General features: G+C 33.2%; 2 protein-coding genes and 1 long non-coding RNA gene across 8 annotated transcripts in view; 2 read left to right on the forward strand and 1 right to left on the reverse strand.

The window, feature by feature from the left end:
* Positions 1 to 6,915: 6,915 nt before the first annotated feature.
* LOC118201977 (uncharacterized) lies at positions 6,916 to 28,668 on the reverse strand. Of its 6 annotated transcripts, XR_015041984.1 has the most exons (7): positions 28,225 to 28,668; positions 27,478 to 27,573; positions 25,210 to 25,362; positions 17,407 to 17,492; positions 13,440 to 13,730; positions 7,325 to 7,379; positions 6,916 to 7,104 (listed from the first exon to the last, which is right to left on the reverse strand). It is a non-coding gene; the product is annotated as an uncharacterized LOC118201977 (long non-coding RNA). The 6 variants fall into 6 exon arrangements; XR_004760342.2 differs by lacking the exon at positions 13,440 to 13,730 and having other exon boundaries at positions 6,916 to 7,073; XR_004760341.2 differs by lacking the exon at positions 13,440 to 13,730.
* Positions 28,669 to 44,295: 15,627 nt separating this feature from the next.
* LOC146996172 (zinc finger BED domain-containing protein 5-like) lies at positions 44,296 to 51,507 on the forward strand. The gene is made up of 2 exons (XM_085820153.1): positions 44,296 to 45,260; positions 47,579 to 51,507. Exon 2 carries the CDS (start codon positions 47,599 to 47,601, stop codon positions 48,361 to 48,363), a length of 765 nt encoding a protein of 254 aa, XP_085676279.1. The 5' UTR covers positions 44,296 to 45,260; positions 47,579 to 47,598; the 3' UTR covers positions 48,364 to 51,507.
* A 13,433-nt stretch (positions 51,508 to 64,940) lies between these two features.
* Positions 64,941 to 72,089, forward strand: part of LOC118181219 (uncharacterized) — a 12,439-nt gene continuing 5,290 nt past the window's right edge. Inside the window, exon 1 of the mRNA XM_035350302.2 lies at positions 64,941 to 65,095. Within this exon, the coding sequence (XP_035206193.1) occupies positions 65,084 to 65,095 (12 nt within the window). The 5' untranslated portion in view covers positions 64,941 to 65,083. The remainder of the gene's footprint in view (positions 65,096 to 72,089) is intronic.

The raw sequence follows: 72,089 nt of genomic DNA on the forward strand, positions 1-72,089 counted from the left end.
GTAGCTTTCTCTTAAAATTTGTCACGCGCAGCATTGCAAAGGGAAATAAAACAATTTTAATTATAATTCTATTAAAAAATCTAATTAAATGCAAAATTCCTAACAATACAGCTATCCTTTATTACTTATATACAACTAATGCAGTATATTGCTGTAATAATTCAGAAAACAATTTAATTAAGTGCATTTGCATTTACTGGTACAAAGTAGATTACGTAGCGTATTCAGAAACTAAGTACCGTTTCATTCTAGCGCCATCGCAGCGCTGTGGTAGGCATCCCGCGCATGCGCACTAGTTTTTCTTGTTAACTGACTTTCAATTGTCACCATTTTGGTTGCTCTATGTTGTGTTTTCAGTTTCATGTGCACATTCAAAATGTTTAAAACAATTAGTTCTCCCGCTGACTGTGAGATTCATGCCGTGATTAAATTTTTGAATGCGAGGAATGTTAAACCGGCCGAAATTTATCGTCAAGTGACAGAAGTTTACGGTGAATACGCGATAAGTGATGGAATGGTGAGAAAGTGGGTAAGAATGTTTAATGCAGGTCGAACAAATGTCCAGGCCGAGGCTTGGAGTGGTCGGCCTTCTGTTGTCACCGATGATTTGGTAAGGAAAGTTGATGAAGCAATTCATGAGAACAGACGCTTCACAATGACAACTCTTTCAGAGGCATTTCCACAAATTTCACATACTGTTTTGTTCGAAATTGTGTCTGACTGCTTGAATTATTGCAAACTGTGTTCCCGATGGGTTCCAAAAATGCTCACTGATGTTCACAAAACAAAGCGACTTGGTAGTGCCCTGACATTTCTCACGCAGTACAGTGATGCGGGAGAAAACTTTTTAAACCAAATTGTGACAGGTGATGAAACTTGGGTGTGTCATTTCACACCAGAATCGAAACAACAATCGATGGAGTGGAGACACACTATTTCTCCGAAAAAACAAAAGTTCAAAGTGACAATGTCATCACAAAAAATCATGTGCACCATCTTCTGGGATAGGAAAGGCGTTTTGCTTACTGAGTTTCTTCCCAGAGGTGAAACCATTACTGTGGCACGATATTGTGAGACGTTAACAAAACTAAGGCGTTCCTTTCAAAACAAACGAATACTCAGTAAAGGAATTGTGTTGCTCCATGACAAAGCTCGGCCCCATACTGCTGGTGTCAGTCAATCGTTAATTCGACAGTTTCATTGGGAGCAGTTCGATCACCCGCCGTACAGCCCGGACTTGGCGCCGTCCGACTATCACTTGTTCCTGCACATGAAGCGCGAGCTTGGTGGCAAGCGCTTTGGATCTGACGATGACACGAAAAATGCTGTGGAGTCGTGGTTATCGAAACTGGCGGGAAGTTTCTTTGACGATGGTATACAAAAACTGGTCACCCGCTATGACAAGTGTTTGATCATTGGCGGAAACTATGTTGAAAAATAGTTTAAGACATGTATTTTCATGTAAAAATAAAATTGGATTCGAAAAAATTATTTTACTATTTTTTTTTCAAAACGGTACTTAGTTTCCGAATACGCCTCGTACTTTGTTCAGGTGTTGCTAAAATGTTACTCTTAAACTGCTCACTTTATTAAGCAGAATTTCATGAAATTCACACAAAATATGCAATAATTAAAAATTTGGGCTTCAAGGTGCACATGTTTGGATGAAGTACTATGTGTGTTCAAATTTTGGTGGGTCTAGATGCTGCTGTTTTTCCACACCATGAGGAGCATACATATTGTTACGAAATGTACAGGCATGGTGCGATGGCTTTCCCGCAAAGCAGTTTTAGGGTTGTCATAAAAAGGCAAGGGAAGGCAGGGTTGCCACATTTGGTGAGAAATCACCTATTTGGCGACAAAATTGATGATATACCATGGACGGTTGGAGAACCTTCTGGAACAAATTCTTACCAGTTTAGCCCAGAATATTCTCGAACACAAGCTGAAAGCTATATAAACTCTGATGGTTCACAGTCAGTGTGTGTGTGTGCCTCGTCTAGAGTTCGAGTTTGAAATGTACAGGCGCAGTAAGATAGCTTCCCCGCAAAGCAGTTTTAGGGTTGCCATAGAATGGCACGGGAAGGCAGGGTTACCACATTTGGCGAGAAATTACCCATTTGGCAATAAAATTGGCGATATCCCATGAACGGATGGAGAACCTTCTGGAACGAATTCTTACCAGTTTAGCCCAGAATGTTCTCAACCACAAGCCAAAAGCTATATAAACCCTGCTGGTCCGCAGTCAGTCAGTAGTATCGAGAGTGTGCCTCGTCGAGAGGGCGAGTCAGGGTGCCTCGTCTGGAGTGTGAGATAGTTAGCATCGAGTTGGTGTCTCGTCTAGCGAGTCAATCGAGTTGACAACCGGGCAGCGAGTGCCGAGTGCACTGAAGGAGTCTGTTAGTGTATCGCGGTTAGTGCATCATCAAGAGAGCATGTTGAGCTCTGGGAACGACTAAACCGAAGAGTCGGGAGCTGTGCTCGTGTGTCGTCGAGTGCATTACGAGTTGTAGCATGGAGAGTCTCGAGAGTACGTGGAGTTCCGAGAACGACCAAGCAGAGTCGGGTGCTTTGTAGGAAGCTGTCTCCACTGTGATAGCCTCATAACCTGCAGACTGTGTCGTTGATCGTATCAGTGTGTTTATAGTAGTTCATCGATGACTGTAAAACGTGTTTTGGAGCTGTCCTGACAATACTGGCTAATAAAGTATGTTTTGATACTTCATGAAGTAGTGTCGTCATTATTCACTCCAAGTCCACACGAACCCCGTACGAACATGAAGGAAGAAAATAACGTAACAGCTAGTATCAGAAGAAAAAAACGCAACAATATATACAGATTTTTTATTATTTAATAATAGAGATGAACAAGGAATGAATTAAGATATAAATCAATATTTTGTAATCAAGTTTGCATTGCAGATTAAATCATTACTTCAATATGACCGGAAATCTCTATATATGTGTGTGTGTGTGTAAAATATAAAATATGAAACAAAATTATTAAACTTACTTGGAATCAACTGCAAACCAAACTCATAAATTTTAATTAAATACATCTCTGCTTCAAAGATTCATTTTGCACCATTTGACATCACTCTGCCACATTTTATGCAACTCTTTCCCCGCATTGTGACACTTCAGCCCAGTTGTTGTTCAGGATTACAACAATGGTTTTCCGTCTATAAACAGAACCGAAGTGAGTACACATCGCCTTTTTCTCATTTGCTGTTTGCCCGAGTAATCCTGTCTCTTGCTTTGCCTTCTTTCTTTATTATCTGAAATGTAAACTACATATATGAAAATTGCAGGACTCATTTAACGTCCCTAGTGTTGTACCAGTTTTAAGCAAAAATATATTTCTGAGGAATCATTCCTGTAAAAAATAAAAATTATCTATTAATCATCAAGCTAGATGTGATTTTTCAAGCCTAAATTTCATCCCACACAGGTTCGAATCCTGTCAACTCATTGTGATGAATGTTTCAGGATAAGTTGATGGCATAGAATGCTGAAATGTTGATCCATAGTGAATGGGAAACTTTGCAGCCAAGGCAAATTAATTATTCATCTTCATTTTAAAAACATGTTATGGCCACAAACACCTTGGTACACTACTCATGCCTATTTACCCATTTACATTTTTGATAGCTTTGCAGTAAGAATAGGGCAGGAAGCAAAATTCCAGCTAGGCCGAAGTGTAAGAAAGCAAGTGCAATTGTGTTCAGGATAAAATGAGTTAGTTTTGGCTACCAAAGCATTTGATTGTATAATCAATACTGATGTAAAATTATTATTGGCTGTTTTAATGTTAGTTCCATTTACATCATCAGTGTAAGAGTCATATGACATGGATTAGTCTTAAAATGGTAAAGTGCAAAAAAAGAAAGATTACCATTTTTAGAATAGAGAGGGAAAATAAGCATATTAACATTCAGCATTAAGGAGCTACTGCTGAGTTAAATTATTTGTCTTTTAAATATTTTGTATATATAAATTTTACATACAAGTCTAGAAAACCAGTTTTTACTCATGGTCAGTTATACCCAATAAAATATAATCCAAAATGCCATGATCTTGAATTAGAATTTGTTAACAAACTGTCAACCAGAAGTGATACTTTACTTAAAACTTGTTGCTAATTTAAACATCGAAATTGTGGAAGACCATGTGCTGGCCACATCAGATTTCTTATTTCAGCTTCATACCATAAAAATAAACACACATATGCATTATGCCATTTTTTTCATAATACAGTGAAAATTCTTGGAACAACCTTTGTTTGTTTTATGTTTACTTTTACTTCATTTTACATCATGCACTTATTAGATTTGCAAAGAAGAAAAGCAGAAGCAGCCTATTATTTTCAGGTATGTCGTTTGGCAAAAAATGACGAGTGTTTCAATTCTTGTATGATGAAATTGTACTTGACTGAAGATATTTGATTGAGTCAACAACAGCTGACAAAGCACTAGAATAAGAACTGGAAATTGGTTCAAGAATAGTTACTTGCTTTCTTGTTTAGCAGAGTTTAATACCAATGCAGAGATAAGCTACAGAAAATAATAATTTGATGCGATTTTGAATACAATTGTCAAACAATTTACATAAAAAACCAAAATACCCATTACTCATTCCACTGAAGTTGAAACCATATTTCATCATCAAAAGATGTCAATGCTGCTGAATGCACATTGGGGAGTAATGAATGATACATAAGTACAAAGAAATGCACTATCTAAATATGTAGTACATGAAGAGATTTTATCACACAAATTATATGAAACCTTTATATCTTATTTATTTTTATAGTATTTATCATGATTTAATCCTTTAAAAATATTAAACTTGAAAATTTTTCCCTTCCAATAACATGGCTTTCTTGCGATTATGAACGGCTTTAAAAACTTTTTGCAAGCATCTGACAAAAGGCATTTTCAAAATAGAAAGCAGACACATATCAGTAATTCACTTAAAGAGCAATCTTAAAGAATGCAGTGATTAGAATCTTAAAGAATGTAGTATTAAGAACACTGGCCTTTGAATGCCCTATGTATTTATATAAAGCTATTAAAATTGCTGAAAACAGTAAATAAAAACAAGAACAGATTGCAGTTAATTATTAAACTATATAATTTTATTTTTACAAATTGCAGATAACATCAACCTCTTACTCAACATTTGAAAAATAAGCAGAATATAAATAAAATCATAATTGCACACTAATTTTCTAACTGACTTCTACAACCACTTCACCAATGCCATTTTTCTGAAGAGTACACTGGCAAACGAGGAGAGAAAATTTTTTAGTTTCTGTGACCACAGAATAAATCATAATTTAATCTACTCAAGCCTAAGTTAAAAAATCAGTAAGCAACAGAAAACCTAATTTTCTCTAGCCCAGAATTAAAAAGGAATAAAAGACAAGGATTGTTTAATCCCATTGCTACAGCAACTATAATAGCATTAACTAGAAATCCACATTTAATGGCTCAAGTAATTCCTTTGTATTTTGCAGTTTTGAGAAAGTAGAAACCTCGGAAACTGATATAACCAATTCTGGTATAGCTTCTTCTAGCAAATTCCCAATCTCAACTCTGTGTATGGATTGCAACTAAATAACACTCATGCTTCTTGTACACAGCAACAGAAAAATGAATAAGATCATGCAAAATGGCCAAAATAAATAAATTAAAAAAAAAACTTAAGCTAGTCATAAATAACAAAATATGACCAATTAAGTAAGAAGGTAGAACTGCTCCAGTATTAGAACAGCACAAAAAGAATAAAACATCAATGCTTTGTCTCTGAACAGAGCACTTTGAATAACTACATATTTCACCTATAAAACTAAACCAATCAAAATGCATAAAAAAAATGAGAAAATTAGCATCTTGTGGAAAAGAGAGGGATTTGATACTGGTCTAGCAGCACAAAAACGTCCTCCATGAAAAAAAGATTCAAGAGGATCCCAAACTTCAAATTCACCTCTACTGCAAATGCAAAGAGCAGCACACAAATTGTTCATTAGAATTGGTAAACAAACCATTACAAATGCAGGTACATCAGGAAATTTAGTTTAAATTCCTGCCTTTAAATTCCCTAACAACTTGAATAGGCATAAGTGAAAACAACTGTGGATGAAATTTGCTCCTTGATTCCTTGCCACTTCTACATTCTAAATATTTTGCACCCATTAAGTTGCTTTTACCTCAGCATTGGAGTCAGAAGGATCCAGAATATTAGTCAAACAATATCATACAAACTATACAAAATAATCTAGTGTGGAATAATCATAAAAATCATTAATTTGAAGTGAAATGCAGCAGTGCTCTCAGTGTAAAAGTTATGAAGTTTCAAGACAGAATGATAGAGCTGGTACCACTGGGAACAAGAATGCCTTGATAGGGAAAGCCCCCTACTAATGAGTCACTCAATGCAATGTTGTTTCTCTGAAACTGAGGTTTTTCAGAAGTGGAATATAATTCTTACAAAGAACATTTTTTTACATTTCTTTCTTCTTGCAATTTAATTAAAGAACAAGCAACAGATAACAGAATGCATAGGTTTAGATACAATTAAAACTACACTATACTATGCTTAGATATGCTGAATATATGACTGTCAAGATTTTGCCATACTGAATAAAAACCAGCTTGCAAAAATGGAAGAAACTAATTTTTGGATTTATTTCATATTCATATTATAGCCATGTTTTGTTTATAGGTCGCACTATTACATTCATAATTTAAATACTTTTATTTTCTGTATAATTTAACTGCCTCATTTGTAGGTTTGCAATAACCTCTTTGATAACATACACACACACAGACAAGGTGATCCAAAAATCTGTTAATACTCTAAAATTCAACAATTCACAGAATAATTGTATATTGAGAGATAAAAACTAACATGCATGTTTGAAATGAAGTTTTATTGAAATCTTAGAAAAAATTATTACAAAAAATGGCCAGCAGATGCCACTTAATCTGAACATAGCATTCATCTGTAGGCAAAGATAATGTTCTTCATAACAAATGCTCAACATGTCAGCCGTCATTCATCAACGATACCTGTAGCCGAGGCACAACACTGTGAATAACACTGTTAAGCATATTCCACATATAATTATTTAAATTAAATCAATATTCAAAATAAAACAAAGAACACTTATCAATAACAAAAGACTAAAAGTCAATAGAAAAGAAGAAATTTTAAGTTATAAATTAAAGAATAATATATACAAGAGACTTGAGAAATATCATCAAATTCAAATTTGCAAACAAAGATTGTTGAAACTTTTTTTTAAGATCAATAATTTTACCCTTTGAAGCTTTATTTTGTCACTTAGTAAACAGTCATCTTGCTTTTCTATGTAACTGAAATTAATAAGAAACTACCATTACGCGATTAATCTCTAAATACAAGATTAATAACTATAAAACTGATATATTTTTACAATTGGCAACTGTTTATATATTCCAACATATATATGATTTAACAATTTTTATGTATTCTAAATTATGAACAGTTGTGAAACAAGTCCCAAATATTATAACATCATCTCTTATCACTGTTGTTATTACATATGTTTTTCTTTACCTTTTCGTGCATTTTTTGTAAACAATTTTGTTTTATGATACTAATTTTTCAACAGATTCTAAATAAACAACTTTTTTCTGTCCTAGACAGGGCTCTGTTAATCCGCAATCTGGGGATACTCGAGAGTCTCTCTCTATGCATATGATATATTCAAATTTCCCCAAGTACGTATATATTTAGATAGATTCTAAAACTGAATTTTGGTTCATATCAACATTAAAAAAAAAAATCAAAATAGCTTAACTATTTAGAAAGAACAGAAAATTAAATTAAAAAAATTAATAAATTATAAAACTCAATTCACAGTGTGGCCAGCAAGTCCCTTTACACCTGAACTAAATGTGGGTAATATTTAATTTAAGACAGAACAAGATATTTAAGACTGCAAGATGTTTGCAAGATATTTAAGATTTGAACCTCCCATTCTGATCATTAATATGGCAATAGTACTTCTCACATGAATTGCAATGTGAATGCCTCAGGAGGAGAACAAAGTCTATGTATTGATCAATCCATCATCTCGCCTTTCTGTGCTTAGTGAAGAACAATGGCAGATACCAGTGACTTCACTTTAGAGGAACGTTTAGTAACAAGTGTGCGAGTTCATAAATGGACACACAACAGTGAAAATATGGCACAGGTGATGAATAGATTTTGTTAACAGCTTGGTAAGGAACCACCAAATTGTCAAATTTTGACTAAATTGTCTTTCTCGAAGTCTGGATCTTACGACATCAGAAAATGTACTGTAGGGGAAATCAGATCATACATCAGGAAGAAATGGTACGTGGACAATGATGCTGTGCTTAATGCCCTCCAGCATTGACATCACAGCTGCTACAGCAGATGAGTAGGACATTTAGACCTTTCAAGCTGTGCAGATATAATGGTGGTGCACATACAGATGTTTGTTACAAGTAACTGTAAATGTTATTAAAGTCACAATGAAATATTTGTATGCTGGAACTTTCTGACCAACCTATACATTATCTTAAAAACAGAGTAACAAGGGGATAAAAAAAAAAAAAAAAAAGGGAGGGGGATAACCCATTTTCTAATTTTGAATGGATAAACTTAAAAGGAGAAAATTTGATGAAACTTTACATAATTCATATGGAATTTCAGATGTGATACATTCCTTTCTACCATACAAGATTTAATATCTTGCAAATGGAAAAAGGCTAAAGTAAGATTTTGCAAGTAGATTATTCTGAGCAGGGTTCACCAGATTCTATGATGGTAGAGAAGAAATGACTTTTTACTTATTTTGTATTATTATATTTGTATTTTATTTACATGTAATGCTTCTATATTACTAATCAATTTAAATATTTTAATTTTATGTACATTTAGCTTGACTGTATCTCTGCAATTACCTTCTTTGGTACGTACACTGCGAAAAAAAATGCAAAAGTTCTGTATCTTCCATTCTACTGGGCCGATTGACAAAATTCAAATTGCATTTTTAACGTCTCAAAAGGGCGAATTAAGATTTATATTAGATTTATATATAGCATTATTCCAACATCGGTATTTTGACACAATATGTGACTTTTTCTGAAATAACATACCAATTTTTTTTCCACATTAGAGTCTATGACTCAAATTATGCCAGCTGCCAAGTTTTATAAAAATCATACGAGTAGTTTTTAAAAAATTAGCTCTCAAAATGTTAGCTCCTCAGTGTTAATTGAATTTGGCATATATTCATTAATACAGTCAAAAGTCGTTAATTCGGACAGCCATAATCTGGACCTCAAAGCTACAAACTTTCTGCGCATGCGTTGCGTTGACCTTTACGGCTGCATAAGACCTTTACAGCTGCGAATATGCTTGTGCGCATGCGCAAAATACGTTTACGAGTGCGCATTTAATGTATAATGGATGGTATAAGCTAAGCTAAAATTATCTAATTATCTATTTCAGTTAATGCTGCAGATTGCGTTGTTCCTTAATCTTCGAATTGGATCCGGCTTATTATTTTTTGCAGACTGTTTGAGCAATTTTATGAAAGTAAGCTTGAACTTTCGATTATGTCAAATAGAATTTCTGATGTATATTTATTAATATGTAAAGGATCTACAAAGCGAAAGTATGTTTCAAAGTTCATTAAACAAAAAGTGAAATTGCTGAAAAAAATGGATAAAGGCATATCCTTTGTTTATCTAAACTTTAAAGTTTATCTAAACTTTGTTTATCTTTAACGCCGCGGCGTGCGCGCAATGAATTGGAAGTTGATCTGTCAGCACTATCCTTATCTTCAGGGCAGATGTTTTTATTTTATTTGGCTTATAATTCCTTACTAAATGTAGTATTTCATCTCGATGTATTCCGTCTTTGATATGATTTAAATCAAATTCCTCGTCATTATAATTCGCTTCCGATAGCGAAGAAAGTGACAGAGATTATTGAAAACGAAAAAATTTCGATTGACAAATTAATCGGTAGACACAGCAATTATAGGACTTGAACAGCGGAACTTTGTAACTGAACAAGAGATTATGTCTGTTTATAGAATTAAAGAGAATGTATTATCACATAAAAAACGAAGCAACTTAAACAACTTACATTGAAAGAAATGTTTAATAAAGTAAACAAATAAATATTAAGCTTTTTATTTTGTAAATTTTGATACCCTTTAGATCATAATTGTTCTTTATTTCATAAATTATGGTTTCATATTTTTAATTTTATAATTTCTGCATGCCATCTTACCAGATTTAAACTGATGATCTATAATCCGGAAAAATGGATCTATCTGCCTAACAGGAGGGATGCCTTTGTGAAGAACTTTTTAAGGGAAACCAGCTGGCATACACGTTACAATGAGAAAAACCACGAAAACGCCCATGCAACCAGCCCGTTTGCCGGGGTTTGAACCCTGGAGCGAACTACCAGTGTTCAGCGACTTTACCACTTGGCCGTTTGTGGGCCTTTATGAAATGGAAGCAGATGACTTTATTTAAAATGAATGTCAGAAATACTAAGATGTTTCGAAAAGTTCTATGCTTTTTAATAAACTTGCAGAATGCCTGAAGAAAAAGAGCAAGCCATTGAGAAGAAAAAATAAATGTTTGCATAAAATTTAGTATTTTTTTTTAATTTAAAACTTTTTAATCTTATAATATATGATTCTTGCGATTTCAAAAATAAAATATTTGACTAAAATATGAATAACATTTTAAGAAACTTAATGTAGGATGATAAAATTATGTAAAGTGATGAGCACAATGTTAAAGCTATTTAAAGCAATATATGCAAGTCATCCTAAGTTTTGATAAAAATAAACGATGCACCTGTTAAGCAGTTCGAATGGGTAAATAGAAATTTCTAAAACAGTTATTCGAAAGAAACTATGCAACTTAAAAAATTTAAATGAAATTCGAAAAAGAAAAAATTACTTAAAATAATAACAATTATAATTAAAAATATAATATAAAGAACATCATTTCTGTTCACAGGAAAGGAAAATAGGTTGCCATATATTAAGGCGCAAATTGAAAAAAAAAGCAGTAACATAATTTGTGAAGTTCTCTGTAAATTTTACAAAATTTCATATTTAGGCATAATTTCAGTCGTAGAATTGAAATATGGAAAAAAATTGGTATGTTATTTCAGAAGAAGTCTGAATTTGTGTCGAAATAATTATGTTAGAACAATGCTATATTAAATCTAATATATATCCTAAGTTTCACTGAGGCCCACCAGCGGCCGAGCGGTAACATCGCTGAACACTGGTAGTTCGGCCCGAGGTTCGAGTCCCGCGAACGGGCTGGCTGCATGGGCGTTTTCGTGGTTTTCCCCATGTGTAACGTGTATACGAGCCAGTTTCCCTTAAAAAGTCCTCCACGAAGGCATCCCTCCCTTAAGGCAGATAGCCCTCGAGTGCTTTGCCATAATCTAATACACACCACACCTAAGTTTCACTTTCGAGACATGAAGAACGCAATTTGGATTTCGTCAATCAGCCCAGTAGAATGGGTGATATACAACTGTTCCTTTTTGGGGGGGCGCACAGTGTACATATTTTTATGTACTTTTTACCAGGTGCTGCCCACCAGCGGCCGAGCGGTAAAGTCGCTGAACACTGGTAGTTTGGTCCGAGGTTCGAATCCCGCGAACGGGCTGGCTGCATGGGCGTTTTCGTGGTTTTCCCCATGTGTAACGTGTATACGAGCCAGTTTCCCTTAGAAAGTCCTCCACGAAGGCATCCCTCCTCTCAGGCAGATAGCCCTCGAGGCTTTGCCATACTCACACACACACACACACACACACTTTACCAGGTGCCACTTGCAGTCATTATTCACAACTTTTCAACTCAACAATTCAGACATTGCATAATAGTGCAAAATTTTATTTATGTTTTAGGATAAAAACAATATCATTCCACAAAGCCGTATTTAGCCCATAGGCTGTAGTTTGCCAACTCCTGACCTAGATGACTGATTCTTGATAGAAAAAGATAAAATAATAAATGAATAGACGGTTGATCTTTGGATTATGGTAACTTGGCGATTTTTTGGCGAAAATTTGGCGACCAACTCTTCTACAGCAACCCTCTATTTTTTTTTATCTTTTCTTTTTATCTACTGAACACTTTTTCCAACAATCTACTAGCCGAATTACACTTATGCTAGAAATTTTATCTAACAAAACTGCTTAATCATGACAAATATTCACTGCAAAATTGGGAAAAAGTGCACAATACCAAACTCCTTACACGTTTTTCAAAATAACACATACACATAAACCATGTACACGTTGACTTATTTTTACTTAAAAAAAATCCCAGAATTGCACAAAAATGGCATTGCGCACACTCTTCACTATATCCATGTACACTGCTTTTTTCTCATAAATTAGAAAAATTTCACGAAAATACATGACAATTTTCTGAATCTTTAAACCCGCTAAAAAGAACATATATGAAATTACCTGATCGCGAAAAAGTATATACCCTTTCCAAATATGAACATTTCCACATATAAAATAAATAAAATATCCAAAAACTTTTACCTTTAAATTATCTATTATAAACGTCACCAACGAATTCATACCGCAAACATTACAAATACTTAGTGTCAAATATTTAAATTATTTCCATGCACATTTACTTCAACTAAAATGTATACCAAATTCCTACAAACATAAAATTCACAAAATAACTATCATTTAATTAAAATATCACTAAACCATGTACATGTCGACTTATTTTTACTTAAAAAAAACATCGCAGAATTGCACAAAAATGGCATTGCGCACACTCTTCACTATATCCATGTACACTGCTTTTTTTCTCATAAATTAGAAAAATTTCACGAAAATACATGACAATTTTCTGAATCTTTAAACCCGGTAAAAAGAACATATATGAAATTACCTGATCGCGAAAAAGTATATACCCTTTCCAAATATGAACATTTCCATGTATAAAATAAATAAAATATCCAAAAACTTCTACCTATAAATTATCTATTATATTATAAACGTCACCAACGAATTCATACCACAAACATTACAAAAACTTAGTGTCAAATATTTAAATTATTTCCATGCACGTTTACTTCAACTAAAACGTATACCAAATTTCCTACAAACATAAAATTCACAAAATAACTATCATTTAATTAAAATATAATTAAATTCAAAAACACTACTTAAAATATAAATAAGCACATACATTAAATTAATAAAAATTAGCTTACAATCCTAATTACTTTAAACTAAATCATTGCTAATAACAATTTTCCAATAATACCAAATTACTTTACTTCCACCTTACATTTAGAACAATGCATAAAAATATCATCCTCAAATAATTAAAAATACTAACTTACCTAATCTTCTTCAGAATCTTGCTTACATGGTGGATACACTTTTATTATTGATTTAATAAAATTATTGAATGATTTTTTTCTGCGAATTTTTCCTCCGCACTTCCTCCGCTAAATAAAAAGCAAAATTCTCTCTATCACAATGCCTCGGAATGGCGCTTTTTATAACACTCCACGTGCCCTCTATTGTATTGGTATGTGCACCTGTTTCCGGATCTTTAAAATAATATTTGTGGTTCACAGCAAGATGTTTAAAACCTTCATCTTCCAAACATTCATACGATTTCCAGCAATCTGAAATAATAAAATACCCGGTAGAATATATTCTTTTATAAAACTTAATAAAACAATCTTTACTTCTATCTCGCACAACCTTAAAAAACCACTTATTACTACCCCTTTCAATCCCACCAAACACCCATTTTCCTTCCACTCTCCTACCTCTCTGATACTTCTGCTTCCCAAACTTACTCTCATCAATTTCCACAATAACATTCATACCACCAAGCATACAAATATCATTTTCGCAAAATTCCACGCACACTTCCCTACAAAAAGAATTCCAATCAGCTGCAGTACTACTGCTAATTTCTAAATCCGAAATCCAATAGTCAACTGGCAATCTATTCACCCAATAATAAGAAATCAATAAAATTTCACCCATACTCAAACGACTTTCAGCAAACCACGTACCCTTCCTTACACTCCGTTTCACAAAATGTCCATTTTCACCAGATTTCTTGCACCGCCATTCAAACTTATCAGTAATATCCTTCTTTTCACACAATCTCATTTCATTCCCACATTTTGGACATTCATACTTATCCGCAATTAAACCTACACTCATGCACCATTCAACCAATTCTTTTGAATTATCACACAAACGCATTAAAAATCTAGAATTCATTTTAGACAGCACCATACAATCCGAAAATTATTCAACACTACTTCACACAACACACAATGAAGCTTAATACAAAATAATATACAGCCACAGATATTTTTCCAAATTCCCCCCCTTTTCCGATTAAAGAACCGTAATTCGTCCATTAATATCACATGACATACCTCATGATCTCTCATTTCCCTCACACAAAATAATGCGTAATCAGAACTGAGTACTGCTCACATTATTACCAAAGTCCTAGGTAGTAACCTTTATCGCCTCCAAAATGTCGCCAAACTACCAGTTACCACATTCCAAAGATCAGCCAAATAGACATAAAACTTTAATTTTCATGTATTTTATTCATGTATGAGTCTCATGACTAAATATTTTATTTATTAGTTATTATAACTATTATGCTAAGTATTTTATAGGGTTACTATTTGTTCACACTTTCACAACAGTTGATGCAAGAAAGATAGATTATTTTCTTGCACATGAACTAAAAAGGCTATCAAAGAAAAAATTTAAACTTTGAAGACAATCAATGTTTGGAAAATTCCAGAAAATCAATTTATAATAGACAAATATTTATATAGCAGTTTTCAATGTGCAAAAGACACATGTTTCATCTGACAGTCAGTATAATGATTAGGGATTAAAGAATGAAGTGAAAAACAAGATATATATTCTAGGTCCATATACTGGAACCATACATAAACAAATGAACTAAAAGTACAACAGCTTTTGCAGACGCCCAATCTGCTTCATCAGTCAGCTGGAGCTAGGATGGTTGGTTGGTTGACTTTTAATGGAATAAAACCTTGAAGGTTATTATGCTCCAGACGAATGGTGATTAAAGTTCAAAATGCATAAACACACTGTATCAAATGAATTGTTGAAATGAACCTATAATGCTGGAGCTAGAATGGATAGCTTAATTATGTTCGTCATCTTTCATTGATTTCTGTAGACTTGCTGTATTCAGAACTGTGGAATTGTGTGGAGAAAAGCTCTTGTACTCTTATTTCATTTGTTTAAATGCAATTTCAGGATGGAAACTTAACGTTTTTATCTTATTTTTGACTTCATTTTAGCTGAGTGTATTAGTTAATTTTTAAATAGGGATAATTAATTATTAAATATGTTATAAAGGAGATATAGCAAAGAAATTAGCAAACTACTACACTTCACAAAAGTTCTATCGCTGCAATTTGCATATCAAGAGCAAATCAACTACAGAAACAGCTAGCTTTTATGTAAATATAATATAAGAAACTAAGAAGCAATCACTAACCTATGCAAAACATGAAAATTTGATATCTTTATTTCAAAATGTAAATTGAAAATTTGGTGAAACACTGAAATCAGTTAGAATATTATGAATTTGTCCAATACATAATCAATACATACAAAAATTTGCATATGTTTCTGTTCTCTGAGACATACACATTTAAAAAATCTAGTTGGAAAATGAATTCACATTCACAGCTGAACATTTGGTAATGCAATGCTGTTTCAACATTGTTCCAAAATTTCAAAATGCTACATTTTTTTTTTAGTTCACCTATTCCAATCAAAAATTTAACACTCAGTAATTTTTTTAGCTTATTTCTACAGGTATTAACTGTTAATTTTAATTCATATCACTTATTCTGAATGTACAGAATCCATTCTCAGAACAGACACAGATGTCAAAGTTGTCACAGATGTCTACCATTTTGTATATGCACTGATAGAAGCAACCAATAATGTACATAGGTAGTATTACTATGCATTCCACATAGGCTCACATACATCATTTCCTCTGAAACTGAAAAGCTCAAAATATTCCTAAGAATAATTCACTAAGAAATAATATATCAGTTAAGTAATATAACCAGGCCCAGTGGCACAGTGGCCAGCACATCACACAGCAGCACCATAGATCCAGGGTTCAGTCCCCGTGCTGGGCATGGTTGACTCAGCTTTTCATCCCTTGAGTGGGCTGATGAAATAAGTACCAAGTTCGCTTGGGGACTAAACACATGGGGTCCTGTGATAAGCTGACCAGCTATGCTAATATATGCTAATGTACCCTAGGGCCCATGGTCAAGAAAGCAGATACCAGGGCACGGCAACCCATGGCTCACTAAAAGCTGTTGCGTCATTGAGTTTTTAAGTAACAAAACCATGCAGGATATAAACTGCATCTTATAAGTGCTGAAAAATCAAATGTTCTTAAAAAAACATTCCTTGTACATTAAATAGATTTGCACCAAATAAATATATTAAAATTAATTTGTCTTAACTTTACATAACTTTAATGTTACTACTACATATATATATAATATACAAAAAATTATCTGAACCAAATGCTCTTCACAATCCACCCAAATGAGGAGATTAAATATTCTGTTACTTGTGTATGTAACACCATTTTTGTTGTTAATACTTCTTTAAAACAAATTACTTTAAAAAAATTAGCAACTGAATAGATTAAATGGCTAAATTAACTAAAAAAACTTCCTCTTACCACATATTTATAAAAACATGGAGGAAAAAATTAATTCAAACAATGGACTTTAAAAGCATAATGTATAATACTGAAAAGAATAATCCACTAACTTAACAAATTTTACTGTTATTTACTTAGAAAATGTCTTGTGGCAAAGCTATAACAAAAGTTTTAAATCAGGAATAATATTTTCAACAATGAGAAATGAACAAAAAGTTTCACTCAGAAATATAATCAAAAATTCGAGTGGCACATTGGAAAACCATTACACATATATACAAAACACATGGTGAACTGATATAATGCCATATATAAGTTATTAATGCACAGTCAGTAAAATTCAAAAGAACAATAAAACTCTAATTATCCAGATCATTAACATTTTCAAGACAAAAAAATTTAGTGCCAGCCCCTTCATAACTTATTGCAATAAGTTTGCACTTCATAAAATTTTCAAGTATAGAGATATTTAAATCCTTCCTTTTTCTATACACTTCCGTCTAACTTTTCAAGATATTTTTTATTTACTTTTTAGTAGGTTGCATGATATTTAAAATACATAAATTTATTTCGGGTAAAAAACATACCTCAGCCAACTTTAGCTTTCTCTGTGACTGCAACACGAGTGAATCACATAGACCTTGTAATCGACCTGGGACCTTGTAATGGTATGCTATAAAAAATTTTTAAATCAGTTATAAAATTTTAAACACTAACGAAAACGCAAAAGTTTCACTCGAGAACATTAATAAAAAGTTTAACAGTAATACACTGATACTCTAATACAGTGTGATCTAATTTAAGCCACACCATTCCCTTTTGGCACAAAATGCTCCTTTTGGTCTATTTTTCTATGATATTCTCCTCTGTAGTGCCTATTTCATTTCCAGGAGGAATAACAAAGAACTATTATCTGGTTTTAAGATACATTCCCCTACAAATACATTATGTGGGAAGCATGTGGCATATGTTTTCTTTTTGTAAATAAGCTTTCATCAATTTTCACATTTCTGTAACATGCATCAGTTATTTTGTGGGAAGCACACGACATATGTTTTCTTTTTGTAAATAAGCTTTTCATCAATTTTCACATTTCTGTAGAATGCATCAGTTTTAATGTCAGGAAGAGATACTAAGGAATTAAACACTCTCACTTATCTCTCATAAGTAAATATTCCATTCTGTTGCAGGTTTTGTCAATTTAGTTTTATTTATACTATTATTTGCAAGTGAGTAGCAATAATAATATTTCTGACTGAATGGCAACAATGATTAATGTTCCAGCTATTTTTCTGTTATGTAAAAAATATTTCAGCTTTGCAGTGCTATTGTGTAAAATAAAATAAATGAAGTAAAAATATGCTTTTTCATATATACAAAATTCTGAGTATGGTAGCAAAGTACATAATTCAAATGATTTAAATGAAAGTTAATTTATAGTTAAAAAGTGCTTCAGTTTTGCAGTGTTATTGTGTAAAATAAAATACAAAAAGTAAAAATATGATTTTCCATATTTACAAAATTCTCAATATGGTAGCAAAGCACATAATTCAAATGATTTAAATGAAAGTTAATTTACAGTTACTTGTGAAGAACTAATCAAGACAGAATGGTTCTAAAATAAATAAAAGAAGCAAAATGATTGTTAATGAAAATGAAGTTTTATTGAGAAGTTAAAAAATGTTACTCCATTCCAAGTACAGGAATTTCAAAATAATACCAAGTCATTTGATTTATATAATATTGCACCAGGAAATCTCATTTCAGTGATATGAAAGATGAACCTATAAAATTTGATTGCATTAAAAAAGACACCAAAGATCTGAAATACATAATCTGCATACTGAAATACATAATACTGTCCAGTGATGCATATATTAAGCAGCAATTATTATTTATATTAAGTCAAAAGGTATGTTTAAGAAAGATGCCAAAGCTTTTTTTTTTCTCTTAAAATTTAAACTATCTCTTAAAATTTATAAATGCAATCCATCAGTTTTTTCTCTTAAAATTTCAGGTACACTGCGGCAAAAAAAAGGGGGGGACAGTTTCTATATCTCTCGTTCTACTAGGCTGATTGATGAAATTCAACTTGCGTTTTTCATGTTTCAAAAGTGCGACCTAGGATATGTATTAGATTTATATATAGCATTGTTCTAATATAGGTATTTTGACATAAAATCAGACTTTTTCTGAAATAACATACCAATTTATTTCCATATTACGATTCTACGACTCAAATTATGCCAAACTACCAAGTTTTGTAAAAATCACAAGAGCAGTTTTTTAAAATCATAGCTTTCAAAGTTTTAGCTTCTCAATGTTAACCGAGTTTGGTATATATGTTTTAATCTCTCTCTCTTTTTATTTAACTTATTTGATTCTTCTTTTCATATTTTGAATTTCAGGTTCATTCCAAATAAAATTCACCCATTTTAATGATTTATTTTAAAAATTTGTATTTTTAAATAATTTTTATAAATTTTTCAAAAAAATTTTGAATTATAATCTAGAAAATTTGTATCATCATCTTAAAGACGACGCATTTTTAAGCACACCTGCAAAAAATTACAGTTTTTTATTCAAAATTTCTGAAGATATGCGTGAATTTTTATATTGGCAAGTTTTGAAATTTGGCATATTTGTTGAAAGCGATAAAACATCAAATGTGGTTTAGACACTATGCTAAAATTATTTGAAAGTAGGAACGATGTGACTTTTCTCTCGCTCCAGCATAATAGAAGTGAAACGAAAATTGGTTGCCATATATTAAGAAGTTCGCCAAGTGAATTATTCTTGGCGCAAACTGAAAAAATTGTGCAAAAATAAATTTTTATTTTTTCATAAATTTCGCATGAAATTATACAAAATTTAATATCTAGGCATAATTTGAGTCGTAGAATCGAAATATGGAAAGAAATTGGTATGTTATTTCAGAAAAGTCCAATTTTGTATCAAAATATCTATCTTAGAGCAATGCTATATATTAATCTAATATATATCTCAAGTCGCGCTTTTGAGACATGAAAAAATGCAATTTGAATTTTATCAATTGACCCAGTAGAACATTAGATATAAAATTGTCTCTCTCTCTCTCTTTTTTTTTTTTTTTTTTTTTTTTTTGTGTGTGTGTGTGTGTGTGTGTGTGTAGTGTACATAATTCAGGAAGACTGCTTCTCATTTTCTAGACACATTTTAGTTGGAAATTAAGTTTAAAGTAAAGCCCAGGAGACAAATAGTTGACATGTTTGTTTACCAAATGACTAAATAAAGAATCTTCCAAACTTTTCTAGACAGCAGAATTTTAATTTTATTCTATCCTGCTGAGTGACCCAATCTTTATATTGGATGTAAATAATTTAAATCAGATAATTTTCAGAGCAATAATTACTATATTAAAGAAAATTTTAATAAACTGTACTATGTGGAAAAACTAGCTGTGTGAAACAATAGTTGTAAAACTGTTAATGCAAAACTTTGCATTTCATATATTTTTACTAGAAGACGGGATATTACAAAATTGTCAAACTCTTAAAGCTTCTTCTAAACCAGGAGGACTACGATAGTTTCTTAAAATTCTTAATTTGAAACTATGTGCTATGAAGCAGGCACAGAATTTCCGCTTTTAAGGAAAAAAGCAAAGAATCAGTTTAAATACAGTCAAGTTTCCATAAGCCAAAACTGAAAGGACTGCCTCATCCCTGACCCAATGAAAAAATATTGACAATTCAACTCATTGAAAATTCGATTAAATGAATCAGTATTAATTCTGAGCATAATGTTTTGATATTGACTTTGGATTCCTAGTTCTGACAACTATTTCATGAAAATTTCAACTTATCCAAGTTCAAGTAATCAAAGTTTTAGTACATATTCATCCATATGGCAGTTAAACTAATCACAGAATATTAAAAAGAGTAGAACTGCATCAGCGTAGAGCTTACACTGATGCAGCTTCCTATATTAAAGCTAGTACAATATGTAATAAAATAGAGGCTTTTGTTTATCTGTGAGATGATTGAGCATACATATTAATTTTTGGTACAGAAATGGCTCTACAAAGTACCAACTAGTGAGAAGATGATTATATTCAGAATAATGAATTTATGCTGAATAACATAAAATTAAAAATCATCTACTTAACTATCAGCTACTTAAAAGTCAACTACGCAAAGAAACATTAAGAAATGCAAAATTGTTTCGACATCACAACTTGTGATATAAACCTAATGTCGCTTAACTTAAACTTCTGTTTAATCTTCCCAGAACATAGGGAAATTATCATTCCAACTTTAGCTCAGATTCCAAGAATACTAAGTGAATGCAATAATAGCAAATATAACTGAACCCACATTTGCCTTACAGCTTGATATGTACAAACTAACACATTAACACACAACTTAAACTGTTTCGCTGCCTGATAATATAATGATAACTTGGCTCCTAATTTAAGTAGCTGCACCAGTGGCTGAGCAATTAGACTACTAGTAGTCTATCCTGGAGTTACAACCAGATGAAAAGACTGGCTGCATGGCTGGTTTTTCCAGTTCGCCTCATGTGCAGCATGAATATGAACCAGTTTCTCTTATAAAGATCCTTCATAAAGGCATCCTTTTCCTTAGGCAGTAGACTTCATAAAGGCATTCTTTTCCTTAGGCAGTAGACCTCATGTGCTTTGTCATATTCAGATAACCAATCTAACTTAAGCACATATGCAAATGCAACAACTGGCAAAAGCCATAAACTCATTAAAAAACAGTGTAGTTATGCAATCAGGAGGAATAGGACAGTTACAGCATCAATAGTTGAATTGCTTATACTTTCTTTTTTAACTTAGATTGTCTTTTGTAATTAAACTTACTCAATTTGTTCTTCTGGTAGAAATGACAAAAAGAGTAAAAGCACAGGTGTTAAACTTTGATATAAAATTAGCAATATATTCACAGAAACATATTTAAATTTATTTTTTTAAATTGAATTTTATTTAAAAGTTGAATTTTATTAAAAAAATCTTCTTAGGCTTATTTAAAAAAAGATTGTGCCCTTGTTGGCAATCTAAGCCAAAAATCTGAACCTGTGGATAAATGCTCTACCTATCAAAGGTACCTGCTGAGCAATCCTATTAACAACTAAACCACCTAGAGCTTTGAGCAGCTGCAGATATTTTCTACATAACCACTAAATTTCTGCAATTTGACTTATTAATTTGATCTCCATAGGATTGAATGTTTGTATCACAATTTGACTTTGTAAAAAATGATTATTCTAAATCTTATTTTTACATAAAAGTATACTATGCTTTAGAAAAAGGTCTTTCATGCTAATATTAATAATTCTTTCAAATATAAACAAGAGCTTGTTTAAAAACATGTTTTCCAGTTAATGCTACAAAATATGTTTGAATGTAAAATGTCTTCAGAATCACTTGTTATTTATTCCATTTTCTACACATAAAAAAGAAACAAAAAACTTAATATTCTAATAAATTTTACTATTGATAAACATTTCTGTATCAGAAGAAAACATGTTTAATTTACAAAATTTTGGTACACTGCTTAAAGTATTCAGAAATAATAAATAATATATGTAATACAACATTTTCAAATCCGCAAATAAATCTTGTTGCATATATATCAAACTAAAAGGACATTATGTCGTAAAAAAATACTGTGAACTGAATGGAATTTTTAGTGAATTACATTTGACCTATAAGTGATGACTTGTATTTTATGTCAATACGTACTTTCAACATAAAATTTGCAGCATCCCCTTTCCAAAACAAAATGAAGCATAAACGTTACATAAATGTTAATTACTAATTTGTAAGCTTGTCTCACTTTTGGGGATATTTGTTCGTAACTCTTTGAAGTAGATTGCTATTAAATCAAACGTAAAACAAAAAAAATATTCTGAAATATTTGAATCATGTAAAGGGATTTTTTACAAAATCAATAGCACAACATTAAAAACTGAAAATGAAGGGACCATAAAAAAAATCTGTCAGTTGGAAATTTGGCATTAATTCTGAATTCTACATTTTGGCATTCTGTTTGACTTACCAAAAATTTGAGATTTCAAAATCTAACGTATATCATTAAATGAATCTACTGATTCAGATGAGCTACTAAGGGCATTTCTCTTTCATTCAACTTATGGAAAAACATACTAGTTACAAGGATATATGAGGTTGTTGGTTTTAAGTATAAAAGTTAGTTCATTTTATTCATCAATCTTCTCAGAAAATGAATAGGCTAATCTAATATTGCTAACCATAAAAAAAAAAAAAAAAAATCTGTCAATTGGAAATTTGGCATTAATTCTGAATTCTACATTTTGACATTCTGTTCAACTTACAAAAAAGGTAATTCCATCTCCTCTAAGAAAAGGGTTTTATTTTTCACTAGTAATTCTAGAATGAATTCTTGTATGAATTAATGTTTCATGATAATGCGTAACATTCAACATAATAACAATATTGGAATTCTCTGTCATGGACTCTGATGAGCTGAAATTATTACTCAGAGCTGGAAAATTTCAAGAATTTCTACACACATAGAAAATAAAAGACACACAAATAATAAAAAATTATGGCTCTACTCTTATATGTGCCCCAAGGTCACCAAATGTGGCAATATGTGTTCTGTCCTGGTTTTTGGTGCCACTGCATGTTGTATGGCAACTCTTTTGACCTTGAATACTCTTTTGCTGGAGTGTTTTAATAGCTCGTTAGTTCGTGTTGTGTATGTTTTGAAATGGCCTATGTTGCAATGAGAGACATGGTTGCAAGAGGGTCTGGGAGATTATTTTTAGTGGCTGTGCATGAGAGAAGTAAGGAAATGCTGATGCTGTGTATTAAAGAGTGGATTGAGCCTTGTACAACTATTTTTTCGGATGGCTGGAAATCTTACAAGGATTTAGGAAAAGAAGGTTTTGAACATTTATTTGTGAACCATAGTATGAATTTTCTGCACAGTGTGTCTGGCTGTCATATAAATACAATAGTGATTACATGGCAACATAAAATTGAAATTTCTGCTATTCGAAAAAGCATTCATTTATGGTGGTAAGTGCATTTTATCTTATTCTTGTTCTTATTTTGTAGAATGTTATGCTCATTGTTTTTTAGTATGAATTTCTGTCATTATTGTTGCTTTTTTAATTGTTTGAAATTTATTTTAGTTATTTTAGTTTATTTTGTTGATTAGAGCATAGTGCATAGACTGTGCAATCCGTAGATGTTTTTTAAAGTTGAAACAGAATGCTGCGTATATGGTATTCTTTGAAATTTATTGTTTTACGTTAATTTATAAAAGTGAGGTGTGCTTAGTTCATAGATTCTTTCGCTGCCTAGATTGTGCAGTTCGTAGATGTTTTTTTAAGTTGAAACAGAATACTGTGTACATGGTATTCTTTGAAATTTATTGTTGTTATGTTAAAGCAAGGTGCGCATAGTTCGTAGATTCTTTTGCTGCCTAGATTGTGCAATTCATAGCTTTTTTTTAGCTAAAACATATCACTGTGAACATGGTCTTGTCAAATATTTTTGGCTAGAAACGTTTTTTTGCTATCTAAATTTCTTGTTTCGGATTTTTAGCTTAAATTGTGTGTTTAAAATGTGGTTTTTGCATGTGCAAAAACCAAGGTTTTTTGAGACATTTTAGGCTTAAAGTTCAAAATGTAGACAAAAAATTTAGATAGAAATATGGCACCGTGAAGTTTCTCACCAAATATGTTTGGCGAGAAATTTGGCGACTTGAGGGTGCATATAAGAGTAGTTCCAAAATTATTATATTTAAATTATTTTGCATTATCAACAGTAATATTTACAAAAAATTAGATTAATTTGCAGGCATTTATTACAATGCAATAAAATCTAGAATGGAAATGAAAAATAATCCAATAAATTAAATTTTCTATAGGAAATGCAGTATACTGTCATTCTTTTTCTTTGTTGCATTACATTGTTGAAGCATTGAAGAAATCAGCAACTGAACTATACCTGAGTTAGACTACATGCATGCAGTCTAGCTTAGGATGCATTTACCTGTCTCAGTCTAACTCAGGTTTAAAATGAATTTACCTATGCAGCATATTTTCATTATGTGCATAAAGATGTTATAGTAGCATCCAATAGCACATCTGCATTTTGTATGTCACCACAGCTGATAATTTAGCAGAGACTGATGCCTAGGAAAACGAGATCAGTAATACATTAACAAAATAATGAGTAGTATATCAATTATCTTAAGCTCAGAATAAACGATTTAAAAATTTAACTTGTACACAAAATTCTAGATAAAACAATGGTCATGTATTACTTTAAATTAATCCAAAGTTACCTACAACATAGTTAATTTAATTTAAATCAAAGGTATAGTTGTGGCACTTACTGGTAATCTCATATGTGCAACTACTTTCTTTACAGTTACAGTTGAATAATTCTTTCTGCACTGTTGCCAGAACACTTACATCTTTAAAATATATCTACTTTTCGGGAGCTGTCATTCCCTTCTCTTCTATCTGTGCAGTTATATCTCTCATATCTAAATTCAAATATCGACATGAGTTTTTTTAAAAATTTTTAAACAATCTAACAATTGTAAATAAAGAATATTCTAAATATTCCAAGGGTTTAGTGCTATTTAGTGATAAAATAGTGATATTGATTACTCACATTTAGTTTAAATGCTATTTAGCGATATCACTCAAGTCCAGAAGAAAACTTGTAAAAACATCTTTTGGAAGACAGTAAGTTATAATACACGATGTTATAAAGCTTCAATGTATACAGAGTGAATTTTTAAAACTATACCAATCTTACAAACAAGTATTCAAAATTATAGGCATCACACTAAGAAATTCATAATTTTCATGTGATAATAAATATTGCAATTATAAAATGTTGTTCAATTTTGTTTTTCTGAAACATCAAATTATGTTATATATTTTTATTTTAAATAATTTGAAAGATTTATTTTGGTTGATAGATAAAACACTAACAGAAGATACTGTGTGCTGCTACGTCTACAGATAATATCATAAAACATGATTAAGTAAATTCTAGAAATATATAGTTAATTATCCAGAAAAACCTTTCAGCCTGAATTGACACAGTCCTGTTGTTGCCAGTTAAAAGGAATTCTGTATAATTAATTCCAAGTATGCTACCCTGGTTTATACAGCAATAGGAGAGACTGATTACAAACCTGAAGCCAAGGATGTGAGTCAAATTACTGTGTCAAGTTGGTTACACTGTAGAGACATTAGGTTATTTGGAAGCAGGCAAGATGAAAAATATGCGATGTCTTCGCCAGGAACAGAACGGCGGACCTCTGGAATACGCGCCTAGCGTTCAGACCACCACACCATAAAGGCATGCCAAGAAGGTGGGAGAAACACTTTACATACTCCCCCTTTTAAAGGGCAACTGGGTTTTTAGAAGACCCAATCGTCAAATCCTGGGTGAGGAGAATTATTATCCAACACCCTTTTAGTTCGGAAGTCACAGTAGAGACATTGGGTATTTTGGGAAGCACGCAAGATGAAAAATTAGCAACGCCTTTGCCGGGAATCAAACCCCGGACCTCAGGAATACGTGCCCAGCGTGCAGACCACCATACCACAAAGGCATGCCAAGAAGGCGGGAGAAATAGTTTATAACATATATGCAGTCTTCCCCTTCATGGATGTAATATTAATATCAGTCACTTTCCCTACTATGCTCTTAAGAAATGTTCTCAGTAATGAATTCAGCCATTTCTGAAAGACACTTGAGAAATTAAGGGGGGCAGAAGTGTTCAAATTGTGATTTTAAAAATAAAAAATATATATATATTTAAAAGGAAAAGCATACCAGTCACAACAATACCATGAACATATAAAGCAACAATATTTTTGTTATGACTATCAGCAGTTAAGATTTTTAAATCTCATAAATAAAGTAATTGTGAATTAAATTTTAGTGTGCTAATTATCTATTGAAAAAAAAAATGTAGTCAGTACAGCACACAGATAACTAGTGAACGATAGATAAATCATCTTCCGTGAAAGTATATAACTACAAAAAATATACTGAAATATAGCTTACTGCATTAAAAATAGTAAGACAGACAGGGAAAGTTAAAATATTTTTAATTATAATTTTAAAAATAATACCTTTATTCTTTTCCTTATAAAATTATGTAATATTTTTTTCCAAATAATTTAACACTTCAAAATAATAAAAATTGATCAGTAAAGCAAGCAAGATAGAAAAGTAATCAAAAAGGTTTAATTTCTAAAATCTGCCACATTTGACAGAATATATCTTTGCTTTTATTACATACTACAAATATCTTAGGACTGAATAAAATTTCTGATAACTTTTGAACTAATATCATACAATTCTTATAAAATATTTTCTAATTCATATCTCCAATTCATTCCAAATACGTTCAAACTGATTTAAATTGGGAAATTATGAAAGTGTTCTGATTACGTCTGGGAAATACTGCAACCACCACAAATGAATATTTAAAGCTGTATGCTCAGAATTGTTAGCTTAATACAATGCAAATTCGGACATACACCTTTTGCACTGAGGTTTTTCAAGATCTTTTAAAATGTTCAAATATTTTGTACAATAAATTACAGTAGCAATAAAAATAAAATTACTTAACTGTACTGCAGAAATACACTGCACTATACTAGGACATCCCCACCATATCTTTCCTTTATATGCCATCAGATTTTCTCTGTGTCAATGATACTACCATCTGAAAAAAAAAAAAATTCAAATTTATTGTTATCCATAAGATAACCTGATCCAGTATAACAGTAGTTTTATTTTTCCCTGATTTTTGTAAATGTGTTATTTTTTTTAACGAGTCTTTTATTTAAACAGCACATCATGGTGTTACAAAATTTATTAAATTGGAATTAATAATAATTTTCAAGCATAAAACTATATACAAACCAAACTATTCAACAAGCAAGTTCTGTAAATCAACTTCACTGGGAAAATGTAGTGTTGCCAAGAACAATGTTTCCCACAAACTGTTAAATCAGTTTTAGTTTTAAAATTGGATAAATTTTATACATAATAATTTTTTAAAGATACAGATTTATTTAAAAATTCATTTTAAAAAAGCTAATTTAATCTGTGTATTTTTTCATTTTAACAGCTGGGTAGAACAAGTTCCAACACATTTTGAGCTACAGTAGTAACATTACAGGTTACTGTACAGGTTATGATTGTTCTAAATTACAAGGCATAACCTTAAAAATAACAATGAAGCATAACTGCAACATGATATGGTAATAATAACTGAATAATTATTCAGCACTACTTTAATGTTAGACGTTTAAAAACAAGACTTACAATGGCAAAAAAAAAAAGTAAAGGAATGTGTTAGGTATCAACTCACTTCAGATTTGGTACTTCAGGTACAGAGAGAGGATATGGTTCGAAAACTTTTCAGAAGCAGATCTAATGCATGAACAATATCAGAATTTATGGGTTTTCTTCTGCAACGCACCCGTTGGCGCTTCGGGAAAGAACCTCTCGCATTTTTACTCGTCAACGGCTAATCGACGATGAGCCATAAATTACTCTTTCCACGTTGTAGTTCCTCCTGCCGACTTTTGTTTTGTCAATTTCCACAGTGCAGTAAATTCTACGCAGCATTCTGTCCGTGAATTGCTCGCCACAGTATGAGTACCAGTCGTCGACTGTTTTGGACTTATGCTATCAACCCACAACTGATCTAACTGCCATCTTTACTCGAACTTAGGACTCACTCATGCTCAGTCATTCCAGATAGAAAATCGCACAAGCGTCTAGCCCCTCAGATGCTAGTTTCCTCCTGATTCCTCCCTGATCGTTTGCGCAGATTCACGCGCAGCGTGTTTACTCCAAGGAGCTGGGCGTGGTCAAAGCCGATTTTTTTAAAACGCCTCGCGTTTAAAACGATACGAACTTGGTGCGCATTACTGAATGTAAATTAATTAATTTTTTTAGTTTTTCTGAAATAGTTTTCTTTTTAATTGGTGTATATATTTATTTGTTCAGATGTTTTATTATAAATCTATACATAAAGGAAGAATTCCTGATTTATTCACCTACACATCATCGCCCGAAGCTATTAGAGACACAGATATCAAATCTTAAGAGCTTATTACTTTTGTATCGAAGATGTCATTTAAGAAGCAATTTTTTAAGATTCGGCGTGCAAAACATGTTTTTATGTTTTTTCATATAAGGAAGAAACAGATGTACATAAGATTTTTTAAAATGTATGGAATATGAAAAGCCAATTTCAAACGTTTTAAAAATTCGGCCCCGAAGGGGGGAAACGTGTTCTTCACATATTCCTTCATACCTCAGATATCCATAAGACAGACTTATGGATTATTGCTGTAAAATGTAAGGAATACAAATAAATGCTGACATCAACATGTGTGGGGAGGGGGACTGATTGGCATAAAATACAAGTTTACATAATGTACAAGTAAGCCTTATTAAAGGTGCACACCAGATATGTAAAGCTAGTTAGTATTAAAAAAAACTTAAGGTTTCTATTATTTAATGTTATTAATAATTAAAACCCCAAAATAAAAATGTAGCAGCATGTTGCAATTCACAAAACTGTGATTACCATGTTCAGTTACTTTTAAACAATTCTACACATAATAAAATGGCCAGTGCACAGCATGTGAATGTACATAGGGTTGAATAATTAGAAAATAAAAAACTTGACAAATATTAAATAGCAAGTATTGAATAGTAGAAAATATTGCTTACTGTTCAAATTTGGGATTGACTCAGTTTCACCAAAATGTATTTATCTACATTAAAATGTTTGGTAATAATCTATTGACTGCACAGTATAAAAGTCAATGAATGATTGATTGTATGGATAATATTTGGTATTGTTGGACTTGGAGGGGGGAAGGAAGACAGTAATGCAAGGAGGATGAACAAAAATAGACTTGCTCATTAATCACAGAATATATCAGCCTATCACGAGGCCCTGAGATAAAGGTTCAAAACCCTGTTCTGACCTTCTACATCTGTTCCTGATCATTTTAAGGATTAGAGTTGGAATTATCTTATTATTAAAGAGAAGTTCTGAAGAATGAGAGAGAGATAGTATTATATAAATAAGAAAAAAATATCATCTGACACATATAAAACACTTACAGGTAGTTGAAAGATGTTTTAGATGATAAAAATGAACAAAAGGAATTGTGAATAGGTACTAATGACTATTGTTAAAACATATATTTTTCACTAGATGTGTTAAGTTTCTTCAGAGGAATTATGTGTAAAATTTTTGTGATGCAAAATAATTTTTAGAATTGTATTATTGTCTTCATTCTGTGAAGTTATTGTAGAAGTTTTTGTCAGTTTCCTTTTCGTTTTGTATTTGAGAATCTTTTGAGTATTATATTTTTATTAGGTGGAATATCTTTATTAGCAGTTGGGAAATGTATTTCGGAGTAGTCTTTAAGGTACCCCTTGTATTATGGTGAAGTTATTGCTTGATTTATCGCCAAGTTGTTGTTTCATTTATGGTAGCCTGAATAGTTGAATGTTATGGAAATCCTATTGTGATGTAATCGGGTGCATGCATGATTCTGGGAAATTTTTAATCATAGGATGTTTTGTAAGCGTTTTTGTGGTGTGTGTTGGTTTGATTCTTTAGACGGTAGAATGGCCAAATATAGTAAGATTAATTTGAAGTTTCTGTTCGATTTGGAGTGAAAGGGGAAAAGAGCTTTAATTGACTGGTGTGTAAATGAAGGTTTACTTAGTAGCCATTATAAGTGTCCTGTATGTACAGGGTGATAGCAAATAAGCCCTGATTTCAAAATTAAATATCTCTACAACAAAAATCGATAGAATTATGCGATAAACTGTACATTTATTAGCAAAACTGTAAAAATGGTGTACAAAAGTTTAGAAAATTTAGTTACGAAAATCGTTAACAGATGGCGCTCTGCACTGAAAATTCTTTCTGAAAGGAGTCAAAAAAATAATTAAAAAAATAAAGCAGCCCTTGCAATCAAAATACAATTTTTTCAAAATGTTCACCATTCGAAACAATGAGGTGGCGTAAATGAACAATAAAATTTGACATCACGTCTTGCAATGTCTCGACGGAAATGGAATAACATGCAACACCAATGAACGATTCAAGCTCATCTAGAGTAGCAGGATTGTTTCAATAGACAGCGTCTTTCAATGCGCCCCACAGAAAGAAGTCATGTGGACTCAGATCGGGAGAATGTGGAGGTCACACTATTCCTGTGTCAGTAAATTGAGGATAATCTAATGCAATTACTCTATTCTCAAAGTATTCATGAAGAAAGTGAAAAACTTTATTTGTTCGATTTGGTCGAGCCCCATCTTGCAGGAACCAGTCGATATCTGGTCGACCTCCAACACTAGTTGAGTGCTGACAAATTGTTCTAAAATTGTAACGTAACATTCAGTAGTTATCATTTCTCATACGAAAAAGGGTCCGATAATGCCTCTGGCGCATACCGCAGCCCATGTTATAACTTTAGGCGAATGCAGTGCTTTTCTTCACACAAATGAGGATTTTCAGTATCCCAAAAGCTCCAGTTTTGTTTATTAACAATTCCATTCAAATGAAAATGTGCTTCATCTGTGAACCAGATGTAGCTCCCATCAAATCTGTCGTTGTCGATCATTGTTAGAATCTGATTCGCAGAGTCAACACTTTGTTGCACAGCTTTCATGGGTATGGCCTGATGACTTTGGATTTTGTATGGAATCAGCCGTAGGCTATTTTTAAATATTTTTTTGTGTGCCCGTTTAAACCTGTCTCTGATGCTTTTCCTAGGATTTTGCTGAACAAATCCAGAAGCTTTGGTTGCATTTTCAGGAGTGACTATAGTTTGCTTAGGCCCAACATTCCCCTTTCGATCATCAGCCATGCTGCCAGTCCATTCGAATTTCGTGAAGAGCATGAGAATGGTTTTCGCATCGGGTCCAACTGGAACATTGAATCGGTTTTGAAATCTGTGACGTGTTGGCATAGGACTGTGTTCTAATCGGCGAAATTCCAGAACCAAAATACACATTGTTCAATGAAATACATTATTTCACTTTCTACGCTAGCCTCTTTTCACTAGCCAACAGTTGTACTGATCACTTTCGACTTCGAAGCACATTTTAAAGGCTATTGTTAGGTCATTGCGATTACAGCGCCATCTGTTAGTGATTTTCATAACTAAATTTTATAAACTTTTGTACACCATTTTTACAGTTTTTCTAATAAACGTACAGTTTACCGTATAATTCTATCGATCTTTGTTGTAGAGATATTTAATTTTGAAATCAGGGCTTATTTGCTGATCACCCTGTGTAGGAAGGATATGCGTCTAGTCGAACGTAAACACCGCTTAGATGGATGTGAATGGGTTTGTAGGAAGAAAGGTTCAGATGGTCACTATGTGAAGCATTTGATCAGAAAGAGAACTTGGTTTGAAAAAAGTCATTTGAGTATGATTGATATTTTGATTTTTACGTGGCTCTGGGTGTACGAAGCAAATTCGAAAATCATGGTAAGTGAATGCAGTCAAAAGTCGTTAATTCGGACCTCAAAGCTAAAAACTTTCTGCGCATGCGCCGCGTTTATGCGTGCGCGTAAGACCTTTTACCACTGCGCATATGCGTTTGTGCAAGCGCAGAATACGTTTTCGCGTGCGCGTTTTATGTATAATCTAAAATTATCTATTTCAGTTAATGATATGATTGCGTTGTTCCTTAATCTTCAAATTGGATCCGGTTTATTATTTTTTGCAGACTATAAGAGCAATTTTATAAAAGTAAACTTGAACTTTCGATTATGTCAAATAGAATTTCTGATTCTGGGGCTCCCAAAGGATCATACCAAACGAAAGTATGTTTCGATGTCCATCAAACAAAATGTGGAATTGCTGCAAAAAATGGATAAAGACATGAAGAATGTGACAGAGAGGTTAATGAAAACGAAAAAATTTCGATTGACAAGTTAGTCGGTATTCTCAGCACAACAATTAACGGGACTTGAACAGTGGAACTTTGTAACTGAACAAGAAATTGTGTCTGTTTATAGAATTAAAATGAAAGTATTATCACAAAAAATGAAGCAACTTAAAAAAAACTTACATTGAAAGAAATGTTTAATAAAGTAAACAAATAAATATTAAGCTTTTTTTTGTAAATTTTGATACCCTTTAGATTATAATTGTTCTTTATTTCATAAATTAAGGTTTCATATTTTTAATTTTAGAATTTCTGCATGCCATCATACGAGATTTAAACTGATGATCTATAATCCGGAATCGCCGAACTCCCGACGAGTCCGGATTAATGACTTTTGACTGTATTTGCTTTTGGTGGTGCTTAAATGTATAACATGTTTTTCCTTTTTTATGTTATTTTATTGTTTGGTTTAAAATGTATTTTATTAAGATTATGTCTTTTTTGTTTGCCTATATTGTAGAATTTGGTACTCCTTTGACTTTTTAAGTGAAAATATATCGATGTGTGCATGGACAAAGTGAAGGGAGAGCGCAATGCAAGTTTGTGCAATTCTGGGATTTTTTATTAAGTGAAAATAGGTCGATGTGTACATGAATAAAGGTAAAAGAGTGCGCAATGCCATTTTTGTGCAATTCAGGAAATTTTTTTTTAAGTGAAAATAGGTCGACGTGTATATGGATAAAGTCAAAGGAGTGGAGTGCGAAATGCCATTTTTATGCAATTCAGGGTTTTTTTTTAAGTGAAAATAAATCGATGTGTACATGGATACCGAGTTTGTGCAATTGTTTGTCTTGTTATTTTTGGCAAAAATTGCCGCTTCGCAAGCCAAAATTAACAAGTCAAAGCATTGCACAAAATCGGTATCCATGTACCAGCAAAAATCGCCGAGGGGCACCATAAAATATACTTTTACCTGTATTTCTTGTGAATTTAACATATCATATATTATCTAGTTGTAGTGGTGCTGATTTTAGAATTCTATCTAACACATCACATTGTTTGTCAGATTTTAATGAATCTACTAATTCTAAACATGTTTCATTTAGTTCATTCTTTGTGTTCCAGTGAGAGGGTCTGTGATTTTTTTTTTTTTTTTTTTTTTTTTGGCTACTTAATTCAAAATTCATTTTCATCATCTATAATAAGTGGATAATTCATTATGTATTGTAGTTGTAGTATAAGTAGCAGTATTTCTAGTGTGTTTGCACATACTCCACCTAACTTATAAGGTATTTCTCCCGCCTTCTTGGAGTGGTGATCTGCACACTGGGTGCATATTTCAGAGGTCCGCAGTTCGATTCCCGGCGAAGGCATTGCTAATTTTTCATTCGCTCTTGCTTCCAATGTAAAATTCTAATGTCTGTACAGTGGCGCTCGAACTAAAAGGGTGTTAGATGATTGTTCTCCACACCCAGGATTTGGCGATTAGGTCCCCTAAAAACCTCAGTCGCCCTTTTAAAAGGAGGAGTATATAAAGTATTTCTCCCACCTTCTCGGCATGGCTTCATGGTGTGATGTGTATCCAGAGGTCCGTGGTTTGATTCCCGTCAAAGGCATCGCATATTTTTCATCTTGCCTGCTTCCAAAAATGTACCTAATGTCTCTACAAACTGATGAATCAGTACAGCTGCATATATATATCAATGAATGCATATCAGTGCACTGTATGTGACATGTACAAGTTTTGTTACTTTCATGTATAGTGTATATTTCTGTATTATGTGTTGATGAAACAGACCACCCATTTTCAACTACATATAAACAGTGTTTCATTTGTTTTATGTTTGATTCTTAAATTCCAAATCTTACTTGTTAATTTACCTTTATTTGCTGTAATTAAGCAATTAATCATTTTATCTCTTACAAATCTCATAATACCAGGTATAGTGTTATCCAATCTCTTAACATTTTTTCCATGAAGGTAAATATATTTTAATGTTCGGTGCATTCGTTCGATGTGCATGTTTGTGTTAATACCACTGTGAAGTCTATAACAGTATGCCCAGCTAGCTCTATTTTGTAAATAATATGTTTCAAAGTAATTTGCAAATTCAATAATGTCTGAATCTTCTTTAAGTAATTTTATTTGCTGCTTCTTTCAGTGTATGAAAAGTATGAATGTCTTGTTCTTCTAAGTGAGACCTACCGTATTTGACGGCATATAAGACGCACTTTTTTTCCTAAATTTGGTCTCAAAAAAGTTACCTGCGTCTTATACGTGAAGGTAATTGCATTCAATAATTGTTTATTTGGCTTTTATGAAACGTGAGAACTAAAAGAAACCACGCTATTGAAACTTTTTTCCCTTGTGTGTGGCCGTGTAAATAAGGGTGCGTCTTATATGCCATCAAATACGGTAATAATTTTATATGTTTTTGCCTGTTTTTCAACACCATTGATTTTTTTTTTTAAAATGGTTTCTCCAGGTTCTATCAATATGCCATGCACAAAAAATATGTTTCTGTAGTAAACCCATTTAAGACTTCCAAGCATTAAAAAAAGATTCAGCCATATCAGACATAAATATTTGTGGTTTTATTTGCCCAACTTTCTCTTTAATGCATGAAAAAAAAATTGATAGCACAGGTTGGTCACATCGATTAGAAATTAAAAATGCACACAGGAATCCTTGGTGCAAATCATTTATTGTAAGTAAAGTTATGAGTTCAAATCTGTATGCATTAACCCCATGTGTACCATCAATACATATACAGGTCAGAACTAAATTTTTTCACCATCTTTGTGCTTCTGTCATCATTATCAAAACAAAATCATTTTCTTTTGGAAATTAATATTGTGTACAATATTATACAGGTCAGAACTAAATTTTTTCACTATCTCTCTTTGTGCTTCTGTCATCATTATCAAAACAAAATCATTTTCTTTTGGAAATTAATATTGTGTACAATATTCACTCATGCTATGTTGATCCCTGGGTTTTATAAAATGAAATGCATTGATGTTCAGAATTTTATTCATTTCAGGTACCCATGTATCTACACAAACCCAATCATTTTCATGTTTAACAGAATTAGAAGACAAATTGAAAGATTTTTTGATGTTATGTAAATCTTGTTTTATAAGTAAAGGAAACCTCTCAAGCACGGCATCTCATAGAGAATTTCTAATTTCATCTAAAATATTATCAAGAGAAATTTTTGCTGCTATCTTTGATGCAATATTTTTTATTTCATCTGTTGTTAAAAATAAGTGACCTAAATCATTCCGATGCTCAGTACGTATTTTCTGATATGACAGTACACATTTGCCATCTGTATGTTCTGTTACTTTTAATGCAGCTGCACAATATGTATTTATTTTATTGTTTTCGGATAACCGGCTCTTGGCGACCTCGCTACGGCGGCCGGTGGTGGCGATTTCCGCCAAACCCGGCTACCCACCCCGACAACTTTCTGCTGACGTTTAGGTTACTGTAGAATCCGGAGTATCGGGAGGGATTTAGGGAAAACTTCTGTGTGCTCATATTGAAGGTCACGTGACCATTTTTCTTCGCTTCTGCTGCGTGGTTAGAAGTTGAGAAGTTTGTCTCCTACTTGATCGGAGCGTAGGTAAATAAATAATAGTGTTAAATGCGAATTAAAACCGATAATTATAAATAAATAATAATGGTAAATGCGAATTAAAACCGATAATTATAAATAAATAATAATGGTAAATGCGAATTAAAACCGATAATTATAAATAAATAATAATGTTAAATGGGAATTAAAACCGATAATTATAAATAAATAATAATGTAATTAATTATTATTTTTATATGTTTTTTTCCCTTTTGCTTTTCATTTCTTACATATATACGGATAATTAAATATAATAAGAAGATTAATTATTATTTTTATGTTTTTCCCTTTTGCTTTTCATTTTTTACATATATTGTTCGTAATTGGAGTTTCAATAAAAAAAAATTTAATTCCCTTTTGCTTTTCATTTTTATTTTTAGAATTAAAACGGATAATTAAATAAATGATAAATTATTAATGTAAATAATAAATTAATGTATGTAAATTCGGCGTCTCCTACTTGATCGGAGCGTACGCAAATAAAAAGGCGACCCACCCTTTAAGGAAATGTTCCTCTTTTTGCAATCACAACTCGAAAATTATAAATCAGAGAAGTAACTAGGCAGGATTCTGATACTTAATTTGGAATGAACTTTGCAAGTCATTCCGTAGCGTTTAATTTTTTTCATATCTTGAATCTCTTACTATCATTAAATAAGGAAGAAATTGCAGGTTTAAATGTATAGTTCTCACAATGACAGTACTTGCAACCTGTGCAGTCGCACGAAGAGGCATGGTTAGGGACAGAAAAAGTTTGGATTTAGAAGTACGATTGACATTACCAAATGGCAAAGTTAAAGGCAGATAGATTTTTTCTCTGTTATTTACACTAATAAGCGGGAGGGCAAGAACGCCTTTCTAATTGTTATTTGAAATTAAATTTTACAATTTACTTTACTTTTGCTTTTAATTTACTTTCTACAGCACCGTCAATACAGTACGTGAAACCGTCAATAATAATATAATAATGATAATAAAAATGGTATCACACAACTAAAAGTATATACTACTTCGTAAATTTCGATAAATTAATTACTGAAAATATTAAGCATATCAATGGCAGCGTTGGACCTAATAGTTTTAAGTTGCATTTCAACATTTGAAAGAACGCGAATTACATTGCTATTTTCACCACACAAACGAATGGAATATTTCAGAAAAGAATTCTCCCCCGTTATTACAATATTTCAATAATTTTCGCAAATTAAAAAATTTATTTAATACGTTTTAATAATAAATGAAGCGATTTTCACTCATATAATCCCTTTGTACATTACTATCTTTCATTTCAGAACCACTGCATAACTTTTCTAAGACATAAATAGCTTCCGTTAATATATGTTCCCATACATTATATTTATTTTTTTATATTTTTGTCTTTAATAAATTAATGATAGATAGATTAAAAAAAATTGATACTGCTTAATTTATAAGCAGCGTAAAAACTGGAAATCTGAGGTCATTAATTTCCGAGACATTAATAGTTTTTCAAGATGCAAATAAAGCAGATAACAATAATCATAAATATTAATGCTCCTAAAATATATCCGCATAACCTAATTGATTTTTGCTTTTTGATCCACCACAAACCTATTTTCATTAAATGAAGTTTTGCGCATTTCTCTGCAAAGTACGCAAAACTTGTTTCATACAACTTTATTTTAACTAAACGTTATACTTGTTTAGGGAAGTATAAAACAAGTATTTATGTGTACTACTTTTAAAATCCATGTGACAGAGTGTGAGTTCTCATCTTGAAATATACGTTGTGTCGATGAACTTAACTACAAATTATTAAACATTTCTGGCAAAATGCCAAAAATTAAAAACAAAATTTTTAAACACGTCCTGCGCTGTATCTGCAGGATCTATCAATCAATCAATCGACTCGACAATCGAAAATCAATCGACTTGAATGGAGCTCACCAACATGTAAAAAGCGTTTCTATTAATATGCAAGATATGAGAAAGAAGTTTGAAGACATTATGAAAGAAGCAGAGTTTTGAATATACAATTCTTGTATATTCACAAAAATACAAATATACAAATTTATATACAAATTTTATATACAAATTTTTGTATATAAAATAAATGGGACATAGAAACTAAATTTGAAAAATAGAAGAAAATAAAAACAAGAAAATATTGATGAGTTATGTGAGGATAACAGGCCTTGAAAATTCCGAAATGTCTTTTAAAGTAACAGTTTTTTATGCTGCTCTCGACATTTTAAATACTCAGTTAAAATACAGAATGACTGGAATAACAAAAATCGCAATGATGTTTTCATTTTTGGAACTTAAATTTCCGTATTTGTCATTGTTAACAAATACGGAAATTATTAATAACTAGCGGGCTGAAGCCCGCTTTTAATTGTTGACGTGTATAAGAGTTCCTATGTTAAATATCACCGTTATGCCATAGTTGGACCGAACTACCAGGGTTCAGCGGTTTTGCGCGGGTTCCCCCTGCTTTATTCCCGTGCGCATCCAGAAGATACTGCATACACGTCACACATGCGTAAAATCACGAAAACACCTAAGCAGGCAGCCCGCTCGCCGGGATTCGAACTTTGGACCGAACTACCTGTGTTCAGCGGATTTGCGCGGTCTGCGCCCGCTTTATTCACTTGTGCATCCAGAAGATACTGCATTCCCAATACACATGTGGAAAATCACTGAAACACATATAGAGTCAGCCTGTTGGCCGGGATTCAAAAGTTGGACCGAACTACCAGCGTTTAACGGTTTTGACCGGGTTACGCCTGCTTTATTCACGTATTCATCCAGAAGATACTCCGCACACAATACACATGCGTAAAATCACGAAAACACCCATGCAGCCAACCCGCTAGCCGGTATTCGTAAGTTGGACCGAATAACCAGCGTTCAACGGTTTTTCGCGGGATTCATCCGCTTTATTCACCTATGCATCCAGAAGATACTGCATACACGGTACACATACGTAAAATCACCCAAACACCCATGGACCCAGCCTGTTTTCCGGGATTCGAAAGTTGGACCGAACTACCAGCGTTAAACGGTTTTGCGCGAGCTGCACCCGCTTTATTCACGTATGCATCCAGAAGATACTGCAAACATCATACACATGCGGAAAATCAAGAAAACACGCATTCAGCCAGCCCGTTAGCCGGGATTTGAACGTTGGACCGAATTACCAGTGTTCAGCGGTCTAAGCGGGCTGCGCCCGCTTTATTCACATATGCATCCACAACATACTTCATAAACGTTACACATGCGGAAAATCACGAATATTTGTCATTGTTAACAAATACGGAAATTATTAATAATGTTTCAAAAATACAGAAAAAAATATAAAGAAGACTTTGCTAATGTACTGGAAGTACAACTTTTATTATTTATAAATACTTTCAGAACAGATATCCAAAATTTGAAATCCGTTAAGGATTTAGCTAAATTAGCAATGGTAAAATACTATGACATGACAAGCAGTTAATCGGGAGTGCAATTAACTTATATTGTATTTATCATTCATTATCTGTAACCAAAGCCACGAGCGAGAGGTCATTTTCAATAATAAAAACATATTTAAGAAACACTATGATACAAGATCGGTTGTTAAACCTATCACTATTGAGCGTTGAAGTTGACTTGGCTGTGAAAATGTACGTCCAGGTATTGATAAATAATTTTGCGGAAATGAAGGTTAGGAGACGCAAATTTTAATAAAAAAGATTTTTGTCTTTATGATGAATTTCGGTCACCAGTGTTATAATTACACTTATTGAGGGGGGGGGAATTAGAGAAGAACAGCAGTACGGGCTGAGGGAAAATTAAAAAGAAACAGGAAAAATCTTTAGCATTCATGTTTTTTTATAAAAATGATGTATTCAAGTAGTTTAGTGTACCAAAAGGATTTTTAAAAGGACAGCAAAAATATTACATATTTTCTACTAAAATTGTATATTCAAATAGTTTTCTTTATGAAGTTTATGATAAATATGTTTTATATTTAACAAATGTACTTGTATATTATTGCATAAATTATGTTCGTAAGTTGAGTAAAATCACAGAGTACTATCTATTGATGTAATATTTTTTCTGTACGTTTATCAATTATCTTGTCTGTCAATATCAATTATCTATCACTCACACGCACGCACACAAAAAGTCTTAAATTACAGAATTAAAATCATCTGACGTCAAATACCCAGACTAAAGCAAATTTGCATTTCACCAGTTAGCAAAGGGGAAATATTTTCCTTTTTATTCTTTCTTCATATTACATAACTTTCAAATGGTTCCCTGAGAACGTGTTTTTATTTTTTAACAATTAATCCAGATGTGATAAAAATCATGAAAACATTGGCTCCAGGAATCCTTGATTTTTTTTTTTTTTTTTTTTACTTTTCACGTTTTTTTCTTTAGTTTAATTTTTATTTTAAGCACATTAAATTTATTGGTTTAGGGACCCAGGAAATTATTTTGCATACGGGACCAAGAATTCTAGTTACACCACTGTCTATAATGTATATATGCGTAGCTAGTATATGTGTAATGAGATGAACTACCAGTGCTTACATACTTTACCGCCAGGCCGCTGCTGAACCCTTCATTAATTAATGACATAATCACACAAAGCCACGCATTTACACACAACTCCTGAACATAACAAGCAACCAGCGCATTAGCGGGATTCGAACTTCGGACAGAACTACCAGTGCTCACACACTTTACCGCCAAGCCGCTGCTGAAATCTTCATTAATTAATTACATAATCACACAAAGCCACGCATTTACACACAACTCGTGAACATAACAAGCAACCGGCGCATTAGCGGGATTCGAACTTCGGACAGAACTACCAGTGCTCACACACTTTACCGCCAGGCCGCTGCTGAAATCTTCATTAATTAATGACATAATCACACAAAGCCACGCATTTACACACAACTCCTGAACATAACAAGCAACCAGCGCATTAGCGGGATTCGAACTTCGGACAGAACTACCAGTGCTCACACACTTTACCGCCAGGCCGCTGCTGAAATCTTCATTAATTAATTACATAATCACACAAAGCCACGCATTTACACACAACTCGTGAACATAACAACCAACCCAATTATTCTACACTTATATAATAATTCTATAATTATTCACATTATTTAAGTGATATGATTCATTAGTGTAATTGTACTGGCTCGTATACACACGAGGAAAACCACGAAATTTCCAATGCAGCCAGGGCAATATGAAAGACAAAAAAATGTAACAAATAACCAACAATTAAAAGTTACCAATAATAGTGTACAACAGAGATGTATACCTCTCGCCAACTGAAAACAATTGTTAAATTCAATGGAAATGAATTTTCAAAATCAACAGACATGCGGTCTTTAAATTTTGTACATCCGAACTGTCTTCTCTCTTAAGCAGCAATATGACAAAACATTTAAAAGAAGAGCATATCTTTAGAATTTCCGATAGACAGTCTTGCGCCGAACAGTGTTGCCATTGCTCGCTTAGAAACCGTCGAGTTTCTTAATCAAAAACACATAAATGCTTTACAAAAATTAAATAGTTAATAAAACAAATTACAAATTTGAGCTTTCAGATGCCCATATTCGGGTGGTGACGTACATATTCAAAATTTCATAGCTGTAGGTACCGTTGTTTTATCACAGTATCTGCATAAATGTTATGTACGTTAAACATACGTATATTTATGCTGATTCTTTATTATTAAATATCTTTAAATATAACACACAGCGATAATATTCGGTAGAAACAGTTCAACGCAAAATGCGAAAACGAAATTAATAGCGCTTTGGGATAAAAACGCAAAAATAGAACATAACAGCTTTCATTGTCAGTGCTTAAAAAAAAATTTGATTTAATACCTTTTTGTTTTTCACTACATGAAATTGTTATTTTTTATTTCCTTTTAGAATTCAACCAAAAAACAAAAGGATGGAAATGTTGCGAAAATGTAGCATATCTTTTACAGAAAGAGGTAAATGTGTATTTCAGTTATTCTCAACTTTTATTTTGACGTGAGAGCTATTCTTTATATATTTTGTTATTCCTTCATTAAAATAAACTTTCTTTCACAGCTGCAGATCCAAAATGTCATGAAATACTATGACAGAGGTAAGACAAAATTTTAACCATTCACAGCTTATGTTTCAAATTAGTGCTTCACTTTATTTTAATACTACTCCTTCAGTAAAAGCAACTGTAAAATTTATTTAGTTATTATTAGTATAAGTTTACCTACTTATTTTTCAGCAAAAAAAACTTTATTGCAAATTAGGTAATCCAAAAAAATAAATAAAAGAAAGAAGAAAACTAATTTTGACAGATAAATTGACAAACATAGAGGTGAGTTGATTAATTTAAAGGTTTCCAGCCTACTTCTTACGAGAAAACATTTTATTGTTAAGGATAATTTATCACCCCTTTCAGGTAAAGAATATTGCAGAAATGAGAAATGAATCATGGAAAGAAATGAATCTTCAGTCAGAAAATATACAGGTGAATTCATTACTTTTAATGTTTCCAGCCTGTTTATTTTAATTATGTATTTTCATACTACGTTTAGTATTTTAATTTTACCGTTTATTTATTATTTTAAATATAAAGATTCAATCTTACATTATTAACTTCTTAAACTTGCCACCCTTTTGTGGTAATTGTGTATTTTTGTACTATGTTCAATTATTATTTTCTAGTTAAAAAGAGTATGTAGTTAACAAAAGATTAAAACTAAACAACAGAAAGAACACTTTTAGAAAAAATATTAAAACATTTAATAAAAGTGTTTATATATACGCTAACTTATGTTTTCATTATCGTAACCTTGTTTAGTTATCTTGTATTATGAATATGCATAATATGGATATTTTGTTTAGGGACTTCAAAAATAACATTTTGCTGCCACTTAGACGAGGGAAGAAGCAGATGGAGAAATCAACTCGGATGACAAACCCAGTACCTGGGGGTATAGCCAGGTTTTTCTTTCAAGAAACACATCCGAGTTGAAACGACTGATGCGGGCCACACCTGAAAGCGAAGGAACTGAGCAACTACTGCCACCACAGGAAATCTCGACGATCGTGAAATTTAAAATCTTGTTTACTTATCTTGTATTTTGAATATGCATAATATGGATATTTTGTTTAGGGACTTCAAAAATAACATTTTGCTGCCACTTAGACGAGGGAAGAAGCAGATGGAGAAATCAACTCGGATGACAAACCCAGTACCTGGGGGTATAGCCAGGTTTTTCTTTCAAGAAACACATCCGAGTTGAAACGACTGATGCGGGCCACACCTGAAAGCGAAGGAACTGAGCAACTGCTGCCACCACAGGAAATCTCGACGATCGTGAAATTTAAAATCTTGTTTACTTATCTTGTATTTTGAATATGCATAATATGGATATTTTGTTTAGGGACTTCAAAAATAACATTTTGCTGCCACTTAGACGAGGGAAGAAGCAGATGGAGAAATCAACTCGGATGACAAACCCAGTACCTGGGGGTATAGCCAGGTTTTTCTTTCAAGAAACACATCCGAGTTGAAACGACTGATGCGGGCCACACCTGAAAGCGAAGGAACTGAGCAACTGCTGCCACCACAGGAAATCTCGACGATCATGAAATTTAAAATCTTGTTTATTTATCTTGTATTCTGCATATATAACATGGATATTTTCTCTACAAAAAACTCCAAATAGTGAACTGCCAAGTAATACTGCTGAAAACTGCAAAATGTGGTGGTGAATGGTAAGTAATATAAAATATATGTGTACACATTAAAATTAGAGGATTATGGCTCCTGGCGAAACCTCGTAAAAAAAAACGCATCAGGATTCCTACCTCCTAGTCTTACACGTACTAGCTTAAAAATTGGGATTATTTGTAACTATTTTGTTTCACTAATATCATTAATCACATTTCTTACTGTTTCTATTTTTTTATCAAATTTAGATTTAATTAAAAATCACTTTAACCTGCATGTAACGTCATGTAATGTGAAAATAGTGCCTATTTTTTAAATGAAATTATATGATAATACCCGCATAAATATTTTTTATAAATAATTGATTTAAATATAATCATAAAAACTAATTTACAAAATTTGGTAATGCTTCAATTAAAATGAATAGTCAAAAAGCAGAAGAAAAGATTTTTCTTTTTTTAAGTACGTGTAAGTCTTAAGGTGATGTGGAAATGGAATCATTTCTAATTTCAAAATGCAAAATGCTTGTAAAAATTGTTCTTTTTCAGATCTGATGAACAGGCCTCGATCTATAAGAGTGGAGTTCAGTGAAACGAAGTATTGGATTTTAACAAGGAAGGAATCTATAACAGTTTTTCTTGTGAAAAAATGAAATTTTATAAGTTATCAGCAGAGTCATAGTTACTGTTTTCAGCGCCCAGGGAAAACTGAAGATTTTGTGCCCCTCCCGACTACTGGCCAAAAATGGAAAACATTCAACTCTAAAAATTCGTAACATCATTTTGGCTTCCCTTGGATGATGTGCCCACGGACATATGCCCCCTTTCTAGCCCTGGTTATCATATACACAGTTTCTTGTGAACTTGTTGACTGTGAGAACCTGGATACATATTTTCTTGCAAAACTGTGAGAAACTAGATAAAAATTTTCTTGTGAAAAGATGAAACTGTGAGAACCTGGATAAAAATATTCTTGTGAAAAGGTGAAACTGTGAGAACCTGGATAAAAATTTTCATGTGAAAAAGTGAAATTTTTATATAAATATAAATAACATAATTTAAGAAGACAAAGATTGTACAAGCAATGTCATCTAGGGGTAAGTACCTTCATTTTGCAATATATGTTTACATTGATAAATTAAAAAATATGAAATTCTAGCATATTGAAACATAAGTTAAGAAATATTTGTTTAAATTTATTAATTAAAAAAGGTGAAATTCTTACATATTGAAACAAAAGTTAAGAAATATATGTTTAAATTGATTAATTAAAAGAGTTGAAATTCTTGCATATTGAAAAATAAGTTAAGAAATGTATGTTTAAATTGATTAATTAAAAAAAAGTTGAAATTCTAACACAGGGAAACAAAATCACTCTCAGCTATACTAAAATCATTTGCACAATGAACAATATCACTCACAACACAATCAGAATTATCACACAGGATTACACCTTTCTGATTTTGATTCGATTCAGAATCAAAAATACCTTCTGGGAAAACAGAAGTATTTGGCCATGAAATTTTTTTTGATTTTATGCAAAAGATATAATAATCGAAGCAAAATAAAAAAAAAGAGAACTGTATCATCAATCACACTTTACCACAGCAGAGCAAAGAGTAGGAGTAAATAAGAGTAAATACGACGCGCCTTCAGGGAAATGACGACATGCGCATTAATCTGCGCAGATGTTCAGGGAGGAACCGGGAGGAAACTAGCGTCTGAGGGGCTAGACGCTTGTGAAAATCGCTAACGACATAGTCTGGGGTTGAGCTTACGCGCGGAAGCCAGCTTCGCGAACTGTGTTTGCCTGAGTCGACTGTTTTGGACGAAGTTATTTCATCACCAATGCTGCTTTGAAGAATGGTACTGTCATAACTTTCTCCCTGAGAAAAAATATATGTCAGCAATATAACTTTCTCACGAGAAAGTTCGGTCCTAGAGAACAATTCATCCATAACCAACACATTTAAGAGACGATATATTTGAATATCCTTTCATTCGCGCGCTTCACGCAATATTGCCAGATCTATGAAAACAAAAATTGCTTTCGTCAGCATACTCAGAACAGCCTTGGTGGCGACACAGAGAGAAATAGTACCGCAACCCCATCAGTCGAAGTTGTCAAATATAATGCGCTGAACTTTCGCAACCATGAGAATAACAGTTCTTCATTATTAAAATACAATGTCGCCCATTTCATATGCTCTCTTTTTGTTGCACTCCAACTGTCTTTATAAACAAATCGCCATATTTTTTGCTTTATAATGACTTTATGTTCTAGTAGGATTTGTTAGCGATAGGAGACACTGTGGTACGACTTTTTTGAAGGAATTCCTGCTTCGTCGTGAAATAATTAAAGGGAACAATTGCTTTGAACATATATTTGAACTATAACAGAATGTCAAGCTGCTATTTACAGTATTGTTTCATGTTAAAATGTCACCAATGACTGTATGGAGTTTGTCGGTAAAAAATTACGCATGAGATAGAATAGACTGCGATTAGTTAACAACTTACATCTACAAGACAAAGGCAAGCGATTTCAGTTTTGCTCTGCAGTACAGTTGAAAGATGATAATTTTGCTAATTTGTTCATTTTTCTGACTAGGCAACATTCCACACAAAATGAAAAAATGAACAGGCATTATTGCATAATTTTGGGGAAACTAAACCCGCAGGGAATGGTAGAACACTAGCTGGACTTTCCCTAGATCAGGGCTTCTTAAACTATGGGTCGCGACCCCATTTGGGGTCGCGTAGCAAAATTCTGGGGTCGCGAGAGATTTTAATGTCAAATATTTATATATAATATATAAATACCATTTTATACCATCACTAGAGTTGACGGAATACAGTGGACTTGCAGCGTCTAGACACGCGCATTTGTTGAAGGTTTTGAGCTATCTCCATCGACAGCAGTAAACGATCGATGATCGCTATTATTATACTGTGGCTATACATTGTTAGTGCGTTTGTCGGTATCATACATGTTGAATAAACCGCGTGCCGCTGACTTCCCACAAGGGAGGAATGCGCGCGCGTACACACGTGCAACCTGCAGCTAAACAATGATTCAATACACGCGCTGGCAAATACGCATTAACCAAACCGGTCTGTGGGGCTCTTTTAAAAAAGCTCGCATAAATACTTGTAAAACCCGTTGAAAAATTTGTGAATTTTATGCTTTTTAAGCGAACTTTCATAACATTCCGTAACTCGCATTGACTAAAACGCTTGTGTAAACTAGCCTACACTGACTGCAGTGTGAATTAGTGGAGTGCTGACGCTCTTCTAGTGTGGTCTATTGTCAGTGTCCCCCGTAACAAGATTTTAGTTTTTTTTATTTATTCGGTAATTAATAAATCAATTATTATCTGCAATATGTTATTTTTATATATTTATTTTATTTTAGGATCAAAATAATTTTTGGCCATGGATAAATGGCTGAACTTAAAGAAGAATGGTAATGACGCAGATGATAATGCTACAAACTCTTCTCAGGCAGGACAAAGTATTGGAAAACAGGCATCTAATGTGCGAAAAAGAAAATATGATGAGTCTTTTCTTCAATTTGGCTTTACATTTCAAAATTGTGAGGGTAATGAACAACCTCTTTGTTTGATCTGCAATGAATTATTGGCTTCGGAGAGTATGAAACCATCAAAATTAAAAAGACATCTTGAACCAAAGCATGTTTCGTATGTCAATAAACCAAAAGAATATTTTGAAAGACTGTTGAAATCTTTAAATAAAGAAAAGAAAATCTTTGAAAAACTTATAACTGTTAATGAAAAATATTTACTAGCGTCATATGAAGTTTCATACTGTATTGCTAAAAATAAAAAGCCGTTCACCATTGGAGAAGATCTTGTGTTACCTGCTGCTATTAAAATGGTAGAAATACTACCTGGAAGAAAATATGGCGATGATATTCGAAAAATTCCTTTGTCGAACGACACTGTCTCGAATAGAATTTCTGATATTAACAAGGATCAATTAATACAACTTATTACAAGAATTAAAGAAAGCCCAAAATTTTCAATTCAGTTGGACGAAACAACTGATATTACTAAATTGGCTCAGTTAGTATATGTCAGGTACGTTTATAAAGAAAGCGTGGAGGAAGAATTGTTATTTTGTCGTCCTATGGAAGACCATACTACAGGGAAATATATTGTAAAGTTGACGAATTTTTAAAAGCAGAAGGTTTCGAATGGAAAAATTGCTGTGGAATATGCACAGATGGTGCAAGAGCGATGACGGGCAAAAATATTGGTTTTAAATCATTTTTTCAAGCTGCTCATTATGATCATATAACTTTTACTCACTGCCTTATTCACCGAGAGGCTCTTGCAGCAAAAAACTTAGCACCAGAATTGAACGATGTGCTTCAGGATGCTGTTAAGATCATAAATTTCATTAAGAGCCACGTCCTTAACAGTCGCTTAATTTCAAATCTCTGTAAGGATACGGATTCCAACTACACAACTTTGTTATTACATGCAGAAGTAAGATAGTTGTCAAGAGGTCAAAGTTTAAGAAGATTATTGTTATTAAAGGACGAGATCGAAATATTTTTAACCGAACGAAAATGTGAACTTGCTGCTTTTTTTTCAAAATGACTTATGGCTATCCAAGCTGTGTTATTTGTCAGATATTTTTGAGAAGTTAAACGATCTCAACTTGTCTCTTCAAGGAAAATATTGCGATATATTTACTTCAAATGATAAAATTGAAAGTTTTATTAAAAAGATCAACATTTGAAAAAGTAGGGTCGAAAAAAATTCGTTCGAAATGCTTTCCAGTGTCGACAATTTTGTAATCGAGAAAATTCATTGTAAAACTTTTATTGCAAAAATTATTGTAGATCACTTAAAAGCGCTAGAAATACAGTTCCGGACATATTTTAAATTAAATATTGATTTCCAAAAAATAGTTTGGATTCAAAAGCCGTTTTGGATTGGCTTAAGTGAGATTGATCACCTGCCACTTAAAGCTCAAGAGGAATTTGCTGAGCTTTCGAGTGACTCAAACTTAAAACTACAATTTCAAAAAAAAGCCCTTGACTGAATTCTGGATCGGAACTAGAACTGAATTTCCCACAATCGCTGATATGGCGATAAATGTACTTCTGCCATTCAACGCCACATATTTATGTGAAGTTACTTTCTCAGCTTTAACACATATTAAATCCCAATATCGTTCAGCTTTAAAAAATGTTGAAGAGGTCTTACGTCCAGCAGTTTCAAACATTCCACCAAGATTTGATTTGTTATACAATAAAAACAGGCACATCCATCTCATTAAATTTTTTACTTATACTTTAATTTAATACTTACCACGCAACTACTTGAATATATTCGAGAGAATTAAGACGGTCAGAATCCACTTTTATTTTTGAAACTATAATAAATACAATTTTATAATTTTTTGTGCAATTTTTAATTTTAGATTTTTGTATGTTTCAAAACGAATTCTAAATTTATATATTTTCATATGTATATGTATATTGTTACCTAATAAATAAATCATCAAAAATATTAATTTATTTTTCTTTTATATTTGTATGGGGTCGTCAAGAAACTCGCAATCATAAATGGGGTCGTGAATGACAAAAGTTTAAGAAGCCCTGCCCTAGATCAATGTTTTTAGTGCATGTCTCTCTAGAAATTTTACGAGCCTTTTTTTTAAGGGCCTTTCTTTTTTTTTTCAACTGTAACTAGTCCTTCTTTGCAATGTTGCAAAACTGTCTAATACCGTTGTTGAAGAAAGGCAATTTTGTTTTTCAGCTAGATGGGGCCCCTCTATATTTCCACCATTTTGTTTGGGCCTATTTAAACACAGAGCTCTCATATAATCGGACCGTTCCTGGTGGGGCTACTGATCAATGTGTGCTAAAATGGCTTGCGAGGTACCCTGGTATCATTCCTTGTGACTTTTCTCTGTAGGATTATGCGAAGGATCTTGTATAGCTTCCCCACCCCTTTTCCGTATGATCTTCTGGAACTCAAACATAGAACTTCAGCGGTAACAACTACAGTCTCGGGGAAAATGCTGGACAGTGTTTTGGAATAGTTCGATAATCGCGTTGACTTTTGTCGATTACACGTGGCTTACACATAGAGTATTTGTAAAATGTGTTATATGTAAATAACTTACATCCTTACCATTTGAAATTATGCAGCTTCTTACTTCCCATTGCTAATAGTTTGTCTAAAATAAATTTTTAAAAGTGTTCCTGCGCTTTATGTACACTCTGTATTTTTCGAGTTTTAGAAAGAAGGGGTTGAATGATCGTCTAGAAATGGTGCAAAGGGTACACAGAGCAGAAATAGTTGAGAACTACTGCGTTGGATGTTTATCTTTTTTTTTTTTTTTTTTTTTTTTTTTTTCTATCGATGTGTGTTATCCCAGTGGATATGTAGTAGCATGCCCTTTATGTAGAAAATAGTAACACACTTTAAATTTTTATTCTTAGAGACCTCAAATATTCATACAAGTAGTTTATTTGGCTTTCTTCAATTTTTACATTGCTTACCGTTGAGAAATATGTACTTTAGAAGCATTAACGTAAGGCAAAATCAAATACATTCTTTCCAATCCACCAATATCTGCAAATGGAGTTCATTTTTAAAATTAAGGAATATTTCATTCATGTTCCAGAATTCCAAAATACTGAAGCAAGCTCCTAATTTCTATATCAGACTGATTAGACCGCAGATAAGACTGTTTTATGATGATAATATTTTTTCTAATTCAGGAAATGTAACTTCTAAAACTGAAAGTGAGTGAGAACGTGCATGTTTGGGCTTCGAAAACTGAGTGAGAACGTGCATGTTTGGGCTCCTATGGTTATGATTTCATTATTAAAATTTACCAAATTTCGAAGATAATACCAGAGATCGAAACTTTGCTTACTTCTCACCTTAAGTGCAAAAAAAAAAAAAAAAAAAAAGCAGAAGGTATTGGGTTATATTAATATGTGAGAGATGACTGCAGCAAGGCGATCAAATAATTTATTTGAGGAGATGCGCCTGTTCGACATCGAAAGACTTACTTTTAAAAGACGCCTCATCAATTGGAAGAATTTTTAATCCTCGTTAAATTTATTTATCTGAAAGCAAGAAAATAATTTTCGTCAGAATATCACAGAAAAGGATCATTTGAAGGATAGGAAAAGAATATCTCAGAAAGGATCTTTGCATATACCTAATTTATTTTATTTATGAATTTTTTAATCTAAATAAATTCTTTGCATATATCGATTTCAGAGTGTGTGTTTTAGATGCGATAGAACAATATAAATTTTTTTGCATGCTGTATTTATTTCTCTTAATAAAATTGGTTTAATAGTTTATTATAATGTGTGTTGAATTTTGAGGATTGCCAAACATCACACTTAAAAGAAGCAGTTTCCAAACGGGGAAGGGGAAGTTAACAAAGATGAGAAACTAAAAAATTATTTTACCATATTTTCTACCTAAAGTGCGGATTTATTTACCCTTAAATGTGATTGTAATTACTTGAATTAGTCACTCATATATTCTTGAACAGCTGTTTAACACTAGAAGCGCCACAGCAGTCATTTTTGACTGTTTTCGCGATTTTACCTTGGTTTCCTAAAAACCCCTTTATCTTAAGATGTCATAATATTTCGCATTTTCCTACAGAATCGCGAAAATTATTAGTATCAAACATAAATCAAACAAAATTAAAATTAACGAAGATATTATTAGTTACACCTAGAAGCGCCACGTGCAATTATATTGACTTTTGGCAAAACTGGGTAGATTCATCGTGTTATTTCGCTCTAAAAACACATTTTTTTTTTTTTTTGGAAAACCTTCTTTCCCTACATGTTCCTTTCATTCGCGAATCAGCAGGAAATACATTTACAACAGGAAATACTTCCCACATTCCCCCGTCTCCCTATCACCCTACTTTCACCTCTTTTGGGGATATGCTGTAGTCATTAGTTTGTAGTAGTTATGATTCGTGGGTTTTCATTTATTCAAGCTCACTGTAATGGTAGCTCAAAGACCGAGATATCTTCTTAGTTCAGAAGAAATCGTATAGCTTTTACAGGATTTATTGAATATGAATGCTGTGTTGAAGAACATAGTATTGATGATGATATGGATTACGAGTTATAAAACTCTGAAAGTTTTCTGGAAAGAAACAATAGTTCTAGTGATTGTGAAGAAAGTACGGACGAGTAATCTTTGGGCCAAAGTCATTAAATTCTGCTGAAATTCCAGTGGGCCGTAGCAAATATTTCGTCATCAGTAATTGCGGCGTCCACATCCGCTGAAGCAGGTGAAAAATATCTATGTTTATGTATTGTTATTTTTTGACGATTTCTGAAGTACTTGAATTTTCAAAAAACACAATGAATGATTTTGTTGTTAGAAATATACATATACCATTTTCTACTAACATTAAAAAGAAACATGATTCATTTAACTCAGGATACTTACGAAAAAGGATGTCTTTTTCAAAACGAAGAGAAAGAATCTACATATGTCTCGTAGACTGCGATTTCTGCTTCACACACTTCAACTGGGAAATATGGAGTCCAGAATGTGCTAAAAGAAATAATGGGTCCAACATCATATAAAAAAAAGAAATGTCGGGGACAATGGGTCGAGTGCTTGGAATTTGTTTGTGAATGGAGCAGTGTTTCTCCATATAGAAAAATGCACGGAAGCAGAGGCAATGAAGAAAATTGGACACTGTCTTTAGAAGAGCTTGATGCTTAATTTCTATTATTTATGAAAGAGGAGCATATGGTAGCAATGATATGGAATATGATTTTTTGTGGAATAATACATGGGGTCCTCCTTTTATTTGAGAAACAATGTCTCGCAATCGTTTTCGATATATTGTGAATTACCTAAAGTTTGACCTGAAGTCAACTAGGATCCAGCATTTAGAAAGTGATAAATTTGAACTTATCTCTTTCTAAATGCTGGGTCCTAGTTAAACTTATCACTATAGTAACTTAAAAACTTTCTTTCTAACTTAACTTTCTAAACTTATCACCTTTTTAAACTTATCACTTTCTAAACTTATCACACTAAACTTATACCTAGTTAAATTATCACTTTCTAAATGTGGGTTCTAAACTTTGAGTCTACATCGACTAACAAAAGTTAGTTCGATGTAGACTCAAAGTTTATGTGCAATGCTGTTCCATATCTTCGAAAAGATAAACCGAGATGTGAAATGTGAAGTCTTACTAAAAATGTAATAATGCTTTTTTTTAAGCCCTCATCTGAATTCAGGTAAAATTTTGACCGCGGGCAATTATTTTCTTCACTATCATTAACCAAAAGACTTAAAATGAGAAACACAAGTATTTTTGGCACAGTAAGAAGACATCGAAAAGAAATTTCATGAAAAGTAGGGAAATTAAAAACACAGCTATTTGAAACACTTTTGCTAAAGAAATGTGAATCTACACTAACGCTCTATCAGGGTAAAAGGAGTAAAAATGTTGTACTACTAAGTACCTTACATCCGTAGGTACATAGTGTAAATGTAGACTCACAAAATAAGAAAAAACTTCGAGAAACAGTAAATTTCTACAATAAAACCAAATGCGAAGTTTATATCGTTGACAGATGACGCTTAAATATTCTGTTCGGGCTGTTTCACGTAGATGGCCTGAGCATGTTTTCTATAACATGCTTGGTTTAGCAGGAATAAATGCTTATGTTATCTACCAAAAATTGAGTGGTAAAAATATTACAAGGCACAGCTTCCTATTTCAATTATCAGGGGAGTTTACAGGCTTTATTTGAACAGAAAAAAGGACAAGATTTCCTCAGAAAATTTTTCAACTCTAGCAGTAGATTCTCGAAGATGCCAGTTTGGTTATTGTAACAAAAACAAAAAAGTCATGTGTGTAAAAAATATCAATATTATGTGTGTGGAAAATGCACATCCAGTACTGGAAAAGTTGTGTTGTGAAAAAATTGCGAAAAGCTATAATATGAATTTTGTTGTGGGCAAGTGAATATTTATGTAATAAAAATATGTTTGTTATAAAAATAATCTTTTTTCTTTAAAGAAGTTCCTAAACAGATATAATTAAGAGAAATTAAAAGTATTTTAAAGCATTTGCATCTTGATACAAATTTAATCCACTGAGCAATCGATTTGACTGGTTTTGGGCTCTTCTAGGTAAGGAGAAAGTTCGGCGTTTCTAGTATTGATGTTTTATTTTATTAAGTCACTTTTGTCTAAAACTCATTGAAGTAATTGAAATTTACATAACCTTTTTCTGTTTTGGAAACAGAATTCCAGGGTTAGCAAATTTGCTGATGCTCAGTAAAAGTGTTATTTAAACTATAAAACTTATAATCAGGACTAAATCTCAGACTTAATTCTTATTAAATTTGATAGAAAAATGGTCATGTCTTTTGTGCAAAGCACAAGTGGAACCAGTAAAATGTCTAGAAACATTCCATAAAATCAGCTTCACTCTAAAGCTGAATTTTGTCTTAATTTAAATGCCACATACTAACAAGCTTCCATTCTCTATGAATGATAATTTTTCTAATTTTTTTTACAAATGATTTACTCTTTATAAAGTGTTTCACACTAAGAACTCACTAAATTTTTTAAATTAGGTTTAAATAACAGCAACATTGTACTGCTTTTGCTAGTTTGGCTTTAACCGAAACGGCTTTTGCGCATATCATCTTGTGAATTATGCCAAAGGCTTTCTACTATAAGAAGGATAATACACATAATGCAAATTCGAAGGCGAAAATCATGCTTGTAGTCTTTAAAAAATAAATGCAAACTCCTTGTGCTCCTTCCAAAAAAAAATGCTGTAGTAGAGATAAAATTTAGTGTATTTGCGCCGTCATCACAGAAGCAATACCCGAGTCTACAATACCTAGTATCATATTGTTACGAAATGTACAGTCGCGGTAAGATAGCTTCCCTGCAAAGCCGTTTTAGGGTTGCCCTAAAATGGCAAGGGAAGGCAGGGTTACCACATTTAGCGAGAAATCGGCGATATCCCACGGACTGATGGAGAACCTTCTGGAACGAATTCTTACCGATTTAGCCCGGAATGTTCTCAAACACAAGCCGAAAGCTATATAAACCCTGCTGGTCCGCAGTCAGTCAGTAGTATCGAGAGGGCGAGTCAGAGTGACTTGTCTGGAGTGCGAGATAGTTAGCATCGAGTTGGTGTCTCGTCTAGCGAGTCAATCGCTGCGGAGTCGATAGAGTTGACAACCGGGCAGCGAGTGCCGAGTGGGTCGTCGAGTGCACCGAAAGAGTCTCGTAGTGTATCGTGGTTAGTGCATCATCGAAAGAGCGTGTTCAGAACGACTGAACCGAAGAGTCGGGAGCTGTGCTTGTGTGTAGTCGAGGTGCATCGCGAGTAGTAGCATGGAGAGTCTCGAGAGTACGTGGAGTTCCGAAGTTCCGAGAACGACCAAGCAGAGTCGGGAGCTGTACTCTTGAAAGCAGAGTTGGGTGCTTTGCAGGAAGCTGTCTCCACCGTGATAGCGTGATAACCTGAAGGCTGTGTCGCTGATTGTTCCAGCGTGTTTATAGTAGATCTTCGACGACTGTAAAAAGTGTTATTGGAATATTGGCTAAATAAAGTGTGTTTCGATACTTCATCAAGTGTCGTCATTATTCACTCCAAATCCACACGAACCCCGTACGAACGTAAAGGAAGAAAATAACGTGACAACTGGTGTCAGAAAAGAAAAAAACGCAACGATATGAAATATCTTCTCAGCGTGCTTCGCGTGGATGTTTTCAGTGGGGGGGGGGGGATTAAATAACCTTTCCGTTCAGCAAACTGAATGGGCAAGCATCTGTGCTGATTTGAAGCTAGCAATAAACATTTCTGTAAGTAATTTTTTAAAAATACCATCTCCGTTACAATACCGCTTCTGGCGGGACTTGAACCCATAATATTTGGCTCCACAATACTAACATTTTATCCATTACGCAAAATGAGCTCGCAAATACTACCTTATTTTGGTGTAGATTTTAAGCACAAGTCAAAAATCTAGGATTTCGAAATATATTATTGTTACAGTTTTGTACACTGATAGATAATTTTAGTGAAATTATATGTGAAGTTGTTGTATTTCTTCTGTGTAATGTAACATGAAAATCTAAAGGGTGAAGTTGGACGGAAAAGTAAGAATACACGGACAAGTCTATTTAACATTGTGTAAATGGTTATCTCGCTAATTTGGCGAGATATCACCAAGCTGGCAACAGTTTTAGTGATTAACTTTTGTCGCCAAATTTGGGTAGAAACCTGAAAACGTTGCCAAACTTGGCTACCATTTGGCGACATTTTCGTCCAGTCCCCGTATCACCGCAATAGGTATTGTAATTGAATAAATGTAATTGATCACCATATTAACTGTAACTGTAATTCGACCCTCATATTGCCTTCCAGTAGTTTCAAGAATCAGGAAGTACTAGAAATATATTTGCGGCCGGGGGGAAATTATATAAGGCAGGAGAGAGCATCTAAGTCTGCTGTCGGTTGTTGTTCAGCGTGAGTGAGGAGTACTGAGATATCTTCGGGTTAGTTTTCTCTTTAGATACGCTTTGCATTGCGCTGTGCTTAACGTTCTTAGTAGTTTGAAGTGTCACTACTGATTGTAGTACTTTGTGATACTGTGGACACCTGTACGAGTATTTCTGTGGAAAATTCCAAAACTCTGAAATGTTTCTTTTGATAAAATATTTTTTTTAACGTATGCAAACCCGTAGCACGCAACATTATTATGTTCTCACAATAATCTGCTGCTTCAGATTATCATGTAAAAATTATCAACCATTTCTTATTTGTTACCACAAATAAGAAATGATTATGGTTTATTATTCTTAATAAGCTTCATAATTTTCTTTTAAATACTTTATTTAACTTTTGTATTAACTTATATATTTTCAACTATCATCTATTTTTTTTAAAGCTCTTCCATTTGACTTATAAATAAATCCCTTTGATCTTCCATTTTACTTCTGATATTTTCCTCAAGAAAAATTTTGGAAGCACATTCATTTGAAAACTGTGATAAAAACTTGACATCTGAAACGAGATACCTGAAACTGATGCGGCAAAAAACTAAATCAACTCGCGCGGCCTCTGGCCATCCGAAAAATACTGCCTCTAAACTCGCTCCTGATTGGTTACTCCTTTCTTCCCCAACGCATGATGCGTTGGTATGTATTGGCCTTTGCACATACCCGAGCAAGAAGTAATTTTATAGTTCAGTAATATTCTCTGCTCGTTCCATTCTGCATTGCGTTGCTAAGCAGTGAGAGGTTGGTTGTACCTAATACTAACGCAATCCCAGTAATAAGGTGATTATAATGTTCGTGGCGGCTGTACGGGATATCGGGTTGGCAGAAATGGAGAGAGTTAATCACGGCAAAGACAGAAAGCAGATAATATTTTATGATGTGAAACAGTTGAACTGACCATTATTCTTCAGGAACAGAACCCATACAAAATTTAAGTACATCTTGGAGATGAACAGTTCTTCCTCAGAAATGTACTATGAATGTTTTTGTGATGAAATTATCTTACATCTTAAATGATACGGTCTTTCAACGCTTTATTTAAAACTTGTCAAATTCCATGACACTCAACTCATAGCCAATGACGACCAGAAACATTTGTCTCACAAATAATACAGTTTTAGTACTCTCAATACTTCACTCAGTTAACTCCTTTTACTATATACCGTCCATAACTCAAAATATTTATTGAATAGATGCAATACTTCCTTGAAAATAGGAAACGAACTACTCTACAATATCACAATAGTCTTGAAAACCGGGGCTTCTTTCGTTCATTTCAGAAAAGAATTCAGTGGCCATCTACTACATATAAGAATTTTCTCTTTATTTAACTCATTCAAGAGAAGATTCATTGATTAAATACAGCAGTTTCTTCTATTTGGGTTGGTAATGAGCTTCTGTATTTCTTCCCATGCAAGCGCCTTTCTTAATGGAACTTTAATTTCTCATCCTGTATTCTCCAAAAAAAGTATTAACTCAAAGATCATGTAATACACGTATTAAAATTAACGTATGGCCTGATCTAAGATTAACGAATTTAGTGCTGTTTTACAAGCGAATTGCATAGCGAGTTATAATCTTAGGTTAAACAGAAAGTCTGTTTAGGTATTTTATGCTCTCTCTGAGCTCGCAGTTTACTACTTTTGGGCTCGTCTTGCTAGCACAACTTTTTTTGTTTGACTTCTGAGCAGAATGGTGCAAGCACCAGGAAACCTATGCATGAGGCCAAATCCCTGTCGAATGAATATTTTAATTTCGACTCAAGTTAAATTTGCATTTAGAATTGCTATTGGATGTTACACATAGATTACATCATTAATGTCTTAATCATATTCATTAATATAATTATTATAAATTAGAAGAGATTACTCATGAAAAGTTTTAGCTAGTTTATATTATATGCTTTTGAGTTGTGCAGTTCCAATGTATTATTTTGTTGCTCCGCACGCAAGAAGGTTTATTACAAATTTGCTGTAAAATAGTGTATTATGCTTCACTGAAATAAACAAACAAGCATTCTGGGAAACAAATGAAATAAATACTACATACAGGATGTCCGAGAAAAATTGCGGCAGAGTTTCATGGAGTATTTTAGGGTTTAAAAGAACATTGGTATACGAATCCGGGCCAAACTAGTAGCGTCCAGCAGTTTAAAAAAAAAAAAAATATTTGTAATTGGTGTAACTTCAAATGCCTTTTATCTATAACTGATCAAGTTTTATCGATATTTACAACATTATCGTAACCCATAAAACATGCTTTTTTCGGTTTACATCAAGCCTCCGAATTACTTGATTAGAATCATAGAATTATTTGGTTTAGAGTTCTTCTGAAATATACTTTTCTAACGGCAATATTCTTTTTCAATGACCCCGCGTTATTATTGTTCTTCGCGAATTGCCGCCAAGGACAGTGCCAGCGAGCGCGACCGCATTTTTCATCAAATATGTTAATTTTTCTTATTCATTTATTCCGCAGGAGGAAATAACCGATCGCAGCTTTCTTTTGAAGTTCGATAAAAATCTCGTTTCGCTTACCAATACCGGTTCCTTACAGTGACCGACTGATTGTCTGACTGATTGCGGAACCGACTGATATTATTAAGAATAATAAAAAATCCTGTTTATCGAAAATTAATTGGATGGAGCTATGCCTGATAGTACTATTTTTCGGATAAAGTGTGGTAATTTTAACCGGCTATTAAAAATCAAAATAAATGTATATAAAATTGTTAAACATATATTAAAAAATAACATTGGTAGTGCATAAATAAAACTGCAATACTTAAATTTCAAATGTCAGTATAAGCCGTCAAAAAAAAGTTAACATTAATTTTTTCTTAATCAAACTATATTAAAAGAATAGCAAAATCGTACAAATATGTCGATTGTTTTTTAAAACAAGAGAGTTTTAAAATACTTCCAGCTTCAGCTTATACTCTAATACTTTTAGAGTTTATTATCAAAATTTTTAAAATGTTAAGAAACGAAATTCATACAGTTTTGGATAGATAATACTAAGAAATAATAATACTACGAAAACATTTTTGAGTGATTTATATGTTCTGACAGCACGCCCCCTAAATGTTTCTTGGTCTAAAAGAAATATTTCAACGATAATAATGCAATATTTCAATGATAATATATGCGATATTTCAACGATTTTGACAGACTGTAGTGGTTATCACAATAAAAGCATTGTTGTGTTATTTTTAAACATTTCTTACACAAATTTTTATATACTAAATTAGTTATTCCTATTAGAGATTGCAGAATATTGTTTCCATTTGCAATAACGTTTATTGCTAACAATGAAAAACATCAGTTATACCACATGAATTAGATTTCTTTGTAAATTTACTGAAATGAGATTCAATTTCGACCACTGCAGTCGGGATAATGATGCCTGCGCTCTTTCATATTTATGATAATATTGTTTTTGGCTTTCTTTCTTCGTTAATAGAGTGTATGTTTATATTTGTGCCACACCCTTTTGAGCAGTTTCATTAACAGCCTTTAAATGTTTCATAACGACCTTCCTTTCTCACAGTCCTGTCTCAGATGCCCTGCTTACGAGTTGAAATTAAACTCTTGGAATTGTAGAGACATTAGGCTATTTCGAAGCAGGAGACTTAAAAAATGAGCAACGCCTTTTCCTGGACTCGAACCTCGGACCTCTCGAATACGCGTCGAGTATGCTGACCATTACACCACGAATGCACGCTACAAAGGCGGGAGAAATATCTTATACGTTCTTCCTTTTACTGGTGACTGGGGATTAGGGAAGCCAACCGTCAAATCCTGGTGGTGGAGAATCATCATCCATTTCCTTTTTTTGCTCGGGCGCCACTGTAGAGACATTAGGTTATTTTAGAGCAGGAGACATGAACAATGAGCACTGTCCTCGCTGGGACTCGAACCTCGGACCTCTCGATTACGCGCCGAGTATGCTGACCATTATGCTACGAAGGCACGTTAAGAAGGCTGAAGAAATACCTTATAGAATATTAAGGCAGCTAAAGAAATTCTTTTCGCTTTTCCTGTTTTTTTAAAAACAAATCAATGTCTTTGCTCTCCAGCTAGAAAAATGAAGAACTCTAGTAGATATAAATAATACTTCTTGTTGAGAGAAACCTCTAGAAAGTTAATTGTAAGGGCTAGAAATTCTATGTAATTATATCTGACTGGAGTTTCGTAAAGTTGGTTAAATGACTGACACTTATAGAGCCATTAGGTTTGTCGAAGCAGAAAACATGAAAACTGTGCAGTGCTCTGTTTGGGATTCAAACTCCTTCCAAATGCTGGTCCTTCCAAATGCTGGTCGGATGTGCACCTGAAACACGCAGCAAAGAGGGAAAAATGCATTGTACAGTGTCTTTCTCTTCTCGTAATGCTATCTCAAATCGCACCTTATGAGTTGCACTGCCATAACTTCATTTCTTACGTTACATTCTTCACTTTAATCCTCTAAACGCGGGATCTGTGAATAACGTCCTAACCTTTATTTCTGAATATACTTCCTAATCGCGTAGTAGAAAGGGAGATTTAAAATGCAATCAATTTCGCTGGAGGAAAAGGCATTTCTTTTAAATCCTGTTTTGAATTTTGTACCCGCAGTCAGAGGATTAAAATCGTTCAAAAATGGTTGCGTCAGTACCAGATGATACTGTAGATAACCTCCTTTACCTTACTTACAAAGAGGATATGTTAATGAGTTTTAACATGTAGATCTTTTTATAATTTCTGCTAGTACTTAATTGTAACTTAAATGAATGCCAAGTCTAGACACAGTCACTTCTAACTTTCCAGGATATGAAATTCGGGTAGTGAAAACTGTAAAACTTAATCTGGAGTATTAAAAGTGTCACATGTTATATCTCAGAAAGCTAATAGAATATGACTGACCGCAATGAGTTGCACACTGCAAGCAAGAATTCCTTATATGGAAAGAATAGAATTTGTCATCCAACTCTTCAGTCTGCTTTTAGAAAAGAATCTTGGTGGCTAACAAATGGTGATTCGCGGGTTAAAAGGATAATATGTTTGTATATACTTCGTAGTTGAAGAACTTCGTAGTTGAAGAACTTCGTAGTTGAAGAACACGTAGTTGAAACTAGTGTGTATGTTTATGAGATACTAGTAAATGTATATCTGCAGAATGTATGTGATGACACTGTAATGAAAAGCTAAATATTTACTCAATGATATGTAGTAATGTATCACTGAATTAAATCAGATGAATGTGTATGGCAAGTTTATTGGTTTCAATAAACTATTCTTTATTCAGAAAAATAAACATGTTACATATTTTCATCTATGCTAATTTAATATTTTCATAAAATTGAATATTACAAAATAAGAAATACACCCGACCCAAACATTTGCCGAAAAACGGGTCTGTCTTGCACGACCTCGAGTCACCGCGACCGCCCACAAGTGGGCATTAAGTGAATTGAAGATTCCTTCCCTTATGAAGAGCGATTCATCGATAAACAAACACAGAAGCACAGAAAAGGGCATATGTAGCCTATTGTTGTAGAAATCACTGGGCAAAAGCAATCTGAGGGGCATAATCATCCCGGCACTACACGTGAAAGCCCAACTTTGTATAGGTTGTAACTAAAGTACTCGAACTGCACACTCTGCACAAAAAAAGGCGGGCGAGTACTGTATTTATCGTTCTACTGGTCCAACTAAGGAAATTTAACTTGCGTTTTTCATGTCTCGAAAGCGCGACTTTGGATATATATTATATTTATATATAGCACTGTTCTAACCAAATTTGACAAAAATTGTGACTTTTCTGAAACGATATACCGATTTTTTTCCATATTTCGATTCTACAACTCAAATTATGCCTAAATATTAAATTTTGAAAAATTTTGGAGAGAAACTTAACCGAGAAATTTAAAAATTTATCGTGGCATGCTTTTTTTCAGGTTGTGCAAAGAATAATTCACTTCGGGAAACTCTTAACTTATAACATATTTTCCCTTCTCTTTTTTCATTGTGCACGAGCGGAAAAAAGTATGCAGAGTTCATTTGTTCGAATAATTTTAACAATGTGCGTAAAGCACATTTGGCGTTATTATCGTCAAATATGCAAAATTTCAAAACGCGCGTACATATAAATGCACTTGTATCCTTAAAAATTTTGTATAAAAAAAGGTCTAATTTTTTGCAGGTATGCTTAGAAATACATCTACTTTAAGACAACGGTAAAAATTTTACAGGTTATAACTGAAAAATCTTTTAGAAAAATTTATAAAAATTATTGAAAAATATAAATTTAAAAAATAAATCAGAAAATATCTGCGAATTTTATTTGGATTGAACCTAAATTTCGAGTTCGGAAAGATGGAATCAAGTAAGTTTAATTAAAAAAAGATATAATAATAAATATATGTATAATATGCAATTAACATTTAGGAGCTAAAATTTTGAGAGCTATTTTTAAAAAAAACTACTGGTGTGATTTTTACAAAACTTGGCATTTTGGTATAATTTAAGTCTTAAAATCGAAATATGGAAAAAATAGGTATGTCATTTCAGAAAAAGGCCGATTTTAGATCAGAATATCTATGTTAGAACAACGCTATATATAAATCTAACACATAGACTAATTCGCTCTTTCGAAACATGAAAAATACAAGTTAAATTTCGTCAGTCAGCCCAGTAGAACGGGAAATATAAGAACTGTCCCCCTTTTTTTGCAAAGTATGCATGACATAGTACAGTCGTGTTCATGTCTTAGAGTCCGTGCCACTTGTTTCCGAACATATATCTGTTCTCTGGATGGACTGATTTTTAACTAATGGCTTGTAATAATATGTAGCTAGCAGTATGCCTCTTCAGATAATGTTGCCAGTCACAATCTAGAACCACGTACACCAGATGCATTTCGACTAGCTCTACCCATTCGTATAATCAATATCTCACTATCTTTGTGTCAGTGTATGAAATGAAGCTTTACTGCAAGAACACTCTGACCAGCATCAGAAAAGCATTTTTTACTCTGGAGTGTTATGTGATTCCGAGTCGTTCGAGTGCACTCTCCTCACTAGAAATTTGTAACCCCAGCATTGCGACGCTTAGAAAGGAAATCGTTGCCATTAAATATAACGCATTAAAACTATATTCTTCATTACATGTATTTCTTCTAAGCAAGTTTTATTATCCTTTATCCCTGTTCACTCACAATTCACTAGTAGTCAAGTAAGTGGTAAAGTTACTGAACACAGGTAATTTGACATGGGTTCGAATCCCAGCGAAAGGGCTAATTGCATAGGCGTTTTCATTGTTTTCAGCACGTGTAATGTGGATAGGAGCCAGTTTCCCTTTTAAAGCCCTAGCCCTCTCATGTTTTGCCGTAATCAAACAAACCAAACCAAATCAGCTTCTAAACGTTAGAAAATTACACCTTCTAATTAATATAGTAACGAAATAGATGATTTTGTCTTTCTTTCAAGGTCTACTGATTGATTCGACGATATTAGATTACGTTTAATTTAGGTTGAAATTTTCTTAGGTAATTTTGATTAATTAATTAAATTTGGAAAAAATCATCAATAACGGCCAGGTTGTGTTAAAGATTCTGAGCAAATTTTATTAGGAAGATTATTTTCTAATGAATCCGACAGTGCAAAAATTGAAATTTTGAAATAATTAGTTTGATTGTTAATCGAGGGTAAGGGAGAAAAACTATAAAAGCTGCTTCAAAATATTTTATTATTATTACAAACAAGCATGATGCTAAAAAATTCGATTAATTCGGTTAGGTAAATCTAGGTCGAACATCAGTTTCAGGATATGATACAAGCAAACAAACGGAGAATTAAACGAAATAAAAGTATTCAGAAAATTAGCATTAAGGTTAATATTGAATGGACGGAGAAGAAAGAAAGGAAAAAAAAAACCTGATCCGAAGAACCGGAGTGTTATTAAGTTTGAATTAGAGGAAAATGGCGAAAAGGGTGCTGTTCTCACACTCGTACTGAACGAAGGTTAAATAATTTTCGATTCCTTGGTACAACTCACGGCTGTAGTTAAAAGGGAAAGTTTTTTTTTAACTCTCTCCAAGGAATAAAACTGCCCTATTTACAATGAATCGTCCTTTGAAGTGAAGGCGGACAGCACCTTCCGAGGGCGAGGCAGAATTCGTCGACAATCGAAACTATAAACAAAAGTACAAAAGATTATGATATTCTAAACTTGACCCATATTTCAGATGCGTTTCAATCTCGTTTGGTTAGGGAGGAGCATAGCGAGCGTATGCATATAAATTTAGACGACTTCGATAGATCACGTTCTGAACGAGTTCTTTACTTGAAGAAGGCGCCATGTTTAAACTGGTAAGTTGAAGTTTTATCATTCCATGGAATAAATTCTATCATTTAATACCATTTATCTCAGAAGCTTTTCTTTTATGGATTTCTGTGAAATAAATCTTGGGATTTAGGAAGCGTAGAATGTGACATTTGTTATTACAAGTAGGAATTTTTATGATGACTGCTTTCAGCATCTCGCTCATTTTGGGGACTTGTTAATAACTTATGTGTCTCGCTTATACATCACAGATATGGGATTAAGAGGACCTATTTTGCCTGTAAGTTATATCGGTAATTTAGCTTCTTCATTCTTTTACTGGTTTGACCCTTATTTTTTCATTTTTTTAAAATAGAGTGATTGTCTTCGGATAGACTGGAAATACAATAAAGGTGGATTTTAGACTTTCGCCCTTGTTATTTGGTTTGAATTTTAATTTTGGATCATAGTAATACTTGAGCACTGGCCTTGTCAATGCTTTGATTCACAAAATATATCAATTTTTGAGTATTTTGTTATACTTTTACAAAATAAATATAAAATTGTATTGTGCCGACAAAATAAAAAAAATGATTGATCAATAATTTATGCCTAATGCTTGCGATGACTATTCAGATTTAAAATCGAAGACATAGGGTGAAACTTCAGTGTGTGATTTCGATTTCTATGACAAGTTATCCATATGATGATTCTAGCTATGAAATTAGTTCCAATGATCTTAGACAAGAAACTTTCATGGAACGGAATAGGAATACATTCCGTTACTTCCACTTTGATTACCCTTTAGTGCCAGTGCTGCAGCTTAGTTGAACTTTGAGTTGAGTGAAACTGTTTCGAGATTCAATTACTGATGATGATTTGAACGGTATTACGCTTTATAAGCAAATACAGATGCTGAATAGAGTGTTCAGAGCTGTTTTGTTCGAAGGCATTCCGGAAGAAACAATGCAGGAAAATGATATAAAAAGGAAACCTTATCATATATTAACAACTATTATTTGAAACGAAAGAAGATACATGTAAGTAAAAACTTCAAACACAGTGATTGTTCTCTAAAATGACTATCACGTTTTTATATGATTTTGGTTTACCTTCTCAGAAATATAGATAACTTTCAGAAGTGGTAGCCACTGAAGAATTCGTTGTACTCACCCCCCCCGCACAAGTCTGCAATAGTAAAGAGGCCTTTTCTGCCGAACATATCCATTTTCAAAAAGCTAACTCTAAATGGATTCCTGGAGTTTAAATTGCCCAGCCCTAAGCTTTCACCAGAGTATTCTATGTCTTCTTAATAATCACATTATAATAATAAATGTTAAGTTCGTCAGCTGGTGATTAATGACGTTTGACATTAATAGACAGTGTTGCCTATCGAAGATGCGTAAGCGCTGTTATTTGCCTTCGATATTATAGAAATGCGTTATTGAATACAGCGTTAAATTGAAAATCATTTTCATTTCATGTAACATTTTTAACATTTTGAAACAACTGTTACTTTATGCAATGAATGTTATAAACACGACAGATTTTATTTCTGTATTAAGTCTACTTCAAAATTCCAAGTTTTTCTTCATGTGCATTTTATTATCTGCGCTAAAAGAAAAAATGAATTATGATAAAGATAAATTTTATTGCTTTATTTATGATTATTTTTTTAAAGTTCGTTCAAACTGTAATATATGTTTTCGGCATTTTTCTGCTTATACCGTTTTATCCAAAAAGAAATGCAGAAAATATTTTTTAGCATTAACATTTTTTAAATTAAACATTTAATTTTATTAGTTGACAATAGCAGATATTTTATTTATTTCAGAACAGAAACTAAATTCAGAACAGAAATAGAATAGAACAGAACAGAAATTAATAAATTTCAAAACAGAGCATAAACTTGTGATATTTTTATACCTGTTGCATCAGGTTCTTCTATTTACAATAAAATTAATGTAAAATTCCTTACCTGCTGCATCTTCAGTGTTCTCGACGCCAGGCTTCTAATAATCACGTTTTCCAGTAAGAGTTTCTATTACAATTAGCAGGCCATCTTGTCTTTTAATTATTTATTGAAATAAAAAACTAATATACACTATTTACAAGGTAGGTGATAATTATTTTAAAACAGTACATTTTTTAACTCTGAGTCTTTACGCTCCTCAAAGCGGTTCCAATCTCGACTGCTTCTCGGAACTTAATTACAGCAAAAGTAAAGGAAGAGATGCCCGCCACCTAGTGGCAAGAATGTGACATCCTCCCACCTTTTGATTTTACCTCGATAAAATGGGAAAATCAAAACAAAATTTATCAATAATCAAACAAAAATTCAAGTACAACTTTCACAAATATGAAAAGTAACTAATGCTCTAAAATTAATACTTACAAAGAAGGATTACACATCTAAACATTTTCTGCATTACATTCATACCATATCCAGATAACATGTTCCAATTGACTACTGTTAGGACAATTAAATTTCTAAAATACTGAAAAGAAACAAAAATTAGTATAGCAATTTAAAAATATGTAAGAGGTTTTACAGTTTTACGTCCATATCTAGTTTGATAGTTCATATCACTGTAACACTTATCCGCAGAGTTTTTTATGTTCATGGTGAAGTCACTAAACAAGTTAGGTATATCAAGTTCGAGAGGATAAATACGTTTCACAGGTCTTAGGAGTTCACCCGTTGCAGTTTTCACTTTGACAACACGTACTTCGTTGTCTTTCCCAGGATATAGTTCTACAACACGACCTATTGGCCAATCTATTCTCTTCTTGTTGTCGCTGCCGACAAACACCAAGTCATTTTTGTTGATAGTCCGAGTAGATCGTTTAGATGGTTTTTGCACTAGTATAGCTAAATATTCATCACGAAATCTTTTGCGGAAATGTTCTCTTAAGTTCTGCAAGAACTTGTATCTTTTTGTCAGATTAATGGTATCCAGGTAGTCTAAGTCAGGCACTCCGACGTCGTGCACATCTTGTAGAAACATTGAAGGAGTTAGTGCCGTAAGATCATTTGGATCTTCTGAAAGGTACGTAAGGGGTCTTGAGTTGATTACTGATTCGATATCACAAAGTATAGTCAACATTTCCTCATAAGAGACACAGGACTTGCCGAGAACATTTCTCAACATCTTCTTCACTGTTTGTACCAACCTCTCCCACCAACCGCCCCACCATGAAGCAGTTGGGGGATTAAACTTCCACTGTATTCTCATACTAGTTGAATTACATTCTATTTCTTTCCAATCTATCGATCTTAACAGATTTTCAGTTCCAACGAAATTAGTGCCATTGTCGCTGTAAATAATACCTGGACGACCTCTTCTGGCAATAAATCTCCTTAATCCCAAGATGAACGCATTTGTTGATAAACTCTCTATCAGTTCAAGATGTATCGCGCGATAAACCGCGCAAGTAAAGAGCAAGATCCATGCCTTTTTTCCTTTTCTTAAATAAAGAGGACCGGCTACATCGACTCCGGTCACTTCAAACACCAGAGCATCTCGAACTCGATCTTCAGGAAGAGGTGCTGGAACAGTCTCTATATTCTTTGCGCTATATCTTCTACAGCGAACACACTTCATAAGAACTTTACGTACTGTTTTTCTTCCTCTCAGGACCCAGAATTTCTGTCGAATATTGGCTAGTACGAATTGCACACCAGCGTGGGATAGTCGCAAATGGTAATCTAAAATTAACCTATGAACTAAGTCATGATTTGAGGGCAATACAATTGGACAGAGAAAATTTTCTTCTTCCTCTCTTCTTCTAGTAATCTTGGTCTTTAACCGAATAAGGCCATCTGAGTCAAAAAAGGTACAAAGGTTGCTAACTTTAAGTTCTTTGCCAAATGCTTCTATTTGTATTATCTTGCATATTCTCTTTTCTACAGTTTCTATTTCAGGGACCGTGAGTTCTCCTGATTGTTTAGAATCTGGTCTTCTGCAGTTGTTGATAAATCTGCATATCCAAGCAGTTATTCTTAACATTTTATGGTAAGATGAATATTTCTCAAAAAAATGTTCTACCCTTTGCGTATTTAGTGCAGAAATGACTGATTTCCTTTTTTCTGAATTTACTATTTCCATGTCCGGTATTTCCCTTTGTCTTGGCCATTCTTCCTGATTTTTCTTCAGCCAGTCGGGGCCCTCCCACCATCTAACTGCTAAAAGTTGTTTGGCGGTGCAACCTCTTGATGGGAGGTCAGCTGGATTTTTCGTTCCAGCAATATGTTTCCACGTTTTTGGATCCGTCAGTTTCCTAATCTCCCTGACTCTGTTTTCCACAAAGACAGCCCAGACAATCTCTTCCCTTTGAATCCATGTCAAAACTGTTGTAGAATCCGTCCAAAAATACGTTTCCACATTTTGCCATTGTAAACCATTTAAAACAGAAGAGCATAGTCTGGCACCTATCGTGGCAGCTATCAATTCCAGACGAGGGATCGTAATAGATTTTACGGGAGCTACCCTAGACTTCGATGCCAACAGATGAACTTCAACTCCAGAATTCGTCACAGTTCTCAAGAAAACTGCAGCAGCATACGCATTACTACTGGCATCACAGAATGTGTGAATGCTGCAGAACTTCCTATTGTCCTTGCTGGAATGTATCCAACGTAGGAGGGATATTTCTTTTAAGAGAAAAAGGCTTTTATACCAATTCACAAAATTTTGTTTTGTACTCTCGTCAACTTCAGTCTCCCAAGAAATTCCTGTTTTCCATAGGTTCTGCAACAATATTTTAGGATACAAGAGAACAGGACTCACAATACCAATAGGATCAAATATTTTGTGTGTTACAGCGAGAATTGTTCTCTTCGTTATTATACCCATTTCAAAATCTTCTAGCCAATTCAGATTCAAAGTTAAATTATCTTTCTGAGAGTTCCATAACAGACCCAATACGGGTGAAATAGTTTCCTGTTTCAGGTTATCTTCATTATGTAACCAACCTCGAAGATTAAACTTTCCTTCATTCATTATTTCTCGAGATTTTTCGATGAACTGAATCATCTCGGATTCTTTGTCAAAACTGGCAACAACGTTATCTACGTAGAAGCTACGCAAGAGTTTAGCTATTATCTCCGTATCATATGAAGAATTTTTCATGTACTTTTGTAGATGGAATTCTATAACAGCTGCCAAGAGGAAAGGACTACTCTTAACCCCAAATACTACCCTAGTATGACAATATATTTTCGTTTTCCTTTCTTCCACATCATTCCACCAGAAAAACCGAAGCCATTCTCTATCTTGAGGCCTTACACTGATCTGTAAGAAAGCCTTTTCAATGTCTGCTATAGCAGCAAACTTGCCTTCCCGAAATCTCAACAAAAGAGATGGAATTAGTTCTATCAAATTTGGTCCACACTCCAAACACTGATTTAGAGAAGGAGACGATTGTTTCCTCGCAGACGCATCAAACACCGGTCGAATTGGTGTTGAGCTATTTTCTTTGATCACCGGTCTATGCGGTAAATAATGTCCATAGTCAACCGCAATATTTTCTTTAACTTCTTCGATCACTCCTAAGTTACACCAGTCATTAAAAACTGCATTGTATGAAGAAAATAAATTTTGAGATAAAAGTTTCTGGGTGGTAGATTGTAGACGTTTCAACGCTAAATCCTTGTGGGTGGAAAGTGGTACATGATTCTCCGCCCACGGAAGTGCGACTTCATAACGCCCCTCTTCGTTTAGAGATACAGAATTTTCGAACTGCAATTTTGATTGCAAATCCCTTTCCTCTCTAGCCTTCTTTGTAACTGGATCTTTTATTCCGATAACATCAAGCCTCCACAGTTCTGACAGAGTGGCATCAGAAATATGTAAAGATAATGAAAGCGTGGAAAAGGAATTTTCTATTTCATAATTGTCAGTGTTCGCTTTCCCCATGACTGTCCACCCAAGTCTTGTACTTACAGCAACTAATCTTCCCCAAGGAAGAACTTCGATTTTACCTGTAAATAAATTTGCAGCAACATCTGCCCCTAACAACAAATGAATCTCTTGGGGGTTCTCCTGAAATAATCTGCAATTTTCAAAAACATCACTGACGTAAATTCCTCTTCTTCTAAGTTCCCTAATCCAGTGTATATTTTTGATTTTAGGGACCGAAGAACATATTTTTCTTTCATCCAATACATTGATTTCGCAATTATACCGTTTATCTACGCTACCCAATTTTATTCTATAACGTTTATGTTTTTCCGAAACTTCTATGCCACCGAAAAGTCCGTGGGTTACACTTTGTTCACCTAAGCTTCTTAATTGTAACCTTTCTGCTGCATACCTGCTTATGTATGAGTTTTGACTTCCGGTGTCAATTATCGCTCGAACAAATTGGTTATTCCCTCTTCCATATATGCGAACAATTAAAGTTTGCAAATATACTTCTGAACATCCTGCTTGATTTGAAAGTACTTTATTTTCTATCTGTTTGTCTTTTTTAATTTCCGAAACTTCGACAGAAGGATTTTGTTTATTACACATAATAGTTGCATGTTGTTTTTTACAAATAGAACAAGTTATTTTTGTTCTGCAGTTTTGAGCCAAATGGTGTAATTTTAGGCATTTATAGCAAGCACATTTTCTTTTTAAAATGTCCCTTTTTTCTTGTAATGATAAGCCGGAAACGAAACTACAGTCATGAATCTTGTGGAATTGATTACAGAATACGCAGTTCATATTTTCCTCTCTGCATTCGGATTTTGTAAACAAATCTGTAGCGGTCGGAATCTTTGGTTTATTATGTCTATTTGAGAAACCATATGCGCTTTTCGTTGCAGGGGGGAAAGAAGACTGTCGCCGATCGGATACTTTTTGCTGTTGCGAAACCGTTGACCTTGTGCGTTCGCGGGATGAAAGTTCTGCGTGTAAAAATGACATTAAATCTTTTATGTTATAATCGGTGCCAACATTTTGTGTTCTATGAAATTCAAGAGTTAATTCTGAAGGCAATAACTTCAAAATCATCGGACACAGCAAAGCGCTGTAAGATTCCGATACAACATCTAAC

The sequence above is a fragment of the Stegodyphus dumicola genome, chromosome 7 (genome assembly GCF_044657685.1).
Source record: "Stegodyphus dumicola isolate Sdum_Otavi_A_Nest chromosome 7, ASM4465768v1".
NCBI classification, from domain to species: domain Eukaryota; kingdom Metazoa; phylum Arthropoda; class Arachnida; order Araneae; family Eresidae; genus Stegodyphus; species Stegodyphus dumicola.

Coding starts and splice junctions, on each gene's coding strand:
- LOC146996172 (XM_085820153.1), top strand. CDS start 47,599: ATGGATAAATGGCTGAACTTAAAGAAGAATGGTAATGACGCAGATGAT.